We start from the raw sequence: 72,089 nt of genomic DNA on the forward strand, positions 1-72,089 counted from the left end.
TTAATTTTTTCTGATTTGAATGTTATTATACGATTATAATTATTTAATATATAAAAAAATTAATATATATATATATATATATATATATATATAAAAAGAAGATTATTACATATTTTATTACATAAAAATAGACATTTTTTATTTTAAAAAATATAAAATAAATAAATACAAAAATATAAATTTTTTATTTATTAATATTAATTATTATAAAAAAATTTATAATATTAAAAAATTACATTAAAATCATATTTTAAATTATAACATAAAAATATAAAATAATTAAAGTTTATTTTATATTACTTGATAAATAATTAGATTATTATATTTAAAATTTATTAACTAATTACTTTGTTAAATATCTTATTATATAATATAATTTTTTATTAAAATATTTGTAAAAGTATAATTTATTTGAAAATATTAATTTTTTATTTAGGTATGTATTTAAAATTATATTATTTACTCTATTTTTTAAAAAAAAAATAAAAAAAATAAAAAGAGTAATATTTTTATTTATTATATATATTATTTAAAATAAATTATATTTTTATGAAAATTTATATTATATAATAATATCTTTAATAAAAGTAGTTAGTTAATAAATTTTGAATATAATAATCTAATTATTTGTCAAGTAATATAAAATAAAATTTTAATTATTTTATATTTTTATGTTACAGTTTAAAATATTATTTTAATATAATTTTTTAATATTATAAAAAAATTTTGCATAATAATTAATTTTAATAAATAAAAAATACTCATATATTTTGTATTTATATATTTTATATTTAATTATTTAAGAATAAAAGATTCTGTTGTCATTTAAAGTGTTGTGTATTAAAGTATCACTATTTAAAGTATTTATTTATGTACTAGGATATTTTGTATTTATTAGAGGCGAGCAGACTTTGTTTGCTCAATTCGATAGTGACTGCGATTCCTACTTATTGCATGCAAGTATCTATCTTCCCTAAAAGGGTAACTAATAAGATAGAATCCATGATGCAGAACTTTCTATGGAAGGGTCAAGCTAATGGTAGAGGCCTAAATCTAGTTAACTGAAAGGTGTTGGTCACCCCTAAGAAGTTTGAGAGTCTGAAAATTAGAGATCCTTTTTGTGCTAATATTGCTCTTTTTAAAAAGATAGTTTGGCAACTTTTTCACCATCTTGACAAGCTATGGGTTCAACTGTTGACACGGAGAAATATCATTCCTCTAAGGATGATTGCTTCAGTCGGTCTCGAGACAGGAGATCTTATGTTTGGAAGAGTATATGTCAAGTTTGGAATATCTTAAAGGAATGTTTTATTTGGTGCATTGGGGATTTGAAACAGAACTTATGGTTTTTTCAACGGAGAAGAGAGGGGCGATTGTGTCATGAGATGAATTATATTCACATTTTTTATTCGGATCTCCGGATCTTGGACCTTTGGTCATCTGGACAGTGGAACTTTGAGAATATCTATTCTTCTCTGAATTAGTCTCTGCAGAGTAACATTAACTCCTACAACCCGGATGTTCAAGTTGGTTCAGAGGTCGGTTGGTGTTGGACTGGTGCGACTTCAAAGGTTTATGACGCTCGTAGTGGTTATTTGTGTCTCAGTAAAAAGATGTTTAGTTGGGAGGACAGGAAGAATTGGCTTTGACTTTGGCGTCAACATGTTCCGGAAAAGCACAAATTCTTAGCCTGGATATGTCTTCGAGAGGCTCTTCCTACTGCTGTATTTCAATTTAGAAGGGGCATTTCACACACGAATAACTGTTCACGATGTTTTTTAGGTCAGGAATCGGTTTTACATTGCATTCGGAATTGTCCAAACACTCAGCTAGTTTGGGAATCTCCAGTCAAACACTGGATTTGATGAGTTGGTTTTTATAAAATAGCAAACAGTGCCCCTTTAAATTCTTTTCTAGTCTTTGGTGGATTTGGCGTTCGAGGAATAACGAGATCTTTCATCCCCACGAGTCTTGGACCACAAACAAGGTGATTGGTATGGATTTGTCCTTGAAAAAAGAGCTCCGGAATATTTTTGAATTGCAACGAGTGTATCTCCTACACCATTAGTGGCTCTTGGATTCCCCCCTGGTAGATACTTTTAAGATTAATTGTGATGCTAGCTATCCTGGCAATGGTGCCCCAGTTGATTTTGCATGTGTTAGCAGAGATTGGAAGGAAAGGTGGCAACGAGGCTGTCTGAGAACAATTGAGAGTCATAGTATTATACAAGGAGAGTTGTTTGCTATTTGGAGAGATTTTCTTTTAGCTTGGGACTCAGGGCAAAGAGATATTATATGTGAAGCAGACTGTGTGGAGACTTTTACTATTGTCAATAATTTACAGGATTGCTTTAATTTTATTGATCATTTGGTGTTGAAAATCCGATATATCATATCTTGGAAATGACGTGCTGATCTCCGGTTGATCTTGAGATATGCAAACATAGTAGTAAACACCATAACAAGGAGTTGAGAGTAGTATTTAGCAGAACTGTTTCTCTTAAGCAATTTCTTGTTTGTTTGTTTTTTTTTTTTTGTTATTGTTTATTTTCTTTTCAATCACAAAAAATTAAAATTTTAAATTAATATAATTATAACAAGAAAATATATAAAAGAGTACACTTATTTTACAATTTTGTGATATATATATTGAATATAAGAAAAATGCAACATTTATTTTTTGAGTTCTAGAAATAGAATTAAATAGCTTATTATTTAAAAATTTGTCATGGTATTTGGACTTTTTAGTAATTTTATACCCAAAAAATTATTTTTTACTAAAACAAAAATGGAACAACGTTACATAACTTTTTTTTAATAGGAATAAACGTGTAATTTAATGGTGTTTAGAAGAATACAAGTGAGATTATGTCACCTTTTGTTATAGAATTGTGTTACGTGTATATCAAAATCAGTCACCAGTATAAAATATAAGTTAGAATATAAATATATATTGAAAATAAATTAAACCACATATATATTTATATACAGATACATTGATGATTGATTTTAGTGAGTTGATGTATGAATAATATTTTTGTTGTTATATCATATTTTTTTGGAAATGAGATTATGTCATTCTTATGTCATCATGCATAATTAAAACAAATATTTCACTATCGTTGCTTTGTTATTTTTCTCATATTCAATTTGATATCTCACACATAATCATAAATGCAATAATAAATTCAAAGAAAAATTTAGGGCTAACAACTTTTTTAAATTCTGGCCAGTATGTAATCAGTAAAGAAAAGTGAGCTTTGGATGAAATCTTACACCAATTTTACACCATTAAAATCATCATTGATGGTTATTTGATAACTACAAATCACAAAAATTGCTGAGCCCTAACACTGCTCTAAATTCAATTCTTACAATTGAAATCTATCCATTAAAATGATAAAAACATGAATTTTTTCTTTCTAAGTTTTGTTTGTTAACATTATAGTTTTTTGATAAAATTATCTAACAGTATTTCTAAAATTTAGATTTATCAAAAACTAGAAAAAAAATTGCATTTAAATCATGCATCATCTTTTTAAATAACATACTAGTGACTCAAATTCACAAATAAAAGTAATAAAGTCTGAATTTCAATTACAGAATATGTGCAACTCGAGATAAGTCTCAAAATAGTCCCTAAAGTTGCACTTGAGTCTCAAAGTAATCCCAGAAGTTAATAATTTCTCAAATTCGTTCATAAAATTGCACTCCAAGACTCTTAATAGTCCTTGAAGGATTTTCCGTTCGTCGGAATCTTAAAATGACGTCTTTTTAAGAAGTAAAAAAAAACAACAAAAAAAAAACATTAAAAACGACGTAGTTTTATGTTTATTAAAAAAAAAAGAAAGAAAAAAATAAAAACACGTTAACACCCCCCCTTCTTCCCCTCCCTTTCCCTTCCCCAACTCTTCCCCTTCTCCAACCTACCCTTTCCCCTTCCCCTTCTCTCACTCGCAAGCAAGCTTTCCTCAACTCTCTTTGTCGCCGGCCTCCATTTCGGTGTCGCGCCAATCGCCCCTCCCTAACCTACCCTTTCTCCTTCCCCTTCTCTCACGCTCCCAATCTGCTTCTCCGCATCACCACGAGATCCAACTGCTCTCCGACCTCGCCGTCCAGATTTCACACTTTTCCACTATTTTCAAGCGCTCTGTCAACCACCCCCAACTCTCTGTCGCCACCGTCATCGCTCTCGAGCCCGCTGCATTCTCCGGCGACTCCAAAGCCCTGCTTCTCCGCATCACCACGAGATCCAACTGCTCTCCGACCTCGCCGTCCAGATTTCACACTTTTCCACTATTTTCAAGCGCTCTGTCAACCACCCCCAACTCTCTGTCGCCACCGTCATCGCTCTCGAGCCCGCTGCATTCGCCGGCGACTCCAAAGCCCACCAACAGCTCCACAACGAGGCAGGCGCTCCAGACCACAAACAGAATGTCTCTCACGGTCAGCTCCAGACGCTCTCCATTGTCCTGACTGACAGCCCCTCCCTACTTGTCACCGTCTGCTCTCTGTTCTCCTCTTTGTCTCCCTCTACATTTTTCTTCTCTTCTTTGCGGCAAAGGTGAGTTTTTTTTAGTTATTTAATCATTATTGTTTAATATTTTGGATGATTATTGCTGCTGGTGATTGTGTTTTAATGTAGTTGCCAAAGTTAATTTTTTGTTTTTTGAATATGTAATTGTTGCTATTTAGGTTGATTGATGCTTGTTATTTATGTTAATTGATCTTTTCTAATTGTTGTTGATTTTTTTGTGATTTTTTGTAATTGTTAGTTTTCTTAACTCTGTGATTTTTGTTGGTTCCGATGATGTTGTTCTTGTTGCTACTATGAAATTGAAGAAGAAGAACAGTGAAGAAGAGAATTGGTGAAGATAAGGATTAGTTTTTTTTTTATAAATATAAAACGACGTCATATTGGGGATTAGGTTTTTTTTTTTTAATAAATACAAAACGACGTCATTTTAGTCCAGCTCAGTTTTCCGGTAGCAAGGATGGACGAAAATTATTTCAAGGACTACTATGAGTCCTAGAGTGCAATTTCAGGGACGAATTTGAGGAATTATTAACTTCAGGGATTACTTCGAGGCTCGAGTGCAACTTTAGGGACTACTTTGAGACTTATCTCGTGCAACTCACAATATAAAAAATACAATGTGTTTCAAATTGTATACAGATGCACCTGATAAAGGTACCTGATATTAGGGGTGTACATAGCTCGGTCCGATTCGAAAACTCGGTCTGGCCCCAAATATTTTAGAGGCTTATTTGGTGTGATTTCACCGGGTTTAGGGTCAGGTAAGGGTCTCAAAAATAGACCTAATCATTATTTTGAGTCCGGTTCGGGCTATATCTCGGGTCACCCGAACTCGACCGAGTCATCATACACAATTAATATTTTGTGTTATTAGTGATGGATGATGACTATTCTTATATGGAATTTAAGTATTGTAAATCTTAATATTTTGTGTTATTAGTCATTATAAGACTATAAGTTAATGTTTTATGTTTAAAATGAATAAGACTTTAGACTAATGTATAATATTGTGTTATTTGTATTGATTTAAATATTTAGTATTATTAGACAATGTTAGTATTGACTGTGGTTATGCTTTAATTTCAAAGAAGGGTTGGTTCTTGTTATATTTTTGTAAGTGGATTTTACCATGTCAAATAATGGTTGGAGTCTTAATAATTTGGATATTTTCACATGTTAGCTTACAAGAAGGTAATGTTAACGGCCCGATTTTCATCCGATATAAACATAGCTCGAAAGTGTATAGATTTAATCGGATTTAGGGCCGGATTCGGATCTAACAAATAGGCCCGGTAATCATATCAAACCCAATTTCACCTGACCCATGAACACCCCTACCTGATATTGATACAAGTAAAAAGTACTTTAAATTTTGAACTATGTATACTGCAGTACGTGACACAACAGATTGTAGACAAAGATATTTGATATGTGACACAACAGACTATACATAGAAATACTTACATTCGATGCAGCTAAGTACACTTTTACAGGATTATTTTTCATGAAATGGTAAAGGTATTTCTAAAATACAGCGAAATTTATTATTTTGAATTGCTATGTAGTATGCGCAAAAATATCTGAATATTCACACATATTTTTATAGGCCCGTGCCATTCCTCATAGAAGAATTTGCCGTAAAAGCATCTCATATTAATACATAGTCATTTTTTTATGAAATTTTAGAGATATTTGTAAAGTATAGCTCTAAAATATAAATATTTTGAATTATGCAATATACACAAAGACATAATATACACTGATACATAGTTTTATATGTAGATCGGATTTATTATTAATTGGTAATTTTTTTTAAAAGTTTTTCTTAATAAAACAACGATAGAAACAAATTTTAAAAAATTAATTTAAAATATTTTAAATTCAAACAAAAAAAATACATATATATTTTTCAATGTACTCATTTTTTTTACACTAAAATATTATTTTTTCTATAATCAAATCATTCGTACTCCTATTTCTTTTTTTATGATAAATTAAAATTATTTTATTTATATTTTTGTTTATCCTAAATCAAGAGAAACAAATCCTCTATCAAGATAAAAAAATAATAAATATTCGACAATTTTATATAATAAGCATAAAATTAGGTTTAATTTTTTTTTATTATTCACAAGTAATTTATTAAAATTAGTTTTTGGAAAATAATTTTATAAGGAGTGTAATATTTGAAAATGATTTTAAATAATTATAAATATTGTTAATAAAATAATTTTTAAAATTAAAATAAGTATAATAAATATAAATATAAATATAAATATAAAATTAATTTTTATCAATTGAAAATGTAAAAGATATACTATGTTTAGATTGTATATAGAAGCACCTGATATTGATACATATCACTATCTAAAAAGTACGGTAAATTTTGAACTATGTACACTGAAGTAATGTGATACAACAAATTATACACAAAGATATTCGACGTTGACACATACATTTTTACATGTCATTTTTTCATGAGATTGTAAAGATATTTTTAAAATACAGCAGAATTCAGTATTTTGGACTGCTACGTATTATGCACAAAAATATTTGATATTTACACATACGCTTTTATAGGCACATATCATTTTTCATGAAATTCTAAAAATATTCTTAAAGCAAGATAGAATTTGGTGCAAAAACATCTCATATTAATACATATATACAGAAGTATAATATACACAAAGACATCTGATACTACTTATAGATATAGTTTTACATGCAGATTGGATTTATTATTAATTGGTAATTTTTAAAATTTTTTTCTTACTAAAACAACGCTAGAAATAAATTTTAAAAAATTAATTTAAAATATTTTAAATTTAGACAAAAAATAAAAAAATACACATATTTTTTGAATGTACTCATTTTTTATGCCAAAATATTATTTTTTCTATAATCAAATCATGAGTACTCCTATTTTTTTTTATGATAAATTAAAGTTATTTTACTTTTTTTTGTTATTTCTAAATCAACCGAAACAAATCTTGTATCAAGATAAAAAATAGTAAATATTCAACAATTTTTATATAATAACTTAATAAGCATACCTATTTAATTTGATGATGTGGTAATGTCATGTCTAAACTTCGAAACAATCTGATATCATCCTACAGAGAAATATGATAGTAAAATAAGTTCCAAATAAAGAAAAAAAATGGAATGCCCCAACATAAGAACTAAAAATAATGATTTGAAAGTCTTAAGTCTCGCAATCTTCTACTAAAAAGAAATTGACTGTTTCTCAAAATTTGTAGTTTGAATTAATTGATATTTACTTTTATATTTTTTTCACAAATATATTTTTCAAATTAGTCTAACGAACACCATCTTAACTTTTTAGATACAAGCGGGCCAACTTGAGAAACAGGAAAGAAATATAAATGTCTCAGAAGTAAAACTTAAAAAAAAAAAGATGAATTGACTTTTGTCTCATTATAACAATGGCAACAATAAAAAATTTCGTTGCAACAGGAGACTTTATACGGCATTTTCTTCGGTAATATTGACATCTGTTGAGAAATTTAAAGTTTCAACCAAAGAACTGAGACAAAAATATGCAAACTAAGTGAACATGAGATTTTATCCATGTTCTATATATCCTCTCTCTCGCAGGTCATTGATCTTTTCATGTTGTTTTGATTGACAGATTGTACCCTTCTTCTTCAGATTATACTCTATATTTCATATTACTGCATTCAAACTGCTGCGAAGATTCAGAGTATATTATTGTTATCTCTTTCGTCACAACATATGCAAACCACTGTATAAAAAGGCTCAAAATACATTATTAGACTATGCATACTGATGATGGATGTGACGCAACAACCTACTGTGCAGAAATAGAGATTGGGATGTGTCACACTCACATATACTTGCTTCTTCTGATACTGACACGGGCTCTTATAGGACACGTCATTCTTTGTGAAATAAAAAAGATATTTCTGACGCACAGTAAATATTTTAAATTATGCAATATACATCAAAATATCTTATATTGATACATAATTTTACATGCCAAGTACTATTTTTCATAAAATTTTAGAGGTATTTCTAAAGTATAACAGAATTTGATATTTTAGATTATGCAATATGCCTAGGGACATCTGGTATTTTGGATTATGCAATATGCAGAGACATCTGATATTGACACATAGTTTTACATGCCCATTTGATTTATTATTGACTGATATTTTTAAAAATTATTTTTTTCTTAATAAATATTAAAATAAACAATTTAAAATATTTCAAATTCAGACAAAAAAAAACAAAAGAAAATACACGCATTTCTTTTTTAATGTATTAATCTTTTTTTTACAACAAAATACTCTCTTTTCTATAATCAAATCATACATACTCATATTTTTTTATGATAAATTAATATCACTTTAATTATATTTTTTGTTTATCCTAAATCAACCGGATCAAATCTTATATCAGAATAAAAAAATATTAAATACGAGTTAATTTTTATAAGACATAAAATTAGGTTTGAAATTTTTTTATTATTCATAAGTAATTTATTAAAATTTTTGAAAAATAATTTTTAAGAGTGTAATACCTTTATTTTTTAAATTAACTGAAAATGGTTTTAAATAATCATAAACGTTGTTAGTAAAACAAGTTTTAAAATTTAAAATAATTATAATATAAATAGATAGATAAAGAATTTTGATTTTGAATGAAATTTAGTATTAATAATTTAATTAAGAATAAATTTGAATATTTATAATATGAGATTATATTAAATTTTTTAATTTACAAATTAACTTTAAAAATTCTCTTTAAATGCTAGTTATCTTTAAGTTAACTTCACTGTAAGATCCATAAACACTATCATTTTAAAAGTTTGACGCTATAATGATAACAAATATGAAGTTAGTCCATAAATCAGTGAATATTTTAACACAAAACGAAACAAAACTTCGAACGTTCTACAACCAACACGGCAGAAGACACAACCAAAAGAACAAAATGGCACAGAATTTCATATGAAACTCTCAATATATTCGTGAAACACGTCGTGTGTGTGTATATATATATATATATATATAATCCAAACTAGACAGACATTCAAATCTATTAAACGGATATAAGATAAGATAGTTCCTAGTAACATTCCACAACCATAAAGCTAATTATAGAAGTTCACATTATTTCACATATCACACATAAAAACACAGTTAAAAGGGTAACTGCAATTGGTAAAACACGAGAAGAGTGGGCATTGTTACATTTCATTTCATTCATTGAGAAAATGTATTACTTTTCCCTCTTATGCTTTTCCCTCTTATGCTTTGTGAAGGAAGTAGTGGCAACCCCATATTTAATTGTTCAACACAACAAAATTGAACATGTGCCGACCCAACTAGGCTTTAACGCCATGTTCATTACATGTTCAAGTTGTTGTTCCAATTAAACATGGGGTTGCCACTACTTCCTTCACAAAGGATAAGAGGGAAAAGTAATACATTTTCTCAATGAATGAAATGAAATGTAACAATGCCCATTTTTCTCTTCAGCCTCAAGTTTGTCTTGTGTTGTAGGATTTGCAATTCAAGCACTTTTGAGCAATAAGATGGTACTTTACGTTACTAGTTCTACCACAATCATTGCAAAGGATCCAAACCTGTTTGAAAGAAGAAAAATAAAAGGACAGAAAAAACGATGATTATTAGTTGTCCCTCGTAATCAGAAGGGAAATACACACAAAATCTTAACTACTAAATTCACATAGTCATGGAACTATAACGAAATTCTAAGTATTTATAAAATGTTATTGCAGAGATACTTACTAGTTACTAGGTTAGTAGAAATGTCATTCTAGTCACACACATATCAAGCTTTCTAATTTTAACATGGCCAAAAAAATGTAATTGGGAATACTTGGCTTTTTATAACACAAGTTTATTTGGGTAATCATGGAATCGTAAGAACTTTTATAAATATTCTAAATAGTTTTATATGATCTTTTGTAATATGATTAATCCTAATCCTAAAGCGAGACACATCACATTCTCTTGTTATCTATGTCATCTGTATCAAAGTTTTTGTTGAAAATTTCTCCACAATTTCAAAAACATGCATAAAGGTTTTGGCGAGTTTTAAAATTGATCTAGTTTTTTTTTCTTAAATAGAGCAAACTACCAAAAATGCCCTCTAAAAACTTTCACCAAAAAAAATATCCCAAAAAATAAGAACAGCAAAAATACACTCAAGATTTAAAAAGGTGTGGCCCATTACGAAGTAAACACAACCGAATTTACTTCATTTCATGTCAATGTACTTATATTTTTAAGGCCCAGTTTGGGTAAATAACTTAAATAAGTTCTTTTGGAGAAGGAGCTTAAAACATAAGGACTTTTATTAATAGCAGCTTATAAATAAGTTATTTTGTGTTTGGATTTTTAGTTATAAAAGTACTTATTTTAAAGTTGTAGCGTTTGGATAAATAACTCAAAAGATAAATTTTTTTTACAAAAGAGAATGAATATTAAAATAACGATGATAACAAATACTTTTCAATATTGAATGTTGATTTTACATAACCTAATCACTAATATTGTGTATGATATGGTAGGTAAAAATAAAAAATAAAAATAAAATGTGTATCAATGTATATTTTATTGCTGTTTTTTATTTTTTATTTTTATTCCTATTAGAACTCTCTTCTCCTTTATTGAGGTCAAGAACTTGTTATAATTAACTATGAAAATAATAAGCTATAAAATTACATATGAAAAAAATAAAATTAAAACTGAAATTTCATAAATACAAATTTAATAATAAAAAATAGTGATAAAATAATAAAAAAATATTTAGAAGGAATATATGCAGTAAGTTGTTCAGATGTAATATTGTCTGAAAATGTGGTGGAGGATCAATACTTCCATCAGATGTTTCATTACGTAAAAATGGTGAGACTTGGAACATTGCGTGAGAATGATGGTGGAAGGCCGGTGCTTCTAGCAGACCTTGTGTGAAAATGGTGATGAAGAGTCAGTATTTTTCATAGAGTCAAGAAGGAAAGTAAATTTTTGTTTTAAAATTAATTTTTGTTAAGTAAGTGGTAGAATGACTTCTTGAGAAGCAAGAAGTCATATATTTTTACTTCTTCAAAAAGTTGCAAATTAACTTTTCGGGAAGTTAGAAGCTTTTTTTAAAATAGTGCCAAACACATAGATTATGACTTTTCATAATCCAAAAATAAAAAAAAGTAGCTTCTCCTACTTCCCAAACGGGCTCTAAATCTTCTTCCGTTTTTAAATCTTTTGAGGGTATTTTGTCATTTAAATTTTTCAAAGATATTTGCCAGCTATTAAATCTTTAGTGAGTATTTTTCTTAGTTTACTTTTTAAAAAACTAATAATAAAAATACATGAAATAGGGGTGTCACAATTGCTCCTCACAATCTTTCCCATTAGATTGCAATGATCAGTTGAGCACAATTACCATACCCGTTGACTTTAGAGGAGCATCAGAGAACATAAAATTGGAGAAATTGTGTTAGTTTACTTTAGAGGATCATCGCAAAACATCAAATTTCTCCAATTCCCTCATTAGAGGCATAGAAAATAACAGAGAAAACTAACCATTTTATTTTGATATAGTTCAGGCATTGGTGTAGCAGCAATCTCCAAGTCAAACTTCTCCCAAACCTTTGACATATCAAAAACTGACTTTGAGCAAAGAGGGCATGCATACCTGAGATGTTTAAAACAATAAATAAATAAATAAACGCAAGTATCAGAACCAATGATTTCCGATAATAAGACTTAAGAGAGCAGATACTAATAAACGAGTTCCAACTTTCAATACAATACTCACTGTAAATGCTGTCTCATTTCATTCAGACAGTTGATATGGATTGTATGTCCACATGGCAAGACAGCGATTTCATGCATCGATTTGAACAAATACTGCAAAACCATCACATTTTGTTGGTAAACATGTGTTAGCACCCAGCGGGGGAATAAATGTATATTGATCGACTTCCGGGAAGAAAATATCAAATTTTAATAGTCGGATTAATAGTCAAAATAGTTCCTGAGAAGTGTGCGTCAAAATTTAGTGATTGAAAGATCAAATGTCTCCTTGGTTCATGAAAGATATAATTGTGAATATGATTGAGCCTTCCATCAATTAGATGATGACATGTGGCATAATATTTCGACAAAAATCTAATTAGCAAAGGACTAATTCGAAACGTTTGATCTTTTGAGGACCAAATTGACAAGCATGTGGACCATTTTGACTATTAACCCTTTTAATAGACCAATAGGAGCACATTACAAAATTAACAAAGACAAAATTTAACCTCAAAACAAACAGGACAATCATGATGCATTGCCTTCTCCACACAAGCGTGACTATTTTTCAGCAGAGTTGAGTGGCAACAACCTTGGAAGAAAAGAAGTGTTGTTAGAATGATAGTTGGTAAAGAAGCTTACGGGTCAAGAATTAAGACAATAGTGTTGCTACTTTAAAGGAAAGCATGAAAATGTAAAACAATTGACTTACCACACTTGTCGCAGTGGAAGTAATTTTCAGATCCTCCGGTTCTGTATTGAAACATTTCAGAATCATTCAATAACTAACGAAGAAAAGTACCCTAAACCAAATGCAACAACACTAGAAGTGCATACAATGCTTTTTGAAGAACAGGCAAAAGGAAAATGTTCTACTAATTCATACCTGCAAATTCCACAGCCGCCGCAATGGTATTGTTTCTTAGATACCTGCAGCAGATAAAATAAATAATATTATCATCTCGTATATTCTATGTGTTGATTTTTCGAAAGAGTCATTAACTTGGATGTTTAAGGGATTGTCAGCTCCGGAACGAAATACTCACATCGTCATCAAAAAGCTTGCATATCCCGCAAAAGTACTTGCCCATACAAACTCCACAATTAATGCAGTTTTGCTGAACCTGGAATCAGCAGGAGTCAACACAAGAATAAACTTAGTTCATGGCAGGATTCCAACTTACAAAAGGCAAGAACTTTTAATAGATGATTGCCTGTGAATAAATGAATAATTGAATAGTTTCAAACACCTCAAAAAGAATACTAACAACTCTGCACAAAACATGTTAAAGGGCCTTCATGAAGTGATTAGCTTCAGGATTCCTTTTAACTATGCAGCTTTTTCTTTCTTCTATGGCTATGAACACTTGTGCTTACCCGCATGCAAGAACGGATCAAAAGGGGGGGGGGGGGGGGCAAGTATAGGCCTTGGCCTCCCAACTTTTTTTAACAAAGTTAATTTTTATATAAAGTTATTATATATTATATAATTTTATTTGAAGAATAGAGTAAGTAATTATCTTACATAATTAAATTATTAAACTCAAAAATAAGTAACAATCCTTAAATTGAGAAAAATATTATTGTCAATTACTTTTTGACTAAATAAAATTCCAAATCTTTAAATATTTAATTTTTTTTCTCTTTTTAAATATTTTTTCTCTTAATTTTCACACCTATTATCATATAAAAATACTTTAATATTTATAATAACAAAAAAAATTTTAATATATTATACTACATACATGAAAGTAAATTATTTTAAAATTTATTTATTTTTCTCATGATATTAAAATTATAACATATTAGTAAATTCATTAAAACAATTATATTTTATATATTTTATTCATGAATATGTTTTAAATGTATATAACAAAGTTATTAGAACAACTTATTTATATTATTTTATAGTATTTTTTTTATAATATGAAGCATAAAAATATAACTTACTATCGCAATAATACTCAACAATGTAGACTAAAAATAATAGATCATTTTTATATTTTGTCGAATCCAAAATAAAAATAAATTATAAGAACTAAGATAACTTTTTTATATAACAAGTCCTTATTAGTATTTTTTTAATAAAATAAATATTATGATCATATATATTAATAAATATATATTATTATATTTGATTATATAATATTTTAATTTTTGGCCCATTCTCTACCAAATTCTTGGTTCCGTCCATGCTCGCATGCATCAAGGTATTCGTATTTCTCTTACTAGAGAAAAATAAAGCTTTATCATAATCTATGTTAATAGCATGATCTTCCCTTATAATTAACAAGACTTACCTCTTGTTCAGTCCCACAAAGTGAACATATCACCTGAAAATAGGCCACCACTCAAATAAAGATCCTAAAAACAACTTTATTGTAAAGATGCCTACGTGGCAAAACCTAAACCATACATTCTAAAGCCACACTTTTCATTACAAAACACTTAAAACCATAACTTTTCACAAAGAAAAGCGTCACCTAATGGAAAAAAGTAAATTAGAAGATTTAAGAGAAGAAATAATTAAATTATCAAAATTAATAGATCAAAAACTAATGATTTTAACTAATGTTAACTGTAATGACACCGAATTTTTAAAATCAATACAAAATGATTTTTCTCAAAATCTTTATTTTTACTATAAGTTTTATTGAAAGGCTTCAAAAACCTGAAAAAAAACTTATATTTCACACGGAATTTCTAAAAAATGTTACCATAGAAATAATTTCCCACATCTTTATCATACTTTTAACCCACAATTAAATTCTATAGTAGATATACTTGAAGAAATATTAGTATCCATAAAATTTCAAAAAAATAAGGAAAAAGAGAATCCCAAAGAAGAAAATTTTCAAAATATAATCAACATAACAAAATTAAAAGTAAAACCATCATTGAAATTATGAATATTGAAGAAAAATTAGAAGAAGTTACAATGCTTTTTAAACAATTAAAAATGGCTCAAGAAAATAATATTATGGAACAGAGATTTCAAATAGAAGAAGAATTAGTAAATTCTGAAAATATAGAAAATGAAGAACACATCCTAGATTATTCAAGTGACGAAGAACCAGCAATTCCAATACAAGTAAAAAATGAAGCTGGAACATCTAAGGATAATCAATCTCAATTTAAATGGAAAACAGGTTTTGAAAACTTTGTTTTTAAAAAGGGATTTATAAATAAAGATTCAAAATATACAAAAATACCATCAAAATACGTTCCTAAAATCCAGGAAATGGAAGGAGAAAGAATGCTCGATTTAGACTGTAAAAAGAATGAAAAAGAAAATTTCGAGAACTGGTTGAATTCTTTCTTATTAGAAGCCTTTACTAATCCAAAACTTAGTGAATTGTCTGGAAGAGATATTTGGAATTACATAGGGTTTCATACTAAAGGAACTGTAAGAGATTATATGACATCAATAGAAAACCAAATAATAGAAGAATTAGCAACAAAAACAACAACTTATGATAAGATAATACATATAATGATGATTCTATATAAAGAATTTTTTGGAAAAAATACTATAGATCATAGACAAGAAGAAGTCTATAATAAAGAATATCAAGAAGCAAAAGACCATTATCTTAGTATGTATATAACAAAACTTCCATATCCTGCTAATGAATTTATAATGGGAAGATTTATAAGAGAAATAAATAGAGGGACAATTGAAAATAATTTTGGTGGAGCAACCTCTGCAATAAGAGAGGAAATAAAAGAACGTTGTATGCAAGAAGCGACTCAAAAAAGATTTGCAAATATAATTAGAATTTGCTGTCAGGATAATGAAGAGATACCTCAAAAATATGGTCTTAATAAAAATTTTCAAAGAAAAAGAAAATATCAATTTAGAAAAAGAAAATACTATCCAAACTGGAGAAAAAAAAGATATTTTAAAAAAAGAAATAACAATAAAAACAAAAGACAAAAAAATGACTATTGCCCAAATAAAAAAGAAAATTGTAAGTGTTGGTATTGCCAAGAAGAAGGACACTATGCAAATGAATGTCCAAAAAAGAAGGATAAAAAGGACCTTACCAAACAATTAGAAATTGCTAAGTCTTGTTTTTATGGAACCATTAGAGGAATCAGATGATAACTTAGACTATATTTTTGAATATGTCTCGGAAACAGACTCAGAGACTGAGTAATAATGCTACATTTATTACTATAAAAATAACAGAAAAGTTTTAAATGCTTTCATAGATACTGGAGCGACACAATGCTTTGCTAGTACAAATATAAAACTTGATTGAAAAAAATTAACAAAACCATTAAGAGTTAGAATAGCTGATAAATCAATACATAAAATTGACCAAAAGGCTGAAATGGCTAAAATATTTATTCAAAATTATAGGTTCATTGTTCCATCCATATATATGCTAGATTCTGTAATGGATTTTATCATAGGAAATAACTTCTTAAAGTTATATCATCCATCCATTCAAGAATTAACATATATAGTTTTAATTCGAAATTTCGATTAACTCTTCATATTTTGCTTCGAATAAGTTTATAATTTGTATAGATTCAATTGGTGGTGCTTTATTTAAAGGATTTTGATAAAAATAGTTTGCAACTTCATAATCTAAAGTATTGATCATTTCTACTATTTCTCTTGTATTTGTTATATGATCATTTATTACTAGTCCTTGATGTATATTTATAATTCTGATTTCATATTTATAGTTTTTTAATTCTTTTTTAATTTCTATCATAATTATAGTATTCTTTTTTTGCATGGATTATTGTATATAAAATATTTTATCTGTTTGTCTTTCTCTTTAATATAATTTCTCAAATCCTCAAAAACTTCTTTTATTTCTACACTTTCTCTTATTTCTAAATATCTTTCTAATTTTTCAACTTCATCCTTCATTTTTTCTTTCAACAGCTTTAATTCTTTTATGTCATAATACGGTTTTCCAGCCATTTATAAATTTTTTAAGTTTAATTCCAACTTGTTTATATTTATTCTTATTTCTATCTTTTTTATTATAAGATCATCAATTTCGATCTGAATATTATTTAATTCCCTTTTATACTCCTCTATTTTACTTTTTAATTTTTTCGCTCTTTTTCTTTTTATTTTATTTTCTGGTTTTTCAATCTTTTTATGCTTCATTATTTATTTTAGAATTTCTGCAAACTCTATCATCGATTCATCACTATTTTCTAGAGATTCTATTAATTTTTCTAGCTCTTCAACTTCTCTTTTCAACTTGTCATTGATTATTTTTAGAGCTTCAAATGCTTTTTTATTTATTTCAGAAAACTGTAAATAATTCAAACGATTTTCTCTTTCAAAGAGCTCTTGTTTTTTGTCTTGATAAGTTACATATATTTCTTCTTTATTTATTGTCATAATTTAGTATTTAGGGTTTTATTTAATTTTTCGACCTTTTTTGTTAACTCTTTTATTTCAGAATTTTCTTCTTTAATTTTTAACTTAGATAAACTTAAAGGGCTATTAATTTTAGATTCTCCTATTTGAAAATTTGATGAAACCAATTTTCCTGATGGTTCTTTTAGTAATAAAACTGGGTTTTCAATAGCTTTATATTTTGGTATTTTTGTTTTTACAATTTTCTGAAATAATTCATCGACATAAATTCTTTCTCTGTTTTTAAATATTATACTATGATGGCTATTTGTTAAAGCATAATTTATTGCATATGTAATTGAAAATGGTTCATCATTTTGTTCCATTAAATTCTTTCTGTGAAATTTATAAGCCAGACTTATAGATCTTCCAAGATTTTCAGTTGATAAAGGTATAGCATATCCAAGATGGGCATTAAATTTTACATTTACATTTGCCAAATTTCCATGAACAATTCCAATTATTTGATCTATTAGGTCATCAGTAATTCTTTTGTCACAGATTGCTAAACTTATTGGTGAATTAATTTCTTTCATATATGTAGATTTGATTAAGACTTGTATGGTACTAATATGAATCCATCCAATTTTACATCTTTTTTGTTGATCCTTAATTTTCTCAATCTGTTTACTCAATTCTTCATCATTTATCAAAGCTATTTCAAGTTCTCCATTGGCAGATTTTATCTTTATAGGGGCTTCAAGTTGAATTTTTCCATAGTATATTATATTTTTTCTATTAAAAACTTCTTTTAAAAGACTTTGTTTATTAAAATTTTCATTTGATTTGAGATTTAGTTCTATTTTTAGAACAGCCTGTTTTTCATTATATAATAAAGCAGTTAATCTATAATAATCAGATTCTTCTGTTAATTCTAAACTTTCTAAATAATTCATAACTAAAAGACTAGGATGAAGATGTATCTTTCTGGAGAAAAATTTTCTTTATTTAGTATATTTTACAATAGGTGTTTTTATCTCTAGAGAGGAGATTGTAGATACTAACTCCAGAGGGGAGTTTAGAACTATTTTTCCCTAAGAATTCTTTGTCAGACTACAGAATCACCTCGGCAGCTTCCTCCTTGTTCTCCTAGCATATGAGTACTCTTAGCCTTCTGCTTTCTGTTTTCTGATACTCTTACAATTGCCTAAGCAATCTATTTATAATGGTTGGGTCTGATGGACAATTCTCATCCTTACCCTTCTTATGACGTCATTGCTTATTATCTTGCACCAGCTACATTGTTGGTGCCTTATGACCTAAGCGCTTACGTCATTATACAATAATATTGAGGGATGCTTCAGATGCACTGTCCTCTTCTTTTATCATGTGGGCTTCAGATGCATTGTCCTCTTCTTTTATCATGTGGGTTGATTCCGTTTCATTATTGCTAGTTGGCATTTGTGGTCTTTTCTGTCTTTTATCAAATAGCAGAGATTCCTCTTTATCCATTCAGGGAGTTTTTCTAAAAGTCCAGATAAGTTGTAGAATGCTGATTCAAATTCCACCAAGAGTCTCATCTCTCTTTCTTCAATTTCATTTCTTTTACTGGATACAAGCAGAGTATTTCTACTTTTATAATTAATCCTTGTGTGAGATTCCTTCGTTATTTTTTGAATTCTTTCAAAGACCCTTGCTAATGTGCTGGCTAGTCTTCCTTCATGACTGTAAATTGTTAAATCTTGAATTTGATCAATTGGTTGAAAATTTCCTGGGAAGACAGACATGAATATTACTTAGTGTGCTGGAACCAAGCATTCTTCTTCTTCATTAAAAATAGGTTGACTATTTGTAAATTTTAGGGATACATCCCTTGAATTTACATTGTCAATCATATTTTTAAATCTTTTTACTACATCAACGAATCCTGCAGAAAACTCACTAATAATTTTTAGATCATTAAAAATTAAAATTGTATCAATTAATCCATATTGGAAAAACTGATAAGTGTCAGATGGGGAAGCATCTAGAAATATAACCAGCTTTGTTAGCTGTTCTTTGGCAATAGGATAATATTCCAAAATTGCCATTTTTTCTTCAGTCCAATTCAGGACTATATTATGGATTTCTCTGAGATTTGATCTTGAATTGGAGCTTTATCTGCTCTTTTTAGGGTTTGTTCTGGATGAAGATCTTCATATTCCCCGAAGGATTCCTTTGCCTCTTCCAGTGTTAAAAATCCTCCTTTATGAATTATCCTTGATTGATGTGTGAATGATGCTGCTTTTTTCCAAGCATCATATACTCCTTTCATGGGGCCATTATAAATTACATAATATTTTTTATCTTGGGTGGATTTTTTAATAATTTCAGCAATTGTTTTATTTTCTGAAATTTTTTCTTCACCTGATTTGTCCTCCATGTTTAGCTGGCTGAACTCTGATGGTTTTGCTTGTTGTGTTGATTTCATTGCTTTAATGACCTTCTTGAGGGATTGGATGTGTCCTTATTTGCTGACAATGCTTGCATTTTTCGAGTTCTTGCTCATATTTTTGAATTTCTTGATCTAATGCGTTGTAGACAAACTCCATTCTCTTGTTAATGTATCTGCAATAACATTTTTGTCACCCTTAATATATTCAATCTTTATTGGATATTGTAACAAAAATAATTGTCATCTTATCAATCGTCCATGATTATAATCAACTTTTAGATTATATCGTATGAAACTTGTTAGGTAACTTGAATCTGTCCTTAATGTAAATTCTCTGGGTAGTAAATCAATTTTCCATTTTTTAAGAAATTTAATTGCTGCTAGAGTTTCCTTTTCATGAGTAGTATACCTCTGTTCTGTTGGAGTAAAAGTCCCTGAAATATACCTGCAAAGTAATTTCTTTGGGGAATATATCTGAATATTAGCTAAATATTAGCTAAATATTCCCCAAAGAAATTACTTTGCAGGTATATTTCAGAGACTTTTACTCCAACAGAACAGAGGTATACTACTCATGAAAAGGAAACTCTAGCAGCAATTAAATCTCTTAAAAAATAGAAAATTGATTTACTACCCAGAGAATTTACATTAAGGACATATTCAAGTTACCTAACAGGTTTCATACGATATAATCTAAAAGTTGATTATAATCATGGACGATTGGTAAGATGACAATTATTTTTGTTACAATATCCAATAAAGATTGAATATATTAAGGGTGACAAAAATGTTATTGCAGATACATTAACAAGAGAATGGAGTTTGTCTACAACGCATTAGATCAAGAAATTCAAAAATATGAGCAAGAACTCAAAAAATGCAAGCATTGTCAGCAAATAAGGACACAGATCCAATCCCTCAAGAAGGCCATTGAAGCAATGAAATCAACACAACAAGCAAAATCATCAGAGTTCAGCCAGCTAAACATGGTGAACAAATCAGGTGAAGAAAAAATTTCAGAAAATAAAACAATTGCTGAAATTATTAAAAAATCCACCCAAAATAAAAAATATTATGTAATTTATAATGGCCACATAAAAGAAGTATATGATGCCTGGGAAAAAGCAGCACCATTCACACATCAATCAAAGATAATTCATAAAGGAAGATTTTTAACACTGGAAGAGGCAAAAGAATTCTTCAGGGAATATGAAGATCTTCATCCAGAACAAACCCTAAAAAGAGCAGATAAAGCTCCAATTCAAACCCAGAGAACAGGAATAATAATAAACATTCCTACAAGGGCTGAAATCAAGGAAAAGAAAAGGGTCTGTAGATCAAATCTAAGAGAAACCCTTAATATAATCCTGAATTGGACTGAAGAAAAAAAGGACAATTTTGGAATATTATCCTATTGCCAAAGAACAGCTAACAAAGCTGGTTATATTTCCAGATGCTTCCCCATCTGACACTTATCAGTTTTTCCAGTATGGATTAATTGATACAATTTTAATTTTTAATGATCTAAAAATTATTAGTGAGTTTCCTGCAAGATTCGTTGATGCAGTAAAAAGATTTAAAAATATGATTGACAATGTAAATCTAAGGGATGTATCCCTAAAATTTACAAACAGTCAACCTATTTTTAATGAAGAAGAAGAATGCTTGGTTCCAGCCCACCAAGTAATATTCATGTCCGTCTTCCCAGAAAATTTTCAACCAATTGATTAAATTCAAGATTTAACAATTTACAGTCATGAAGGAAGACTAGCCAGCACATTAGCAAGGGTCTTTGAAAGAACTCAAAAAATAACGAAGGAATCTCACACAAGGATTAATTATAAAAGTAGAAATACTCTGCTTGTATCCAGTAAAAGAAATGAAATTGAAGAAAGAGAGATGAGACTCTTGATGGAATTTGAATCAGCATTCTACAACTTATCTGGACTTTTAGAAAAACTCCCTGAAGGGATAAAGAAGAATCTCTGCTATTTGATAAAAGACAGAGAAAACCACAAATGCCAGCTATGTGCCTCAAAAATATCTGAAGAAAGCAATAATGAAATGGAATCAACCCACATGATAAAAGAAGAGGACAATGCATCTGAAGCCCACATGATAAAAGAAGAGGACAGTGCATCTGAAGCATCCCTCAATATTATTGTATAATGACGTAAGCGCTTAGGTCATAAGGCACCAACAATGTAGCTGGTACAAGATAATAAACAATGACGTAAGCAATGACGTCATAAAAAGGGTAAGGATGGGAATTGTCCATCAGACCCAACCATTATAAATAGATTGCTTAAGCAATTGTAAGAGTATCAGAAAACAGAAAGCAGAAGGCTAAGAGTACTCATATGCTAGGAGAGCAAGGAGAAAGCTGCCGAGGCGATTCTGTAGTCTGACAAAGAATTCCCTTAGGGAAAAATAGTTCTAAACTCCCCTCTGGAGTTAGTATCTACAATCTCCCTTTTGGAGATAAAAACACCTATTGTAAAATATACTAAATAAAGGAAGTTTTTTTCCAGAAAGGTACATCTTCATCCTAGTCTTTTAGTTATGAATTATTTAGAAAGTTTAGAATTAACGGAAGAATCTGATTATTATAGATTAATTGTTTTATTAGATAATGAAAAACAGGTTGTTCTAAAAACAGAACTAAATCTCAAATCAAATAAAAATTTTAATAAACAAAGTCTTTTAAAAGAAGTTTTTAATAGAAAAAATATAATATACTATGGAAAAATTCAACTTGAAGTCCCTATAAAGATAAAATCTGCCAATGGAAAACTTAAAATAGCTTTGATAAATGATGAAGAATTGAGTAAACAGATTGAGAAAATTAAGGATCAACAAAAAAGATATAAAATTGGATGGATTCATATTAGTACCATAAGTCTTAATCAAATCTACATATATGAAAGAAATTAATTCACCAATAAGTTTAGCAATCTGTGACAAAAGAATTACTGATGACCCAATAGATCAAATAATTGGAATTGTTCATGGAAATTTGGCAAACGTAAATGTAAAATTTAATGCCCATCTTCGATATGCTATACCTTTATCAACTGAAAATCTTGGAAGATCTATAAGTCTGGCTTATAAATTTCACAGAAAGAATTTAATGGAATAAAATGATGAACCATTTTCAATTATATATGCAATAAATTATGTTTTAACAAATAGTCATCATAGTATAATATTTAAAAACAGAGAAAGAATTTATGTCGATAAATTATTTCAGAAAATTGTAAAAACAGAAATACCAAAATATAAAGCTATTGAAAACCCAGTTTTATTACTAAAAGAACCATCAGAGAAATTGGTTTCATCAAATTTTCAAATAAGAGAATCTAAAATTAATAGCCCTTTAAGTTTATCTAAGTTAAAAATTAAAGAAGAAAATTCTGAAATAAAAGAGTTAACAAAAAAGGTCGAAAAATTAAATGAAACCCTAAATACTAAATTATGACAATAAATAAAGAAGAAATATATGTAACTTATCAAGACAAAAACAAGAGCTCTTTGAAAGAGAAAATCGTTTGAATTATTTACAGTTTTCTGAAATAAATAAAAAAGCATTTGAAGCTCTAAAAATAATCAATGACAAGTTGAAAAGAGAAGTTGAAAAGCTAGAAAAATTAATAGAATCTCTAGAAAATAGTGATGAATCGATGATAGAGTTTGCAGAAATTCTAAAATAAATAATGAAGCATAAAAAGATTGAAAAACCAGAAAATAAAATAAAAAGAAAAAGAGCGAAAAAATTAAAAAGTAAAATAGAAGAGTATAAAAGGGAATTAAATAATATTCAGATTGAAATTGATGATCTTATAATAAAAAAGATAGAAATAAGAATAAATATAAACAAGTTGGAATTAAACTTAAAAAATTTATAAATACCTGGAAAACCATATTATGACTTGAAAGAATTAAAGCTGTTGAAAGAAAAAAATGAAGGATGAAGTTGAAAAATTAGAAAGATATTTAGAAATAAGAGAAAGTGTAGAAATAAAAGAAATTTTTGAGGATTTGAGAAATTATATTAGAGAAAGACAAACAGATAAAAGATTTTATATACAATAATCCATGCAAAAAAGAATACTATAATTATGATAAAAATTAAAAAAAAATTAAAAAACTATAAATATGAAATCAGAATTATAAATATACATCAAGGACTAGTAATAAATGATCATATAACAAATACAAGAAAAATAGTAGAAATGGTCAATACTTTAGATTATGAAGTTGCAAACTATTTTTATCAAAATCCTTTAAATAAAGCACCACCAATTGAATCTATACAAATTATAAACTTATTTAAGGCAAAATATGAAGAGTTAATAGAAATTTCGAAAAAGAAATTAAAAGAAAAATCGAAATTGAAAAATTGGTATCAGAAAAATAAAGCTTTATCATAATCTATGTTAATAGCATGATCTTCCCTTATAATTAACAAGACTTACCTCTTGTTCAGTCCCACAAAGTAAACATATTACCTGAAAAACAATCCAAAAATATTCAATCGAATTGATTAACATGTGAAATAACAGAAGGGAGAAGGGAGAAGGAGCACAAAATTTTTGTGATACTCAAATGATCGGTGTTCAAATAAATAAGCTACCTGTTTAATTTGATGACAGGGAATGTCATGTCTAAGCTTCGGAACAATCCTGATATCATCCTGCGGAAAAACATAGATGGTAAAATAAGTTCCCATTAAAGAGAAAAAAAAAATGGATTGCCACAACATAAGAATTAAAAATAATGATTTGAAAGTCCTAAGTATTGCAATCTGCTACTAAAAGGAAATTGAATGTTCCTCAAAAGTTGTAGTTTTGAATCAATTGATATTCACTTCTATACTTTCTCCACAAATATACTTCTCAAATTAGTCTAACGAACACCACCTAAATTTTTCAGATACAAGCGGGCCAACTTGAGGAACAGGAAAGAAATATAAATGTCTCATAACTAAAACTTGAAAAAAGGAAGATGGACTAACCTTTGCCTCATTATGACAATGGCAACAGTGGAAAATCTCGTTGCAGCAGGGGGCTCTAATACGGCATCTTCTCCGGTAATGTTGACATCTGCAAGAAGACCTAAAGTGTCAACAAAAGAACTGAGACAAAAATATGCAAACTAAGTGAACATGAGATTTTACCCGTGTTCCATATATCCTCTCTCTCGCAAGTCTTTGATCTTTACATGTTCTTTTGATTGATCCAATTTTTCTCCATGCATGCCACTTTGCATTTGATGACAGATTGTACAGTTCTCCCTCATATTGTACTCTATATTTGATGTTACTGCACTCAAACTGTTGGAAAGGCTCAGAGTACATTATTGTCGCATCTTCCATGACAATATATGCAAACCACTATATAAAAAGGCTCAGAGTACATTATTGGACTACGCATTCTGATGATGGATGTGACACAACCACCGACTGCGCAGAGATAGGGATACCTGAGATGTGATACATTCACAAATACCTATGCATACTGATGATGGATGTGACACAACCACCGACTGCGCAGAGATAGGGATACCTAGGATGTGACACATTCACAAGTACCTGCACCTGACACTGACACGTGCTCTTATAAGAGACACGTCATTTTTCATTAAATTGTAGAGGTATTTCTGAAGCAAAGTAGGTATTATGAATTATGCCATATGCACAAAAATATCGGATATTGATACATAATTTTACATACCAAGTGCTATTTTTCATGAAATTCTAAAGGTATTTATGAAGCACAAAAGAATTTGGTATTTTGGATTATGCAGTATGCACAAGGGCATCTAATATTGACACATAATTTTACATGCCCATTTGATTTATTATTAACAGATCATTTTTAAAAAATAATTTTTTTTCTAATAAATATTTAAAAAAAGATTTAAAATATTTCAAATTCAGACAAAAAAAAACAAAAGAAAATACACACGTTTCTTTTTTAATATTCATCTTCTTTTTACAACAAAATACTCTCTCTTCTATAATCAAATCATACGTACTCATATTTTTTTTATGATAAATTAAAATCACTTTACTTATATTTTTTGTTTATCTTAAATCAACCAAATCAAATCTTATATCAAAATAAAAAATATTAAATACAAGATAATTTTTATAAGACAAATATAAAATTAGGTTTGAAAATTTTTTTATGGTTCATAAGTAATTTATTAAAATTGGATTTTGAAAAATAATTTTCTAAAGAGAGTAATACCTTTATTTTTTAAATTAACTGAAAATGGTTTTAAATAATCATAAACGTTGTTAGTAAAATAAGTTTTAAAATTTAAAATAATTATAATATAAATAAATAGAAAAAGAATTTTGATTCTGAATGAAATTTAGTATTAATAATTTAATTAAGAATAAATTTGAATATCTATAATACATGAGATTATATTAGAATTTTTAATTAACAAATTAACTTTAAAAAATGTCTCTTTAAATGCATTTAGAAAAAACTTCTAATTTGTTAAAATGATAAGTGATCTTTTTATTTGCCAAACTTAAAATAAATATATAGTTTGTTCTTTTGAAAAAAAATAAATATATCTTTCCCACAAATAAATTTACCAAATCAGACCTTATCTTGCAAAAACTTTCAATTTTTCTCCATGCATGCACTCTACAATTGATGACAGATTGTATCTTCTCCCTGAGTTATATGCCTCATGTTACTGCACTCAAACTGCAAAGGCTCAGAGTGCATTATTATCTCCTCTCCCGTGAATCGTGATGCTAGCTATCCTCTATGAACTACATGGAAGCAGAAATAAACTTATGGACTTGCACATATGAAAATATTAAGAAATAATCCTACAACTTCAAAAAGCATAGTTTATCATACTTTCAAGTCAAGCAAACACTGAACGCATTGTTGCTTTCTTTTACATTACATGCAGAAGCTACCAATCTGTCTTGGAGATAGAGAAGTCTTATTGAAGGCAGGAAAGTTACTGAAAAAGGATTACACGGGAGAATTGAATGGGGTAATCAGGTGAAAATAACTGAAGATATGTGGTTGGCAAACAATTCTCTTATAGCAAATATGGATAATCTGAACACCAATCCACAACTACAATGGGTCTCATAGCTTATTACACAAGACAGACAATGGAATTATCAAGTAATATCAGAAAATTTCAGCCCACTAACAGCACTAACTCATATTGCAAACTGAAATTGGAGAAGATGTTCTAACAATTTAAATTTTACTCATTTTAGTTTCTCATATCAATTGTGTTGCATTTATGAAAATGAAGTTCATGCATACTACTCAAATCCCTTATTCAATTCCTTAGTTTATACATAAGATGAAGATGCTTACTACTATTATAAAATTGTCTTTTACAAAGATATATTATAACATTGTTCTTTACAGAAATACAATTGAAAATCGTTAAATAATTTAATTTAATATAATATATATTTTACTAAAAATATAATACTAGTTTATCTTTTAAGTTAACTTCACTATAAGATTCATAAACACTATCATTTTAAAAGTTTGACGCTATAATGATAACAAATATGAAGTTAGTCCATAAATCAGTGAATATTTTAACACAAAACGTAACAAAAATTTGAACGTTCTACAACCAACACGGCAGAAGACACGAGCAAAAGAACAAAATGGCACAGACAAATAAGGAGAGAGAAGAAAAGATGGCAACAAAAACGAAAAAGTTCGTGAGCGAAGGCACAAACAAACACGGCAGAGGGCACAAGCAAATGAACAAAATGGCACCAAAAAAAAAAGAAGAGAGAAGAAAAGATGTGATAACTCTTCAATAAGAGTTAATTTTCTGCATCATCATCGGCGGCATCGTTCACAGTCCATACGCGAACCAAAACCAATCAAAGAGCAAAACCACCCAAACCATAAAAAGTTTCAGATCCACGCACCCAATTTGAAATCCACAACTTCAGCCAAACACAACCATATACATCATACACCAATTGACATCCGGCCATCACTAATACAGAAACAAAATACCTGAAACTGCAGACATCAACCATCACTCAAACACCAACAGATCCTCAACCTTCATCCAAAAACAGAAGCAGATTTGAAAAAAAAAATAGAACAGTTGTTTTTGTAGTAAATAAATCAATTTTTGATAAAAAAAATTAAGAAAAAAATATGTGTTGACAAAAAAAAAAATAACCTTTATCTTCACTGAGACAGAACTTCCATCAGCGGCATCGTCTGTCTTTCTGCTCCGATCTGTCTTTACCGAACGCTTTTTCTGCATGCAGCAGCACCACGGCCCTATTCTCACTTCTCTGCGCCGCTCCTCTGACTTTTTGCTCTTAGCACCACTCACCGCTGCCATTCTTCTTCTTCTTAGCCGCTTCAACGACCATCACCATCATCTCTTTCTCTTTCTGAAAAAAAAAATAAATAATAAATAAAAAATTTACTGAGTTTAAAAAAAAAACAAAATAAAATTTACTCTGTGACCAGAAGCTTGCATGCACAGCCGGCGTTGTCTCTGATTTCTTGTTCTTCATCTCTTCTGTTCGCCAGAAACAGAGCAAAAAATCTGCCTTCTTCTTCGTCACCTCTTCTTTCTTCTCACCGTCGTCCTCTGGGTCGTCACTGTCACCATCACCGGCGAGCTCCTCCTTACTCCTCGCCAGTGATCTGAGACTCTGCCGCCATCTCTTTCTCCTTCACCGGCGAAGTCTTTTTCTTAATCGCCGGTGACATCTCTCTTCTTCTTACCCAACCCCTCTGTTTTTCCTCCCTCTGATTTCTAACTTTCCTCTTACTCCTCTGATCCTTTCTCTCTCTCCCTCTCCCTCTCCCTCTCCGTTTATTTTCTTTTAGTTTTTATGACGTGTGAGTTGTGAGTTGTGAATTGTGATTGTGTACTATACATGACCTTTACCTATTATTCCGTTCTTCCAAAATATGTAGTAACTAAAAAGGAAAAGGACAAGTTACTTAAATAAAACAGTCACGTTTTTTTTAGGTAGATAAAAAAACAGTCAAAATTTATTTTATTTAGTATTAATTAATTATTTTAATAATTAATAAATATTAAATAAAATAAATTATAGCTGTTTTTAACTGATTTTCTTTGGTTATCAAACATTTTCGCATGATTTCAATAAATTCTAAAGTTTTTTTTAATATTCTATTTAAGTCTTTAATGTTGGCTTAATATTATGGGCAAATCACTATATTAAGCCAAGGATAGTAAAAAATTACACAAATCCGCCAAACCAAAAATTATTTCATGAATCAACCAATGCATGTTTATATGTAGTTCGAATCAACTAAATTCGAACTTGATTTATACATAATTCGAATCATGTTGCTTCCAATTATACACAAAACTCACAAACACACTAATTCGAATTACACATATACAATAATTCGAATCAGGTTGATTCGAATTACACCCTGATTTATTAAAAAATTAATAATTTATTAAAAAATTTATTTAAAAAAATAATAATTTAAAATTAAAAAAATATATATTTTATTTCATGCATTAAAAAAACTAACAAAATATTTAATTATGAGACTTCTTTAAAATATTAATAAGCTATCAATTCGAATTTCATACAATACTCTTTTGTCCATTTTTAATAACTCATGAATATTTTTTAATAAATTTTTTTAAATTATATGGTAAGATATTACATTATTCGAATTACGCATGGGAAGTTCAATCACTCTGATTCGAATTATATGGTGAGCAATTCGAATTCTATATAATACTCTCCTGCCCATTCTTGATAGCTCATGAATATTTTTTAATAAATTTATTTTAATCATACCACAAAAAATATTTTATTCTATGCAAAATAATTTAAAAAATGGCTTAAAAGATGTTAGGAGTACTATAAAAATTTGTAATGACTTAGGACATTAAAGAAATAATCTACATAGTCGATAATAATTTAGAAATTAAAGAAAATATATTTTTATCATGTATTTACCTAAATTACTAGAATATTACAAACTTTTATAGTACTCATAACAATTTTTAAGCTATTTTTTTAAATTATTTTGTATAGAATAAAATATATTTTTTAATTATTTTGGATGGAATAAAATATTTTCTTTAATTTCTAAATTATTATTGACTATGTAGAGTATTTTATTTAAAATTTGTGTACATGCAGGTATTTTACCTAAGTCATTAGAACATTACAAATTTTTATAGTACTCCTAACATTTTTTAATCAATTTTTTAAATTATTTTGCATAGAATAAAATATTTTTTGTGGTATAGTTAAAATAAATTTATTAAAAAATATTCATGAGCTATCAAGAATGGGTAGAAGAGTATTGTATAGAATTCGAATTGCTCACCATATAATTGAGTGATTGAAATTTCCCATGCGTAATTCGAATCATGTAATATCTCACTATATAATTTAAAAAAATTTATTAAAAAATATTCATGAGCTATTAAAAATGGACAAAAGAGTATTATATGGAATTCGAATTGATAACTCATTAATATTTTAAAGAAGTCTCGTAATTAAATATTTTGTTAGCTTTTTTTAATATATGAAATAAAATATATATTTTTTTAATTTTAAATTATTAATTTTTTAATAAATTATTAATTTTTTTAATAAATGAGGGTGTAATTCGAATCAACCTTATTCGAATTTTTGTATGTGTATAATTCGAATCAGGTTGATTCGAATTAGTGTGTGTGAGTTTTGTGTATAATTCGAAGCAATATGATTCGAATTATGTGTGGATCAAGTTCGAATCTAGTTGATTCAAACTACATATAAACATGTATTGGTTGATTCATGAACCAGATTTTGGTTTGGCGGATTTGCGTAAAAATTTCTTCCCCTTGGCTTATTTTAGTGTTTTGCCCTAATATTATTATGACATTATAAATCTGTTAATAGAACTAAGACGGAATAAAAATGAGATAATTTTTAAACGTTAGAAATGTAAATAGGATAAAAATGTTGGAACAAAAATAATACATAAAAATATTTTTTAATTTTATTTTTTAATAATATCAATTTTTTATCGTACGTAATTATTCAATTATTTTAAATTACACTTAATTATATTATTTTTATTTTAAATAAATTTATTTTTTTTATAATTTTACTTTTAAAGTTTTTTACTCTTAAACATTAAAAAATTTCAATACATTAGAGAAAAAATGTACAATTTATACTTTATTGTATCTGTATCATTTTTTATTTTTTGTAAATTTATTTATTAGTCATTCTACAAACATTTCATGATGAATAAAAATCTTTAGGAGTAAAATTATAAAAAAATAAATTTATTTAGAATAAAAGTAATGTGATTAAATTTAATTTACTTAGATATGGTTAAAAGATAATTAAATAACTATGTATCCTAAAAAATTAATATTACCAAAGGATAAAATTAAAATTTATTTTTATGTATCGTTTTTGTCCCCAACGTTTTCGTCCTATTTAAAACCCTAAGGTTTCAAAATCATATCAATTTTGTCCTGCCGTCAATTCTGTTAACAGATCTCTAATGGCAGACAACATTGAGCCAATTTTGAAATTTTAGAGACTTAAATAGGACGATTTAAACGTTAGGGACAATTTTGGGACTTACCCCAAACGTTGTGGACAAAAATGATACTTTACTCTAAATAAAACAATTGGAAATCAAATTTATCATATTACAATTTTCTGAAACTTCATACTTATTTACAACTTTTTTATAATTATATAAACCAAAGTTCTAAAAATCGAACCGATTATCGAACCGTTCTAGCTACTAGTTTATTAGTTCATAGGTTCAATCGGTTTGACCGTGCAGTGGTTGAAGCGAAAAGATCGTTTTATAATAAAATAATAAATAAAATATAAATAAACATATTAAAACATAATTATAATCTAATATAAATTTTAAAATATCATCTAAATTAAAAGTACTACATAAATCAGAATGTTATTATGATCTCATTCAAATACAAACTCAAAAGTCAAATAACAAAAATAACCAATCAAACATAAAATGCCAACATCTAACTAATCCAAGTCTGTCATCAATCATCGAAATCCGCCATAACTTGCTGCAGATTTGCTTCGTTAATATCATCACCTTCATTTCCACTATTAATTCGTCAATTGCATCCTCAATCTCATCACCACCCTCCTCGTTAAAACTTACTTTCCTTTTACTAGTTTTACTTTTCTGAATCTCTCTTAATAAACCTTCCATTTATTTTTCTACGTCATAAGGGATCTTAGAACACTTCTTAATATCTCCCCGTATATTTACCAAATATTTTATCATTCTATTAATTCTCCCGCCCTCAAAAGTACTCAGACAAATTAAGCATTGGTAATGCGATTTTTCGTTTATATTTTGTAAAGCAACATATCTCCAAGCAGGATCAGTTTTTTCCCGAACATTAGAATTTTGTGATTGACTATCATTAGATCCAAAAGGAAGAGAAGGTTCATTCGAAGCCGAATTGTTCTCAGCATTATTATTCCTTGGTAATTCTTGGTTGCTACTAGCATTCATACCTAAAAATTTCCCGCAATCCAATAACAATACAATCCAACAACTAATCAACTAATCAATGCCTCAAAATCAAGATTTAGCACCTAACAACTAATCAATTATCAAAGGTTTTAACGATAAACTATAACAATTAATCATGCTTCAAGCAATCAACTTCAATAATTAATTATTTAATAATGCTTCAAGCAATCAACACTAAAATATTAATCATTTAATAATGCTTCAAGCAAACAGCACCAAAAAATTAATCAACAACAATTATTCATGCCTTAAGCAATCAACAGCAAGGTTAGAACCAACAATTAATCATGCCTCAACAGTTATTATTACAACAAATTAGATTTAAACCTAGGGTTAGTGGAAGATAGGGAAGAATGCAGAGCTGGTGGCGACAGGGACATTGGCTGGCCAGAGGCAAGACAGTACCTTGGAAAGGTCGAACAGAGCTGCGCCGGCGGAAAGACACTACGCGACGGCAAGTGGCACTGACGGTGGCTAGGATTTCGATGGCTGACTTCGTGATGGAAGGTGGCTACGCAAACGGAAAACTGGCTGCAGGAACGGAAAGCTGGCTGAAATGAACTTGCGACGGTGAGTGACTTCTACGGAACTTGCGACGGCGGTGGTGGCTGGACGGAGGTTACGCCGGAAGCTCGAGTGGAGACTGAGACGCGGGAACTGAGCAGTGAGAGTGGAGGGCTGGAGGCTAGAAAGTGGGTCTATGGTGTCTAGGTGAACTGGTGAAGACTAGGGTTCCTTTCAGAAAGGCAAAACGCAGCGTTTTTGGCAAAATTTCAAAAATTGTCCAGGTCACGGTGTTTATCAACAGTTCTCGGTTCGACCAGCCAGTTGGAACCAATTTTCAGAACATTGATATAAACCGCTATATGCACCAGCCAATTTGAAACTAAACGTAATTCGCTACTGGTAACCGCAATTTATGTTAAAATGGAGTTGGGCAGAAACTGCTATAGACTGCAGCGATTTTTGAAAGAGGTACAATATACATAAACCGCTACTGATTATAGCAATTTATGTACAAATTAATAAGGGTAGGTAAATCCGTAGTATACTATAGCGGTTTTTTTTTCTTGTGACTGAAATAAACTAAAGAAAGAAAAACAAAACAAACAAAACAAGGAACTGCTTAAATAGAGGGACAGTCTCATTTAAGACTACTCTTAAACTCCTCCCAAGGTGAAAGAAGCTCCACATGTGAAAGTTGTAACTTCATCGCTATTTTTGCCATAGTATCTGCCACCGTGTTTGCATCTCGCATAATCAAACGAAAGTCAACACGCCAATTCCAATGCATGATATCTTTTATTTTGAGCAACAATGGATCAATAAACCCAAAACCATCTTGAGTAACAAGATTAAATGCTTCCACACAATCCGTCTCACAAATAACATCTCGTTGACCCACATCCCAAACTAAGAGATATCTTCTCCAAATGGCAAACAATTCTCCTTGAAGAATACTATTACTCTCAATCATTCCCAAACACCCCATTTGCCAACTCCCATTACAATCTCTAATAACACAAGTAAAACCAACACTATCACCCGAACCAAAATAACTAGCATCACAATTAATCTTAAAAGTACCAATGGATGGGATTCCAAAAACCATTTAGAGTAGAGGGAAGGGACATACGTTGTAATTCAAAAATATTCCCAAGCTCCTTTTCTGAAATTAATGCCAGACAAATCACTTTTTCTGGAGGCCAAGTTTCATAAGGATTAAAGATGTCATTATTTCTTGCTCGCTATATCCACCAAAGTCCCGAAAAGAACATGAACTGATGCTCTCTGCTATGATACAAGAACCAGTTATTCAAATCCAAAGGATGACAAGAAATATCCAACCTATGCCAGACAAGTTGAGCTTTTGGACAATCCCGAATACAATGTAAAACCGATTCCTGGTTAGAAAGACATCTTAGACAACTATCCAGTGACGACATCCCTCTTCTAAAGCAAAAACTTGCAGTAGGAAGAGCCTCCTTAAGACACAACCAAGCCAAAAACTTATGATTTTCTGGAACAAGCTGACGCCAAAGCCAAAGCCAATTCTCCCGCTCCTCCCAACCAAATAGCTGCTTACACAACAACAAGTAACCATTGCGTGAGTCATAGACTTTGGCAGCAGACCCACACCAATACCAACCCACTTCCGGACCTGCTTGTTCATCTGGATTGTAAGAGAGAATATTATCTTTCAGATTTTGAGATAAAGGAGAATAAAGAGTATCTAAATGCCACCTATCAACCAACCAAATGTTATGTATCCGGAGATTCGAATCAGAAATGTGAACATAATCCATCTCATTAGATAACTGTTCTTCACTCCTCCAGCTAGAAAATCAAAAATTCTGGTTCAAATCTCCAATACACTAAACAAACCCATCCTTCAACACTTTCCAAGCCTTGCAAAGACACCTCCATATGGGAGAGTCCTTGTTCTTAGGATAACTAAAACAGTCATATAGAGATGATCGGTATTTGGCATCCAACAATTGGACCCATAGCTTGTTTGGCTGCTGGAAAAAAGTTCAAACTAGCTTCCCAAGAAGAGCAATATTTACACAATAAGGATCTCTAATCCCCAAACTTCCATATTTTTTTGGAGTAACCAGTACCTTCCAACTAACAAGATTCAATCCTCTTCCATCAACTTGTCCTTTCCAAAGAAAATTCTTCATCATAGACTCCAATTTACTAATGATTCCTTTGGAAAAAATAGAGACCTGCATCTGATACGTGGGAATAGCGACTGCAACAGAATTAACCAAGTAGAGTCTACCAGCTCGATTGAGTAAATTCCATTTCCAGCTTGCTAGCCTACTCCGAATCTTATCCAGGACACCATTGAAGGCTGGACGAGTCACCCTAGAATGGCTAAGGGTAACTCCAAGATACCTGCCCAAGTCCTGGACAAATCTGATAGAGGATATCCTAGTGAAAACCTCTTTCCTTGTTGCAGAGACATTCTTGGAGTAAAGCGCTTTAGACTTCTCCACATTTATCTTCATCCCAAATGCTTTGCAAAAAGTCTCTAAAACCAACATCACATTTTGCACTTGTCTCTTTGTAGCTTTACAGAATAGAAGCAAGTCATCTGCAAACATTAAGTGGATATTCTTGGTCCCCCTCTAGAAATAGCAACCGGCTCCCACAAGCCCAAATCAACCTGATGACTAATAAACATAGATAAATTCTATCAACATTTTTTTTGCTACAATTAAATATAATTATAATATAATTAACATTTGAGAGCTGAAATGATAATATAATTATTTATCAAAAAAGAAAAAAGTACTATTAAACTAGAAATTGAAGGTGGTATTGTGTAGTAGCAACAATAAGTTTAATCTTATATATTTTTTAATAAATAAAAATTTAAGATTTTTACTATCATTCAATTAAATTTATCCATTTTTAATATTTTTAGAAAATAATTTTAAAAATGTACTCTTCATTCTTTAAGTAAATAGTAATCACCTTTATTTAATTAAAAAATAAAAAGTACAGTATTCTTTTATTTTAGACAATAATAAGAGTATAATATTTAATTGTTTGTTTTAGAACATTTTAATTCATTTTTAAAAATTGTCTTTGAAAATATATCATTTTAAAATTTAATTTATCTAAATAATTTATTCTTATAAAATATTATTATGGTAAAATTTAAAAATTTTATTTTTATTCTAGAATCAACATTAAGTATGTATAAAAAAACATATTTAACATTATTTTCTAAAAATATTAAAAATTATTTTTATTATTTTTTGAGAGTATTTAAAAAAAGAATTTAACTTTTTATGTTTTACGAAGATAAAAGAAGTTTACAACTATAATCAATCGTACATAGTATTGTAAAAAAAATTGATAAGTTTAATTGAATGATGGTCAAAATCTTAAATTTTTATTTATTAAAAAGTATGTTAGATTAAACTTATTGTTGCTACTATGCAACATCGCATTCGATTCTTAGTTTAATGATATTTTTTTATTAGATAAATAATCATATTATTATTTCAGCTGTCAAATATTTATATTATAACTATCTTTAATCTTGTCCAAAAAATGTTGATACATGTATAACTTTCTTGATATTATTAGTGAATAATACTTTGATAATCAAAATACTCATTCATGATTTTGAATATTTTTTAACACTTAACTTAAAAAATAAATATTTCTTTATATCTAATAAAAAAAGTTTTATTTTTTATTTTTTACAAGAATATTTATTTTATGAAAATTATTGTTTATATTCATGAAATTTGTCTTCAGAAGTACAATTACTTGTGTCTCAGTTAATTTTTTAGTGTACCTCTGTCTAAACAAACATAAAAAAAATAAAAAGAAAAAAGAGGGGTAAACAAGGGGTATCTAAAATGAGCTCAACAATTATGTGCTTATTGAATGAACCACACTTACATAGACCATTAGATTTTATTAAATGAAAATCAAAGTCTAATATAAAAGAAGAGCATTGATAGACTCTAATAAATATAAAATATAATAGTACATAAATAAATGCTTTAAATTATAATACTTTAAATGGCAACAAAATCTTTTATTTTTAAATAATTAAATATAAAATATATAAATACAAAATATATGAGCATTTTTTATTTATTAAAATTAACTATTATGCAAAAAAATTTTATTATATTAAAAAATTATATTAAAATAATATTTTAAATTGTTTTACTATAACAGATTTAATTTTTTCTGATTTCAATGTTATTATACGATTATAATTATTTAATATATAAAAAAATTAATAGATTATATATATATATATATATATAAAAAGAAGATTATCACATATTTTATTACATAAAAGTAGAAATTTTTTATTTTAAAAAATATAAAATAAATAAATACAAAAATATAAGTTTTTTATTCATTAATATTAATTATTATAAAAAAATTTTATAATATTAAAAAATTACATTAAAATAATATTTTAAATTACAACATAAAAATATAAAATAATTAAAGTTTATTTTATATTACTTGATAAATAATTAGATTATTATATTTAAAATTTATTAACTAATTACTTTGTTAATTATCTTATTATATAATATAATTTTTTATTAAAATATTTGTAAAAGTATAATTTATTTAAAAAATTATATATAATATATGAAAATATTAGTTTTTTTATTTAGGTATGTATTTAAAATTATATTATTTACTCTATTTTTTAAAAAAAATTAAAAAAATGAAAAAATTAATATTTTTATTTATTATATATAATATTTTAAATAAATTATATTTTTAAAATATTTTTATGAAAATTTATATTATATAATAATATCTTTAATAAAAGTAGTTAGTTAATAAATTTTGAATATAATAATTTAATTATTTGTCAAGTAATATAAAATAAAATTTTAATTATTTTATATTTTTATGTTACAGTTTAAAATATTATTTTAATATAATTTTTTAATATTATAAAAAATTTTTGCATAATAATTAATTTTAATAAATAAAAAAACTCATATATTTTGTATTTATATATTTTATATTTAATTATTTAAGAATAAAAGATTCTGTTGTCATTTAAAGTGTTGTGTATTAAAGTATCGCTATTTAAAGCATTTATTTATGTACTATGATATTTTGTATTTATTAAAGGCGAGCAGACTTTGTTTGCTCAATTCGACAGTGACTGCGATTCCTACTTATTGCATGCAAGTATCTCTCTTCCCTAAAAGAGTAACTAATAAGATAGAATCCATGATGCAGAACTTTCTATGGAAGGGTCAAGCTAATGGTAGAGGCCTAAATCTAGTTAACTGAAAGGTGTTGGTCACCCCTAAGAAGTTTGAGAGTCTGAAAATTAGAGATCCTTTTTGTGCTAATATTGCTCTTTTTAAAAAGATAGTTTGGCAACTTTTTCACCATCTTGACAAGCTATGGGTTCAACTGTTGACGGAGAAATATCATTCCTCTAAGGATGATTGCTTCAGTCGGTCTCGAGACAGGAGATCTTATGTTTGGAAGAGTATATGTCAAGTTTGGAATATCTTAAAGGAAGGTTTTATTTGGTGCATTGGGATTTGAAACAGAACTTATGGTTTTTTCAACGGAGAAGAGAGGGGCGATTGTGTCATGAGATGAATTATATTCACATTTTTTATTCGGATCTCCGGATCTTGGACCTTTGGTCATCTGGACAGTGGAACCTTGAGAATATCTATTCTTCTCTGAATTAGTCTCTGCAGAGTAACATTAACTCCTACAACCCGGATGTTCAAGTTGGTTCAAAGGTCGGTTGGTGTTGGACTGGTGCGACTTCAAAGGTTTATGACGCTCGTAGTGGTTATTTGTGTCTCAGTAAAAAGATGTTTAGTTGGGAGGATAGGAGGAATTGGCTTTGGCTTTGGCTTTGGCGTCAACATGTTCTGAAAAAGCACAAATTCTTAGCCTGGATGTCTTCGAGAGGCTCTTCCTACTGCTGTATTTCAATTTAGGAGGAGCATTTCACACACGAATAACTGTCCACGATGTTTTTTAGGTCAGGAATCGGTTTTACATTGCATTCGGAATTGTCCAAAAACTCAGCTAGTTTGGCAAGGTTTGGGGATCTCCAGTCAAACACTGGATTTGATGAGTTGGTTTTTATAAAATAGCAAACAGTGCCCTTTTAAATTCTTTTCTAGTCTTTGGTGGATTTGGCGTTCAAGGAATAACGAGATCTTTCATCCCCACGAGTCTTGGACCACGAACAAGGTGATTGGTATGGATTTGTCCTTGAAAAAAGAGCTCCGGAATATTTTTGAATTGCAACGAGTGTATCCCCTACACCATTAATGGCTCTTGGATTCCCCCCCTTGGTGGATACTTTTAAGATTAATTGTGATGCTAACTATCCTGGCAATGGTGCCCGAGTTGATTTTACATGTGTTAGCAGAGATTGGAAGGAAAGGTGGCAACGAGGCTGTCTGAGAACAATTGAGAGTCATAGTATTATACAAGGAGAGTTGTTTGCTATTTGGAGAGGTTTACTTTTAGCTTGGGACTCAGGACAAAGAGATATTATATGTGAAGCAGACTGTGTGGAGACTTTTACTATTGTCAATAATTTACATGATTGCTTTGATTTTATTGATCATTTGGTGTTGAAAATCCGATATATCATATCTTGGAAATGACGTGCTGATCTCCGGTTGATCTTGAGATATGCAAACATAGTAGTAAACACCATAGTACGGAGTTGAGAGTAGTATTTAGCGGAACTGTCTCTTTTAAGCAATTTCTTGTTTTTTTTTTTTTTTTTTTTTGTTATTGTTTATTTTCTTTTCAATCATAAAAAATTATAAATATATAAAAGAGTACACTTATTTTCTTTTAAAATTTTAAATTAATATAATTATAACAAGAAAATATATAAAAGAGTACACTTATTTTACAATTTTGTGATATATATATTGAATATAATAAAAATGCAACATTTATTTTTTGAGTTCTAAAAATATAATTAAATAGCTTATTATTTAAAAAATTGTCATCGTATTTGGACTTTTTAGTAATTTTATACCCAAAAAATTATTTTTTACTAAAACAAAAATGGAACAACGTTACATAACTTTTTTTTTTAATAGGAATAAATGTGTAATTTAATGGTGTTTAGAAGAATACAAGTGAGATTATGTCACCTTTTGTTATAGAATTGTGTTACATGTATATCAAAATCAGTCACCAATATAAAATATATGTTAGAATATAAATATATATTGAAAATAAATTAAACCACATATATATTTATATACAGATACATTAATGACTGATTTTAGTGAGTTGATGTATGAATAATATTTTTGTTGTTATATTATATTTTTTTGGAAATGAGATTATGTCACTCTTATGTCATCATGCATAATTAAAACAAATATTTCACTATCGTTGCTTTGTTATTTTTCTCATATTCAATTTGATATCTCGCACACAATGATAAATGCAATAATAAATTCAAGGAAAAGTTTAGGGCCAGCAACTTTTTCAAATTCTGGCCAGCATGTAACCAGTAAAGAAAAGTGAGCTTTAGATGAAATCTCACACCAATTTCATACCATTAAAATCATCATTGATAGCTATTTGATAGTTACAAATCACAAAAATTACTGAACCCTACCACTCCTCTAAATTCAATTCTTACAATTGAAATCTATCCATTAAAATGATAAAAAGATGAATTTGTTTCTTTCTAAGTTTTGTTTGTTAACATAATATTTTTTTGATAAAATTATCTAACAGTATTTCTAAAATTTATATTTATCAAAAACTAGAAAAAAAATTTGTATTTAAATCATGCATCATCTGTTTAAATAACATACTAGTGACTCAAATTCACAAATAAAAGTAACAAAGTCTGAATTTCAATTACAGAATATGTGCAACTCGAGATAAGTCTCAAAATAGTCCCTGAAGTTGCACTCGAGTCTCAAAGTAATCCCTAAAGTTAATAATTTCCCAAATTCGTCCATAAAATTGCACTCCAAAACTCATAATAGTCCTTGAAGGATTTTCCGTTCGTCGGAATCTTAAAATGACGTCGTTTTAAGAAGTAAAAAAAAAAGAAAACAAAAAAAAAATTGAAAACGACGTAGTTTTATGTTTATTAAAAAAAGGGTTAAGTACGGAAATCGTCCCTAAGGTCTGGGCTGAAAATCAAAATCGTCTCCGGCCTTTTTTTGTTATTAAAATCATCCTCAACGTTACAAAACGTTATAAAATCGTCCTTTTCCAATTCAATTTTATTTTTTTACCATATTACCCTTCATTATTAATAAAAATAATTTAAAATAATATTAAAAAAATTAAAACAAACCCCCCCCAAACTCCCACCCCTCAACCCTCCGCCTTTCGCCCTCCCCCTCCCCCCTCAGCCCTCCCCCTCCCTCACTCCCTGCCGCCTCCCCCTCAGCCCACTCCCTCCCCCCCTCGCCCTCCCCCTCCCTCACTCCCCCTTCGCCCTCCCTCACTCCCGCACCCCCACCCCTCAACCCTCCCCCTCCGCCCTCCCTCACTCCCTCCCCCCTCACCCCCACCCCTCAACCCTCCCCCTCAGCCCTCCCCCCTCCCTCACTCCCCCTTCGCCCTCCCTCCCTCCTTCACTCCCTCCCGCCTCCCCCCTCAGCCCACTCCCTCACCCCCCAACCCCTCCCCCTTCCTGTAACATCCCTCACCCCACTCCCGTAACCCCCTCCCTCAGCAACAACAATAATCAAAACTCAGCAACAATTCAACAAACTCAGCAACAACAATAATCAAAATTCAGCAATAAGCAATAATCAAAACTCAGCAACAATTCACAAAAAATTCAGAAATTCTACAACAAAAATCTAATTTACAGAAGAAGAAGAAGAAGAAGAAGAAGAAGTGGCGGCGGTGTAGCAGTGCAGGGCAGGCGGTGCAGCAGTGGCAGCGGCAGCGAAGATCGGTGGCGTATGTGAAGACCGGTGGCGGCGGCGAGGAGAGAAGATGGCGGAGGCGGAGGCGGCGAGGAACAACGACGAAGGCGCGGCGGTGACTGGCGCGATGGCGGCAACGAAGGCGCGGCGGTGACTGACGCGATGGCGACGACTGGCGCGATGGCGGCGATCCCCTCCCCCTTTCCCCTTCCCACTCCTCCTCCCCCACACCCCTTCCCCCACCCCACCCCGCGTCCTTTCCCCTTCCCCCGCCCCCACCCCGTGTCCTTTCTCCTTTCCCCCCTTCACCGGCGCCGTCCCCCTCCCCTTCCCCTTCCCCTCTTCCTTTTTCCCCACCCCCCTCTCTTTCTCGTCCCCCCTTTCCCCCTTCCCCCGATTCTCTTTCTCCCTCAGCCTTTCTTTTCTTTTTATTTTATTTTATTTTATAATTTTTGAATAAAGGGTAATTTGGTAATAAAAAAAATAAAATTGGTAAAAAGGACGATTTTATAACGTTTTATAACGTTGAGGATGATTTTAATAACAAAAAAAGGTTGGGGATGAATTTGATTTTCGCCCCTTACCTTAAGGACGATTTCAGTACTTAACCCTTAAAAAAAAAAGAAAGAAAAAAATAAAAACACGTTAACACCCCCCCTTCTTCCCCTCCCTTTTCCTTCCCCAACTCTTCCCCTTCTCCAACCTACCCTTTCCCCTTCCCCTTCTCTCACTCACAAGCAAGCTTTCCTCAACTCTCTTTGTCGCCAGCCTCCATTTCGGTGTCGCGCCGATCGCCCCTCCCTAACCTACCCTTTCCCCTTCCTCTTCTCTCACGCTCCCAATCTGCTTCTCCGCACCACCACGAGATCCAACTGCTCTCCGACCTCGCCGTCCATATTTCACAATTTCCCACTATTTTCAAGCGCTCTGTCAACCACCCCCAACCCTCCGTCGCCACCATCATCGCTCTCGAGCTCGCTGCACTCGTCGGTGACTCCAAAACCCACCAACAGCTCCACAACGAGGCAGGCGCTCCAGACCACAAACAGAATGTCTCTCACGGTCAGCTCCAGGCGCTCTCCATTGTCCTGACTGACAGCCCCTCCCTACTTGTCGCCGTCTGCTCTCTGTTCTCCTCTTTGTCTCCCTCTGCATTTTTCTTCTCTTCTCTGCGGCAAATGTGAGTTTTTTTTAGTTATTTAATCATTATTGTTTAATATTTTGGATGATTATTGCTGCTGGTGATTGTGTTTTAATGTAATTGCCAAAGTTGATTTTTTGTTTTTTGATTATGTAATTATTGCTGTTTTTTTGTGATTGTTGCTATTTAGGTTGATTGATGCTTGTTATTTAGGTTAATTGATCTTTTCTAATTGTTGTTGATTTTTTTGTGATTTTTTGTAATTGTTAGTTTTCTTAACTCTGTGATTTTTGTTGGTTCCGATGATGTTGTTCTTGTTGCTACTATGAAATTGAAGAAGAAGAACAGTGAAGAAGAGAATTGGTGAACGACGTCGTTTTAGTCCAGCTCAGTTTTTCGGTAGCAAGGATGGACGGAAATTATTTCAAGGACTACTATGAGTCCCAGAGTGCAATTTCAGGGACGAATTTGAGGAATTATTAACTTTAGGGATTACTTCGAAACTCGAGTGCAACTTTGGGGACTACTTTGAGGCTTATCTCGTGCAACTCACAATATAAAAAATACGTGTTTCAAATTGTATACAAATGCACCTGATAAAGGTACTTGATATTAGGGGTGTACATAGCTCGGTCCGATTCGAAAACTCGGTCTGGCCCCAAATATTTTAGAGGCTTATTTGGTGTGATTTCACCGGGTTTAGGGTCAGGTAAGGATCTCAAAAATAGACCTAATCATTATTTTGAGTCGGGTTCGGGTCATATCTCGGGTCATCCGAACTCGACCGGGTCATCATACACAATTAATATTTTGTGTTATTAGTGATGGATGATGGCTATTCTTATATGGAATTTAAGTATTGTAAACCTTAATATTTTGTGTTATTAGTCATTATAAGACTATAAGTTAATGTTTTATGTTTAAAATGAATAAGACTTTAGACTAATGTATAATATTGTGTTATTTGTATTGATTTAAATATTTAGTATTATTAGACAATGTTGGTATTGACGTGGTTATGCTTTAATTTCAAAGAAGGGTTGGTTCTTATTATATTTTTGTAAGTGGATTTTATCATGTCAAATAATGGTTGAAGTCTTAATAATTTGGATATTTTCACATGTTAGCTTACAAGAAGGTAATGTTAACTGCCCGATTTTCATCCGATTTCTATCTAGTATAAACATGGCCCGAAAGTGTATAGATTTCATCGGATTTAGGGCCAGATTCGGATCTAACAAATAGGCCCGGTAATCGCATCAAACCCAGTTTCACCCGACCCATGAACACCCCTACCTGATATTGATACAAGTAAAAAGTACTTTAAATTTTGAACTATGTATACTGCAGTACGTGACACAACACATTGTAGACAAAGATATTTGATATGTGTCACAACAGACTATACATAGAAATACTTTCATTCGATACAACTAAATACACTTTTACAGGATTATTTTTCGTGAGATGGTAAATGTATTTCTAGAATACAGCGAAATTTATTATTTTGAATTGCTATGCAGTATGCGCAAAAACATCTGATATTCACACATATATTTTTATAGGCCCGTGCCATTTTTCATAGAAGAATTTGCCGTAAAAGCATCTCATATTAATACATAGTCATTTTTTTTATGAAATTTTAGAAATATTTGTAAAGTATAGCCCTAAAATATAGATATTTTGAACTATGCAATATACACAAAGACATAATATACACAAAGACATCTGATACTGATACAGACACATAGTTTTACATGTAGATTGGATTTATTATTAATTGGTACTTTTTTTTTTAAAAAATTTCTTAATAAAACAATGATAGAAACAAATTTTAAAAAATTAATTTAAAATATTTTAAATTCAAACAAAAAAAAGAAAATACATATATATTTTTTAATGTACTCATTTTTTTACACTAAAATATTATTTTTTCTATAATCAAATCATTGTACTCCTATTTCTTTTTTATGATAAATTAAAATTATTTTACTTATATTTTTGTTTATCCTAAATCAAGAGAAACAAATCCTATATCAAGATAAAAAATAGTAAATATTCGACAATTTTATATAATAAGCATAAAATTAGGTTTAAATTTTTTTTATTATTCACAAGTAATTTATTAAAATTAGTTTTTAAAAAATAATTTTATCAGGAGTGTAATATTTAAAAATGATTTTAAATAATTATAAATATTGTTAATAAAATAATTTTTAAAATTAAAATAACTATAATAAATATAAATATAAATATAAAATTAATTTTTATCAATTGAAAATGTAAAAGATATACTATGTTTATTAGATATACTAAAAAGTACCGTGAATTTTGAACTATGTACACCGAAGTATGTGACACAACAAATTATACACAGAGATATTTGATATTTGACTCAATAGACTATACACAAACATATTAGACGTTGACACATACATTTTTACAGGTCATTTTTCATGAGATTGTAAAGATATTTTTAAAATATAGCAGAATTCAGTATTTTGGACTGCTACGTATTATGCACAAAAATATTTGATATTTACACGTACGCTTTTATAGGCACATATCATTTTTCATGAAATTCTAAAAGTATTCTTAAAGCAAGATAGAATTTGGTGTAAAAACATCTCATATTAATACATATATACAAAAGCATAATATACACAAAGACATCTGATACTACTGATAGATATAGTTTTACATGCAGATTGGATTTATTATTAATTGGTAATTTTTAAAATTTTTTTCTTAATAAAACAACGATAGAAATAAATTTTAAAAAATTAATTTAAAATATTTTAAATTTAGACAAAAAAATAAAAAAATACACATATTTTTTAATGTACTCATTTTTTACGCCAAAATATTTTTTTTTCTATAATAAAATCATGAGTACTCCTATTTTTTTTATGATAAATTAAAGTTATTTTACTTTTTTTTTTTTGTTATTTCTAAATCAATCCGAAACAAATCTTGTATCAAGATAAAAAATAGTAAGAATAAATGACCATTTGTACTCATGAAAGATGAAAACGTTGACATATGTATCCATACTAAATTGAAACTAAACTTGTATCCATGCAAAATGCCTTCTGTGTGACAAAAGTACCCTACTTGGCACTCCAACCCTCCAAAGACAGGGTACTTTTGTCACACGGAAGACATCTTGCATGGATACAAGTTTAGTTTTCATTTAGTGTGAGTACATATGTCAATATTTTTATTTTTTATGGATACAAATAGTCATTTATTCAAAATAATAAATATTCAACAATTTTTATATAATAACTTAATAAGCATACCTGTTTAATTTGATGATGTGGTAATGTCATGTCTTAAGCTTCGGAACAATCCGATATCATCCTACAGAGAAATATGATAGTAAAATAAGTTCCAAATAAAGAAAAAAAAAATGGAATGCCACAACATAAGAACTAAAAATAATGATTTGAAAGTCGTATTGAAAGGAAATTGACTGTTTCTCAAAAATTGTAGTTTGAATCAATTGATATTTACTTTTATACTTTTTCCACAAATATATTTTTCAAATTAGTCTAACCAACACTATCTTAACTTTTCAGATACAAGAGGGCCAACTTGAGAAACAGGAAAGAAATATAAATATCTCAGAAGTAAAACTTAAAAAAAAAAAAAAAAAAGATGAACTGACCTTTGTCTCATTATAACAATGACAACAGTAAAAAATTTCGTTGCAACAGGGGACCTTATACGGCATCTTCTTCGGTAATATTGACATCTGCAGAGAAACTTAAAGTTTCAACCAAAGAACTGAAACAAAAATATGCAAACTAAGTGAACATGAGATTTTACCCATGTTCTATATCCTCTCTCTCGCAGGTCATTGATCTTTTCATGTTGTTTTGATTGACAGATTGTACCCTTCTCCTTCAGATTATACCCTTCTCCTTCAGATTGTACTCTATATTTCATGTTACTGCATTCAAATAGCTGCGAAGATTCAGAGTATATTATTGTTACCTCTTCCATCATAACATATATGCAAACCACTGTATAAAAAGACTCAAAATACATTATTGGACTATGCATACTGACGATGGATGTAACGCAACAATTCGACTGTGCAGAAATAGAGATTGGGATATGTCACACTCACAGATACTTGCTTCTTCTGATACTGACCCGTGCTCTTATAGGACACGTCATTCTTTGTGAAATAAGAAAGGTATTTCTGACACACAGTAGGTATTTTAAATTATGCAATATACACAAAAATATTTTATATTGATACATAATTTTACATGCCAAGTACTATTTTTCATAAAATTTTAGAGGTATTTCTAAAGCATAACAGAATTTGATATTTTGGATTATGCAAGATGTCCCTGATATTTTGGATTATGCAATATGTCTAGGGACATCTGGTATTTTGGATTATACAATATGCATAGGGACATCTGATATTGACACATAGTTTTACATACCCATTTTTTAAAAATTATTTTTTTTCTTAATAAATATTAAAATAAACAATTTAAAATATTTCAAATTCAGACAAAAAAAACAAAAGAAAATGCACGCATTTCTTTTTTAATGTATTAATCTTCTTTTTACAACAAAATACTCTCTTTTCTATAATCAAATCATACATGCTCATATATTTTTATGATAAATTAATATCACTTTATTTATATTTTTTGTTTATCCTAAATCAACCGGATCAAATCTTATATCAGAATAAAAAAATATTAAATACGAGATAATTTTTATAAGACATAAAATTAGGTTTGAAAATTTTTTTATTATTCATAAGTAATTTATTAAAATTTTTGAAAAATAATTTTTAAGAGTGTAATACCTTTATTTTTTAAATTAACTGAAAATGGTTTTAAATAATCATAAACGTTGTTAGTAAAACAAGTTTTAAAATTTAAAATAATTATAATATAAATAGATAGATAAAGAATTTTGATTTTGAATGAAATTTAGTATTAATAATTTAATTAAGAATAAATTTGAATATTTATAATATGAGATTATATTAAATTTTTTAATTTACAAATTAACTTTAAAAATTCTCTTTAAATGCTAGTTATCTTTAAGTTAACTTCACTGTAAGATCCATAAACACTATCATTTTAAAAGTTTGACGCTATAATGATAACAAATATGAAGTTAGTCCATAAATCAGTGAATATTTTAACACAAAACGAAACAAAACTTCGAACGTTCTACAACCAACACGGCAGAAGACACAACCAAAAGAACAAAATATGGCACAGAATTTCATATGAAATATATTCGTGAAACACGTCGTGTGTATATATATATATATATATATATAAATAATCCAAACTAGACAGACATTCAGATCTACTAAACGGATATAAGATAAGATAGTTCCTAGTAACATTCCACAACCATAAAGCTAATTATAGAAGTTCACATTATTTCACATATCACACCTAAAAACACAGTTAAAAGGGTAATTGCAATTGGTAAAACACGACAAAGTGGGCATTGTTACATTTCATTTCATTCATTGAGAAAATGTATTACTTTTCCCTCTTATGCTTTGTGAAGGAAGTAGTGGCAACCCAATGTTTTAATTGTTCAACACGACAAAGTTGAACATGTGCCGACCCAACTAGGCTTTAACGCCATGTTCATTACATGTTCAAGTTGTTGTTCCAATTAAACATGGGGTTGCCACTACTTCCTTCACAAAGGATAAGAGGGAAAAGTAATACATTTTCTCAATGAATGAAATGAAATGTAACAATGCCCATTTTTCTCTTCAGCCTCAAGTTTGTCTTGTGTTGTAGGATTTGCAATTCAAGCACTTTTGAGCAATAAGATGGTACTTTACGTTACTAGTTCTACCACAATCATTGCAAAGGATCCAAACCTGTTTGAAAGAAGAAAAATAAAAGGACAGAAAAAACCATGATTAGTTGTCCCTCATAATCAGAAGGAAAATACACACAAAATCTTAACTACTAAATTCACATACTCATGGAACTATAACGAAATTCTAAGTATTTATAAAATTTTGCCAGCTATTAAATCTTTAGTGAGTATTTTTGTTAGTTTACTTTTTCAAAAACTAATAATAAAAATACATGAAATAGGGGTGTCACAATTGCTCCTCACAATCTTTCCCATTAGATTGCAATGATCAGTTGAGCACAATTACCATACCCATTGACTTTAGAGAAGCATCAGAGAACATAAAATTGGAGAAATTGTGTTAGTTTACTTTAGAGGATCATCGCAAAACATCAAATTTCTCCAATTCCCTCATTAGAGGCATAGAAAATACAGAGAAAACTAACCATTTTATTTTGATATAGTTCAGGCATTGGTGTAGCAGCAATCTCCAAGTCAAACTTCTCCCAAACCTTTGACATATCAAAAACTGACTTTGAGCAAAGAGGGCATGCATACCTGAGATGTTTAAAACAATAAATAAACGCAAGTATCAGAACCAATGTTTTTCGATAATAAGACTTAAGAGAGCAGATACTAATAAACGAGTTCCAACTTTCAATACAATACTCACTGTAAATGCTGTCTCATTTCATTCAGACAGTTGATATGGATTGTATGTCCACATGGCAAGACAGCGATTTCATGCATCGATTCGAACAAATACTGCAAAACCATCACATTTTGTTGGTAAACATGTGTTAGCACCCAGCGGGGGAATAAATGTATATTGATCGACTTCCGGGAAGAAAATATCAAATTTTAATAGTCGGATTAATAGTCAAAATAGTTCCTGAGAAGTGTGCGTCAAAATTTAGTGATTGAAAGATCAAATGTTTCCTTGGTTCATGAAAGATATAATTGTGAATATGATTGAGCCTTCCATCAATTAGATGATGACATGCGGCATAATCATATTTCAACAAAAATCTAATTAGCAAAGGACTAATTCGAGACGTTTAATCTTTTGAGGACCAAATTGACAAGCATGTGGACCATTTTGACTATTAACCCTTTTAATAGACCAATAGGAGCACATTACAAAATTAACAAAGATAAAATTTAACCTCAAAACAAACAGGACAATCATGATGCATTGCCTTCTCCACACAAGCGTGACTATTTTTTAGCAGAGTTGAGTGGCAACAACCTTGGAAGAAAAGAAGTGTTGTTAGAATGATAGTTGGTAAAGAAGCTTACGGGTCAAGAATTAAGACTAGTGTTGCTACTTTAAAGCAAAGCATGAAAATGTAAACAATTGACTTACCACACTTGTCGCAGTGGAAGTAATTTTCAGATCCTCCAGTTCTGTATTGAAACATTTCAGAATCATTCAATAACTAACGAAGAAAAGTACCCTAAACCAAATGCAACAACACTAGAAGTGCATACAATGCTTTTTGAAGAACATGCACAAGGAAAATGTTCTACTAATTCATACCTGCAAATTCCACAGCCGCCGCAATGGTATTGTTTCTTAGATACCTGCAGCAGATAAAATAAATAATATTATCATCTCGTACATTCTATGTGTCGATTTTTCGAAAGAGTCATTAACTTGGATGTTTAAGGGATTGTCAGCTCCGGAACGAAATACTCACATCGTCATCAAAAAGCTTGCATATCCCGCAAAAGTACTTGCCCATACAAACTCCACAATTAATGCAGTTTTGCTGAACCTGGAATCAGCAGGAGTCAACACAAGAATAAACTTAGTTCATGGCAGGATTCCAACTTACAAAAGGCAAGAACTTTTAATAGATGATTGTCTGTGAATATATGAATAATTGAATAGTTTCAAACACCTCAAAAAGAATACTAACAACTCTGCACAAAACATGAAGTGATTAGCTTCAGGATTCCTTTTAACTATGCAGCTTTTTCTTTCTTCTATGGCTATGAACACTTGTGCTTACTCGCATGCAGGAACGGATCAAAAGGGGGGCAAGTATAGGCCTTGGCCTCCCAACTTTTTTTAACAAAGTTAATTTTTATATAAAGTTATTATATATTATATAATTTTATTTGAAAAATAGAGTAAGTAATTATCTTACATAATTAAATTATTAAACTCAAAAATAAGTAACAATCCTTAAATTGAGAAAAATATTATTGTCAATCACTTTTTGATTAAATAAATTTCTAAATCTTTAAATATTTAAACTTTTTTTTTTAAATATTTTTTCTCTTAATTTTCACACCTATTATCATATAAAAATACTTTAATATTTATAATAACTAAAAAATTTTTAATAAATTATAAGAACTAAGATAACTTTTTTATATAACAAGTCCTTATTAGTATTTCTTTAATAAAATAAATATTATCATTATATAATATTTTAATTTTTGACCCCTCCTCTACCAAATTCCTGGTTCCGTCCATGCTCGCATGCATAAAGCCATAAAGGTATTCGTATTTCTCTTACTAGAAAAAAATAAAGCTTTATCACAATCTATGCTAATAGCATGATCTTCCCTTATAATTAACAAGACTTACCTCTTGTTCAATCCCACAAAGTGAACATATCACCTGGAAAACAATCCAAAAATATTCAATCGAATTGTATTAACATGTGAAATAACAGAAGGGAGAAGGAGCACAAAATTTTTGTGATACTCAAATTATCGGTGTTCAAATAAATAAGCATACATGTTTAACTTGATGACGGGGAATGTCATGTCTAAGCTTCGGAACAATCCTGATATCATACTGCGGAGAAACATAGATGGTAAAATAAGTTCCAATTAAAGAGAAAAAAAATGGATTGCCACAACATAAGAATTAAAAATAATGATTTGAAAGTCCTAAGTATTGCAATCTGCTACTAAAAGGAAATTGACTGTTTCTCAAAAGTTGTAGTTTGAATCAATTGATATTCACTTCTACACTTTCTCCACAAATATACTTCTCAAATTAGTCTAACGAACACCACCTAAATTTTTCAGATACAAGCGGGCCAACTTGAGGAACAAGAAAGAAATATAAATGTCTCAGAACTAAAACTTGAAAGAAAGGAAGATGAACTGACCTTTGCCTCATTATGACAGTGGCGACAGTGGAAAATCTCGTTGCAGCAGGGGGCCCTAATACGGCATCTTTTCCGGTAATGTTGACATCTGCAGGAAAATTTAAAGTTTCAACAAAAAAGAACAGAGACAAAAATATGCAAACTAAGTGAACATGAGATTTTACCCGTGTTCCATATATCCTCTTTCTCGCAAGTCATTGATCTTTTCATGTTCTTTTGATTGACTCAATTCTTCTCCATGCATGCACTCTGCATTTGATGACAGGTTGTATACTTCTCCCTCGGATGAGTACATTATTGTCGCCAACATATGCAAACCACTGTACAAGAAGGCTCAGAGTACTAAAAATATGCATACTGATGATGGATGTGACACAACAACCGACTGGGCAGAGATAGGGATAGCTGGGAATCTGGGATGTGACACATTCACAAATACCTGCATCTGACAATGACACGTGCTCTTAGAGGACACACGTCATTTTTTATAAAATTGCAAAGTATTTCTGAAGTACAGTAAATATTTTGAATTAGGCAATATGCACAAAAATATCTGATATTGATACATAATTTTACATGCCAAGTGTTATTTCTTATGAAATTCTAGAGGTATTTATGAAGCACAAAAGAATTTGGTATTTTGGATTATGCACAAAGGCATCTAATATTGACACATAATTTTACATGTCCATTTGATTTATTATTAACTAATCATTTTTAAAAATTATTTTTTTCCTAATAAATATTAAAAAAAAAAACAATTTACAATATTTCAAATTCAGACAAAAAAAAACAAAAGAAAATACACACGTTTCTTTTTTAACGTATCCATCTTCTTTTTACAACAAAATACTCTTTTTCTATAATCAAATCATTCGTACTCATATTTTTTTTACGATAAATTAAAATCACTTTACTTATATTTTTTTGTTTATCCTAAATTAACCAAATCAAATCTTATATCAAAATAAAAAATATTAAATACGAGATAATTTTTATAAGATAAATATAAAATTAGGTTTGAAAAATTTTTTATGATTCATAAGTAATTTATTGAAATTGGTTTTTGAAAAATAATTTTCTAAAGAGAGTAATACCTTTATTTTTTAAATTAACTGAAAATGGTTTTTGAAAAATAATTTTCTAAAGAGAGTAATACCTTTACTCACGTAATTTGAATTTTTTAATTTCAGTTTTGTACTTAGATATACTTAGTGTTTAATTTGTACAAAAAAAAATCACTGGTTTGTTTTACTGTTGTTTAAAAAAAAAGAAAAAAAAAAAAAAAGAAAATCTGCATCATCATCAGCATCGTTCACAGTCCATAGGCGAACCCAAACTAATCAAACAGCAAAACCACCCAAACCTTAAAAAGTTTCGGATCCACGCACCCAATTTGAAATCCATAACTTCAGCCAAACACAACCTTATACATCATACACCAATTGACATCCGGCCATCACTAATCCAGAAACAAAATACCTGAAACTGTTCACCACTACCTTATACCAAACAGCCATCAACCATCACTCAAACACCAACAGATCCTCAACCTTCATCAAAAAACAGAAGCAGATTTGGAAAAAAAAAAATATTACAGTTTTTTTTGTAGTAAATAAATCAATTTTTGATAAAAAAAAATTAAGAAAAAAATGTGTTGACAAAAAAAAAACCTTTATCTTCACTGAGACAGAACTTCCATCAGCGGCATCGTCTGTCTTTCTGCTCCGATCTGTCTTTACCGAACGCTTTTTCTGCATGCAGCAGCACCACGGCCCTATTCTCACTTCTCTGCGCCGCTCCTCTGACTTTTTGCTCTTAGCACCACTCACCGCTGCCATTCTTCTTCTTCTTAGCCGCTTCAACGACCATCACCATCATCTCTTTCTCTTTCTGAAAAAAAAAAATAAATAGTAAATAAAAAATTTACTGAGTTTAAAAAAAAAAACAAAATAAAATTTACTCTGTGACCAGAAGCTTGCATGCACAGCCGGCGTTGTCTCTGGTTTCTTGTTCTTCATCTCTGCTGTTCGCCTGAAACAGAGCAGAAAATCTGCCTTCTTCTTCGTCACCTCTTCTTTCTTCTCACCGTCGTCCTCTGGGTCGTCACTGTCACCATCACCGTCGAGCTCTTCCTTACTCCTCGCCCGGCGAAGTCTTTTCTTAATCGCCGGTGACATCTCTCTTCTTCTTACCCAACCCCTCTGTTTTTCCTCCCTCTGATTTCTAACTTTTCTCTTACTCCTCTGATCCTTTCTCTCTCTCTCCCTCTCCGTTTATTTTCTTTTAGTTTTTATGACGTGTGAGTTGTGAATTGTGATTGTGTACTATTACTATACATGACCTTTACCTATTATTCCGTTCTTCCAAAATATGTAGTAACTAAAAAGGAAAAGGACAAGTTACTTAAATAAAAGAGTCACCTTTGCAAATAAGTTCTAAAGTTTTTTCTAATATTTTATTTAAGTTTTTAATGTTGGTTTAATGTTATTGTGATGTTATAGATCTGTTAATATAATTAAAGATAGATAAAAATGAGACGATTTTGAAACGTTAGGAATGTAAATAGGATGAAAATGTTGAGGACAAAAATAACATAAAAAAAATTATTTTATTTTTTAATAATATCAATTTTTTATCGCAGGTAGTTATTCAATTATTTTAAATTACATTTAATCACATTACTTTCATTTTAAATAAATTTATTTTTTTTATAATTTTACTTTTCAAATTTTTTATTCTTAAACATTAAAAAATTTCGATACATTAGAGATAAAATTTACAATTTATACTTTATTGTATATGTATATTTTTTTTTTCAAATTTATTTATTAGTCATTTTACAAACATTTCAAGATGAATAAAAATCTTTAGGAGTAAAATTATAAAAAAAAAATTATTTAGAATAAAAGTAATGTGATTAAGTTTAATTTACTTAGATATGGTTAAAAGATAATTGAATAACTATGTATCCTAAAAAATTGATATTACCGAAGGATAAAATTAAAATTTATTTTTATGTATCATTTTTGTCTCCGACGTTTTCGTCCTATTTAAGTCCCTAACATTTCAAAATCATATCAATTTTGTCACAAATCTACGGCAGGACAACATTAAGCCAATTTTGAAATTTTAGGGACTTAAATAGGACGATTTAAACGTTAGGGACAATTTTGGGACTTACCCCAAACGTTGTGGACAAAAATAATACTTTACTCTAAATAAAATAATTGGAAACCAAATTTATAGATTACAATTTTCTGAAACTTCATACTTATTTACAACTTTTTTATAATTATATAAACCAAGGTTCTGAAAATCGAACTAGTTATCGAACCGCTCTAGCTAATAGTTTACTGGTTCATAGGTTCAACCAGTTCGACCGTGGTTGAAACGAAAAAATCGTTTTATAATAAAATAATAAATAAAATATAAATAAACATATTAAAACATAATTATAGTCTAATATAAACTTTAAAATATCATCCAAATTAAAAAATACTACATAAATCAGAATGTTATGATCTCATTCAAATACAAACTCAAAAGTCAAATAACAAAAACAACCAACCAAACATAAAATGCCGACATCCAACTAATCCAAGTCTGTCATCAATCATCGAAATCCGCCATAACTTGCTGCAGATTTGCTTCGTTGATATCATCACCTTCATTTCCACTATTACTCCGTCAATTGCATCCTCAATCTCATCACTACCCTTGTCATTAAAACTTACTTTCTTTTTACTAGTTTTACTTTTCTGAATATCTTTCAATAAAATTTTCATTTGTTTTTCTACGTTATAAGGGATCTTAGAACACTTAATATTTTCCCCTATCTTTGCCAACTGTTTTTTTATTCTATTAATTTACAAAATAAGCATTGGTAATGTAATTTTTCGTTTATATTTTGTAAAGCAACATATCTCCAAACAGGATCAGTTTTTCCCTGAACATTAGAAGTTTGTGATTGACTATCATTAGATCCAGAAGGAAGAGAAGGTTCATTCGAAGCCGAATTGTTCTCAGCATTATTATTCCTAGGTAATTCTTGGTTGCTACTATCATCCATACCTAAAAATTAACAGCAATCCAATAACAATACAATCCAACAACTAATCAACTAATCAATGCCTCAAAAGCAAGATTTAGCACCTAACAACTAATCAATTATCAAAGGTTTTAACAATAAACTATAACAATTAATCATGCTTCAAGCAATCAGCTTCAGCAATTAATTATTTAATAATGCTTCAAGCAATCAACACTAAAAAATTAATTATTTAATCATGCTTCAAGCAATCAACTTCAATAATTAATCATTTAATAATGCTTCAAACAAACAGCACCGAAGAATTAATCAACAACAATAATTCATACTTCAAGTAATCAACAGCAAAGTTTAGAATCAACAATTAATCATGCTTCAACAGTTATTATTACAACAAATTAGATTTATACCTAGGGTTAGTGGAAGATAAGGAAGAATGCAGAGCAGGTGGCGACAGGGACAGTGGCTGGCCAGAGGCAAGACAGTGGTTAAAGGGGTGAAAAGGTCGAACAGAGTCGGCGGGAAGAAACTACGCGACGGCAAGTGGCACTGGCGGTGGCTGCAATTTCAATGGCTGAATTCGTGACGGAAAGCTAGTTGCGGAAACGAAAAGCTGGCTGAAAGGAACTTGCGACGATAGCGGTGGCTGGACGGAGGTTGCGCTGGAAGCTCGAGGTAGAGACTAGAGACGTGGGAACTGAGCGGTGAGATTGGAGGGCTGGAGGCTCGACAGTGGGTCTCTAGTGTCTGGGTGAACTGGTGAAGACTAGGGTTCCTTTCAGAAACGCAAAACGCAGCATTTTTGGCAAAATTTCAAAAACTGGCCGGGTCACGGTTCGATTCGACCAACTGGTTTTTGGTCGGTTCGGCGATCTAACTCCGATTTTTTAATTTGGCGGTTTTTTCTTCTGCCCGAACCGTGTTTATCAATAGTTTTCGGTTCGACTGGCCGGTTTGAACCAATTTTCAGAGCATTGTATAAACCGCTATAGGCACTAGCCAATTTGAAACTAAACGTAATCCACTATTGGTAGCCGCATTTTATGTTAAAATGGAGTAGGACAGAAACTGCTATAGGCCGTAGCGGTTTTTGAAGGAGGTGCAATATACATAAATCGCTGCTGGCTATAGCAGTTTATGTACAAATTAATAGGGGTAGGTAAATCCATAGTATACTTTAGCGGTTTATGCATAGATGAATTCCATCAACATTTTTTTGGCACAATTAAATATACTTATAATATAATTAACATTTGAGAGCTAAAATGATAATATGTTTATTTATTAAATAAGAAAAAAATACTATTAAACTAGGAATTGAAGGTGGTATTGCGTGGTAGCAACAATAAGTTTAATCTTACATATTTTTTAATAAATAAAAATTTAAAATTTTTACTATCATTCAATTAAATTTATCTATTTTTAATATTTTTAGAAAATAATTTAAAAAATGTACTCTTTATTCTTTAAGTAAATAGTAATCACCTTTATTTATTTAAAAAATAAAAAGTACAGTATTCTTTTATTTTAGACAATAATAAAAGTATAATATTTAACTGTTTGTTTGAAAAAATTTTAATTCATTTTTAAAAATTGTCTTTGAAAATATATCATTTTAAAATTTAATTTATCCAAATAATTTATTCTTACAAAATATTATTATGGTAAAATTTAAAAATTTTATTTTTATTCTAGAAGTAACATTAAATATGTATTAAAAAATATATTTAACATTATTTTCTAAAAATATTAAAAATTATTTTTATTATTTTTTGAGAGTGTTTAAAAAAAGAATTTAACTTTTTTATGTTCTATGAAGATAAAAGAAGTTTACAACTATAATCAATCATACATAGTCTTGTAAAAAAATTGTTAAGTTTAATTGAATGATGGTAAAAATTTTAAATTTTTATTTATTAAAATGTATGTAAGATTAAACTTATTGTTGCTATTATCCAACATCGCATTCGATTCTTAGTTTAATGATATTTTTTTATTTGATAAATAATCATATTATTATTTCAGCGGTCAAATATTAATTATATTATAACTATCTTTAATTTTGTCCAAAAAATGTTGATACATGTATAACATTTTTGATATTATTAGTGAATAATACTTTGATAATGAAAGTACTCATTCATGATTTTGAATATTTTTTAACACTTAACTTAAAAATAAATATTTTTTTATATCTAATAAAAAAAGTTTTTTTTTTACAAGAATATTTATTTCATGAAAATTATTATTTATATTCATGAAATTTGTCTTCAGAAGTACAATTACCTGTATCTCAGTTAATTTCTTAGTGTACCTCTGTCTAAAACAAACATAAAAAATAAAAATAAAAAAGAGGGGATAAACAAGAGGTATGTCTAAAATGAGCTGTGCTTATTAAATGAGCCACGCTTATATAGACCATTAGATTTTATTAGATAAAAATCAAAGGCTAATGGGTATGTCTAAAACCGTAAAACGAGCTCAACAATTATGTGCTTATTGAATGTAAGCCATTAGATTTTATTAGATAAAAATCAAAAGCTAATATAAAAAAAAGGGCATTGATAGACTGTAATAAATATAGAATATCTTAATACATAAATAAATGCTTTCAATGACAATACTTTAATACACAATACTTTAAATGGCAACAGAATCTTTTATTCTTAAATAATTAAATATAAAATATATAAATATAAAATATATGAGTATTTTGTATTTAATAAAATTAATTATTATGCAAAACTTTTTTATAATATTAAAAAATTATATTAAAATAATATTTTAAACTGTAACATAAAAATATAAAATCATTAAAATTTTATTTTATATTACTTGATAAATAATTAGATTATTATATTCAAAATTTATTAACTAACTACTTTTATTAAAGATATTATTATATAATATAATTTTTCATAAAAATATTTTTAAAAAATAATTTATTTAAAATATTATATATAATACATGAAAATATTATTTTTTTTAATTTTTTAAAAAAACAGAATAAATAATATAATTTTAAATATATACCTAAATAAAAAAATTATATTTTCATGTATTATATATAACGTTTTAAATAAATTTTACTTTTACAAATATTTTGATAAAAAATTATATTATATAATAATATATTTAACAAAGTAATTAGTTAATAAATTTTAAATATAATAAACTAATTATTTGTCAATTATTATAAAATAAATTTTATTTATTTTATATTTTTATGTTATAGTTTAAAAGATCATTTTAATATTATAAAAAAAATGTGTATAATAATTAATCTTAATAAATAAAAAAACTTATATTTTTTGTATTTATTTATTTTATAGTTTCTAGAACAAAAAACTTTTATCTTTATATAATAGAATATGTGATAATCTTCTTTTATATATATATTAGGGATGGTAAAACGGGTCGAATCCGTCGGACCGACCCGTCGAACCCGCTAAAAAGGTGGATCGGGCTAGAATTTGAAACCTATCAAATTAAAAAAATTCATCTAATTATGTATATATGTTCCAATTATGTGACTTTATTTATTTTATTTTACAATTTCGTATATATGTTAAAATTATGTGACTTATTTTTTAAAATAAAGATGGTTCTATTGACAAATATTATTTTGAATAATTTTATTGAAGTTAAAAATTTAAAAAAAAGATAGTAAAAAAATCATATTATAATTTGACTATTTTTTATTTGTATTTAATTGTTTAATTATTATTTGTTGTTAATTTTAATTAATTTTATGTAAAAAAAAGGGTTAAACTGCTAGCATTTTGCACCTACTTTAGTTGGCGGAGCGGGCCAGCCCGTGCCGCTTATGGTGCGGATCTAGGCGAGGCGGGGCGGGTCGGCCCACATTGCCACCCCTATCATATACTATCTAGTAATTTTTATATATTAAATAATTATAATCATATAATAACATTGAAATCATAAAACATATTAAATCTGTTACAATATAACTATTTAAAATATCATTTTAATATAATTTTTTAATATTATAAAAAAATTTATAAAAATTTTGTGGGTTTGGCGGTTTTTTAATTTGACAGGTTTCAAATCCTAGTCCGATCCACCTTTTTTAGCGAGTTCGGCAGGTCGGCCCGACGGACTCAACCCATTTTGCCACCCCTAATCTATATATTAAGAAGATTATCACATATTTTACTATATAAAGGTATAAACTTTTTGTTCTAAAAAGTATAAATTAAATAAATACAAAAAATATAAGTTTTTTTATTCATTAAGATAAATATTATGCAAAAATTTTTTTATAATATTAAAATGATATTTTAAACTATAATATAAAAATATAAAATAATTTAAATTTATTTTATATTACTTGACAAATAATTAGATTATTATATTTAAAATTTATTAACTAATTACTTTGTTAAATATATTATTATATCATATAATTTTTTATCAAAATATTTATAAAAGTAAAATTTATTTAAAAAGTTATATATAATACATAAAAATATTAACTTTTTTATTTAGGTATGTATTTAAAATTATATTATTTATTCTGTTTTTTTTTTTAAAAATTGAAAAAAATAAAAAAGTTAATATTTTCATGTATTATATATAATATTTTAAATAAATTATATTTTAAAATATTTTTATGAAAAATTATATTATATAATAATATCTTAATAAATGTAGTTAGTTAATAAATTTTAAATGTAATAATCTAATTATTTGTCAAGTAATATAAAACAAAATTTTAATTATTTTATATTTTTATATTAGTTATAGTTTAAAATATTATTTTAATAAATAAAAAATACTCATATATTTTATATTTAATTATTTAAGAATAAAAGATTCTATTGCGGTTTAAAGTATTGTGTATTAAAGTATTGCCATTTAAAGCATTTATTTATGTGCTAGGATATTCTATATTTATTAGAGTCCATCAATACTCTTCTTTTATATTAGCCTTTGATTTCCATATAATAAGATCTAATGGCCTATATAAATATGGCTCATTCAATAAGCACATAATTGTTGAGCTCGTTTTAGACATACCCAATATAAAAGAAGAGCATTGATAGACTCTAATATATATAGAATATTCTAATACATAAATAAATGCTTTAAATGGCAATACTTTAATACACAATACTTTAAACGACAACAGAATCTTTTATTCTTAAATAATTAAATATAAAATATATAAGTACAAAATATATGAGTATTTTTTATTTGTTAAAATTAATTATTATGCAAATTTTTTTTATAATATTAAAAAATTATATTAAAATAATATTTTAAATTGTTTTACTGTAAAAGATTTAATATGTTTTCTGATTTCAATGTTATTATACGATTATAATTATTTAATATATAAAAAAGTTAATATATATATATATATATATTAAGAATATTATTACATATTTTACTATATAAAAATAGAAATTTTTTGTTCTAAAAAATATAAAATAAATAAATACAAAAAATATAAGTTTTTTTATTCATTAAAATTAGTTATTATGCAAATTTTTTTTATAATATTAAAAAATTATATTAAAATAATATTTTATATTACTTGATAAATAATTAGATTATTATATTTAAAATTTATTAACTAATTACTCTGTTAAATATATTATTATATAATATAAGTTTTTATCAAAATATTTGTAAAAGTAAAATTTATTTAAAAAATTATATATAATATATGAAAATATTAACTTTTTTATTTAGGTATGTATTTAAAATTATATTATTTATTCTGTTTTATTTTTTAAATTAAAAAAAATAAAAAATTAATATTTTTATGAAAAATTATATTATATAATAATATCTTTAATAAAAGTAGTTAGTTAATAAATTTTGAATATAATAATCTAATTATTTGTCAAGTAATATAAAAGAGAAAATACTTAATTTGATCTCTGAAGTTATATTTGAGCCTCAATTTAGTCCTTGGAGTTTCAATTACCTCAATTTAGTCCCTAAACATTTCAATTGACTCTGTGACGGAAACTACCGCAGGGACTAACGTGATTAAAATTTGAAAAATTTAGGGACTAAATTGAGGTAATTGAAATTTCAAGGACTAAATTGAGGCTCGAGTATAACTTCAAGGACCAAACTAACTATTTTCTCAATATAAAATAAAATTTTAATTATTTTATATTTTTATGTTACAGTTTAAAATATTATTTTAATATAATCTTTTAATATTATAAAAAAATTTTGCATAATAATTAATTTTAATAAATAAAAAATACTTATATATTTTCTATTTATATATTTTATATTTAATTATTTAAGAGTAAAAGATTCTGTTGCCATTTAAAGTATTGTGTATTAAAGTATCGCTATTTAAAGTATTTATTTATGTACTAGGATATTTTGTATTTATTAGAGGCGGGCAGACTTTGTTTGCTCAATTCGGTAGTGAATGCAATTCCTAGTTATTGCATGCAAGTATCTCTCTTCCCTAAAATGGTAACTAATAAGATAGAATCCATGATGTAGAACTTTATATGGAAGGGTCAAACTGATGGTAGAGGGCTAAATCTAGTTAACTAGAAGGTGTTGGTCACCCCTAAGAAATTTGGGAGTCTGAAAATTAGAGATCCTTTTTGTGCTAATATTACTCTTTTTAAAAAGATAGTTTGACAACTTTTTCACCATCCTGACAAGTTATGGGTTCAACTGTTGACGGAGAAACACCATTCCTCTAAGGATGATTGCTTCAGTCGGTCTCGAGACAGGGGATCCTATGTTTGGAAGAGTATATGTCAAGTTTGGGATATCTTAAAGGAAGGTTTTATTTGGTGCATTGGGATTTGGAATAGAACTTTTGGTTTTTCAACGGAGAAGAGAGGGGCGACTGTGTCATGAGATGAATTATATTCACATTTTTTATTCGGATCTCCAGATCTTGGACCTTTGGTCATATGAACAGTGGAACCTTGAGAATATCTATTTTTTTCTGAATGAGTCTCTGCAAAGTAACATTAATTTCTACAACTCGGATGTTCAAGCTGGTTCAGAGATCGGTTGGTGTTGGACTGGTGTGACTTCAAAGGTTTATGACACTCGTAGTGGTTATTTGTGATTCAGTAAGAAGATGTTTAGTTGGGAGGACAGGAGGAATTGGCTTTGGCTTTTGCGTCAACATGTTCTGAAAAAGTACAAATTCTTAGACTGAATATGTCTTTAGGAGGCTCTTCCTACTGCTGTATTTCATTTTAGGAGGGACATTTCGCACACAGATAGCTGTCCACGATGTTTTTTAGGTCAGGAATCGGTTTTACATTGCATTCGGGATTGTCCAAAAACCCAGCTAGTTTGGCAAGGTTGGGGGATCTCCTGTTAAACACTGGATTTGATGAGTTAGTTCTTATAAAATAGCAAACAGCACCCCTTTAAATTCTGTTATGGTCTTTGGTGGATTTGACGTTCGAGAAATGACGAGATCTTTCATCCCCACGAGCCTTGGACCACGAACAAGATGATTGGTATAACTTTGTCCTTAGAAAAAGAGCTCCGGAATATTTTTGAGTTGCAACGAGTGTATCCCCTCCACCATTAGTGGCTCTTGGAGAATTCTCCCCTTGGTGGGTACTTTTAAGATTAATTGTGATGCTAGCTATCCTGACAATGGTGCTCGGGTTGGTTTTGCCTGTGTTAGCAACGAGGTTGTCTGAGAATAATTGAGAGTCATAGTATTCTATAAGGAGAGTTGTTTGCTATTTGGAGATGCTTTCTTTTAGCTTGGGACTCGAAAAAAAGAGATATTATATGTGAAACAGACTGTGTGGAGGCTTTTATTATTGTCAATAATTTACAGAATTGCTCTGATTTTATTGATTCTCTGGTGTTGAAAATCCGATATATCGTGTCTTGGAAATGACGTGCTGATCTCCGGTTGATTTTGAGATATGCAAACACAGTAGTAGACACTATAACAAGGAGTTGAAAGTAGTATTTAGTATAATTGTCTTTCTTAAGCAATTATTTATTTATTTATTCTTTTTTTGTTGTTGTTTATTTTCTTTTCAATCACAAAAAATTAAAATTTTAAGTTAATATAATTATACCAAGAAAATATATAAAAGAGTACACTTATTTTACAATTTTGTGATATATATATTGAATATAAGAAAAATGCAACATCGTTTTCTTGAGTTCTTGAAATAGAATTAAATAGCTTATTATTTAAAAATTTGTCATCATATTTGGGCTTTTTAGTAATTTTATATCCAAAAAATTATTTCTTATTAAGACAAAAATGGAACAACGTTACATCACTTTTTTTTAATAGGAATAAATGTGTAATTGAATGGTGTTTAGAAGAATAGAAGTGAGATTATGTCACCTTTTGTTATCGAGTTATGTTAATGTTAGAATATAAATATATATTGAAAATATATTGAAAATAAACTAAATTACATATATATTTATATATAGATACATTGATGATTGATTTTAGTAACTAATGTTAGTGTATAAATAACATTTTTGTTGTTATATCATATTTTTTTGGAAATGAGATTATGTCATTCTTATGTCATCATGCATAATTAAAACAAATATTTCACTATCGTTGCTTTGTTATTTTTCTCGTATTCAATTTGATATCCCACACACAATAATAAATGCAATAATAAATTCAATTCTTATAATTGAAATTTATCCATTAAAATGATAAAAACATGAATTTTTTTTCTCTAAGTTTTGTTTGTAAACATAATATTTTTTGATAAAATTATCTAACCGTATTTCTAAATTTAGATTTATCAAAAACTAGAAAAAAAAATTTTGCATTTAAATCATGCATCATCTTTTTAAATAACATACCAGTGACTCAAATTCACAAATAAAAGCAACAAAGTCTGAATTTCAATTACAGAATATGTGCAACTCATAATATAAAAGATACAACGTGTTTTAAATTGTATATAGCAGAGACACCTGATAAAGGCACCTGATATTAAGAGTGTACATTGTCCGGCTCGATTCGAAAATTCGGCCTGGTTCTAAATGTTTTAGGGGCTAATTTGGTGCCGGGTTTAGTTTAGAGTCAGGTAAGGGTCTCAAAAATAGACCCAGTCATTATTTTGGGTCGGGTTCGGGTCATATCTTGAGTCACCCAAATTCGACCTGGTGTCCTGGTCTTCATACACAATTAATATTTTGTGTTATTAGTGATGGATGATGACTATTTTTATATGAAATTTAAATATTGTAAACCTTAATATTTTGTGTTATTAGTCATTATAAGACTATAAGTTAATGTTTTATGTTTAAAATGAATAAGACTTTAGACTAATGCATAATATTGTGTTATTTGTATTGATTTAAATATTTAGTATTATTAGACAATATTAGTATTGATTGTGGTTATGCTTTAATTTCAGAGAATGGTTGGTTCTTGTTATATTTTTTTAAGTGAATTTTACCATGTCAAATAATGGTTGGAGTCTTGAAAATTTGGATATTTTCACATACTAACTTACAAGAAAGTAATGTTAACGGTCCGATTTTTATCCTATTTCTATCCCATATAAACATGGCCGGAAAGTGTATAGATTTCATCGAGTTTAGGGGTGGGTTCGGATCTAACAAATAGGTCTGATATATATTTCATGTCGAGTCTAGATCACATCAACCTAGTTTCACCTATGAACACCCTACCTGATAAAAAATACGGTTAATTTTGAACTATGTGTACTGCAATATGTGACACAACAGATTGTACACAAAGATATTTGATATATGACACAACAGATTATACAGAAAAATACCTGCATCCGATGATGCTACGTACACTTTTACAGGATTATTTTTCATGAAATTGTAAAGTTATTTCTAAAATACAGCGAAATTTAGTATTTTGGATTGCGATGTAATATGCACAAAAATATCTGATATTCACACATATATTTTTATAGGCCACGTGCCATTCCTCACAGAAGAATTTGCCGTAAAAGCATCTCATATTAATATATAATCATTTTTTTATAAAATTTTAAAGATATTTGTAAAGTATAGCTTTAAAATATAGTAGAATTTGATATTTTGAATTATGTAATATACACAAATATCTAATACTAATACGGACACATAGTTTTACATGTAGATTGAATTTATTATTAATTGGTAAGTTTTTTACAAAAAAAATTTTTAACAATGATGGAAACAAATTTTAAAAAATTAATTTAAAATATTTTAAATTCAGACAAAAAAAAAGAAAATACATATATATTTTTTAATGTACTAATTTTTTTTACACAAAAATATTATTTTTTCTATAATCAAATCATTCGTACTCCTATTTCTTTTTTATGATAAATTAAATTTATTTTACTTATATTTTTGTTTATCTTAAATCAACCGAAACAAATCCATATCAAGATAAAAAATAGTAAATATTCGACAATTTTTATATAGTAAGCATAAAATTAGGTTTAATTTTTTTATTATTCACAAGTAATTTATTAAAATTAGTTTTTGAAGAATAATTTTATAAAGGGTGTAATATTTGAAAATTATTTTAAATAATTATAAATATTGTTAATAAAATAATTTTTAAAATTAAATTGTATATAGAGGCACCTGGTATTGATACGTATGACTATATAAAAAGTACGGTAAATTTTAAACTATGTACACTGAAGTATGTGACACAACGCACTATACACAGAGATATCCGACATTAACACATACATTTTTACAGATCATTTTTTCATGAAATTGTAAAGATATTTTTAAAATACATCAGAATTCAGTATTTTGGACTGCTACGTAATATGCACAAAAATATGTGATATTCACACGTACGCTTTTATAGTTACATATCGTTTTTCATGAAATTCTAAAAGTATTCTTGAAACATGATAGAATTTAGTGTAAAAACATCTCATATTAATACATATAATTTTACATATCACATATCATTTGTTATAAAATTTGAGAGATATTTTTAAAGTATAACTCTAAAATGTAACCAAATTTAATATTTTAAACTATGCAATATACACAAAAATATAATATATACAAAGACATTTGATACTACTGATAGATATAGTTTTGTATGCAGATTGAATTTATTATTAATTGGTAATTTTTAAAATTTTTTTCTTAATAAAACAACGATAGAAATAAATTTTAAAAAATTAATTTAAAATATTTTAAATTTAGACAAAAAAAAAATAAAAAATACACATATTTTTTTAATGTATTCATTTTTTTACACTAAAATATTATTTTTTCTATAATCAAATCATGAGTACTCTTAATTTTTTTTAATGATAAATTAAAGTTATTTTACTTATTTTTTTTTGTTATTTATAAATCAACCGAAACAAATCTTGTATCAAGATAAAAAAATAAGTAAATATTCAACAATTTTTATATAATAAACATAAAATTATGTTTAAATTTTTTTATTATTCACAAATAATTTATTAAAATTAGTTTTTGAAAAATAATTTTATGAGAGGTGTAATATTTGAAAATAATTTTAAATAATTATAAATATTGGTAATATAATAACTCTTAAAATTTAAAATAACTATAATAAATATAAATATAAAATTAATTTTTATCAACTAATAATATAAAAAATACAATGTGTTTTAGACTATGGGAAGAGTATGGTGTATTTTGAACTATGAATATTAAAGTATGTGACACAATAGACTGAACATAGAATTATCTAATTTGTGACACCACAGACTATACACAAAGATATCTACATAAAATTATAAAAATATTTTTAAAACACATCAGAATTTAATATTTTGGAACGCTATGTAGTATGCACAAAAATATCTAATATTCATACATGCTTTTACAGGCCATATGCTATTTTTATGGAATTCTAAAAGTATTCTTGAAGTACTATAGAATTCGACATAAAAGCACCTTATATTAATACATATAGTTTTACATATCACGTGTCATTTTTCATGAAATTTTACAGATATTTCTAAAGTATAGCTCTAAGATATAGCAGAAATTAATATTTTAAACTATACGGATATACGCAAAAGCATAATATACATAAAAGCATTATCTAATACTGATACTGACACATATCATTTTACATGCCGATTAGATTTATTATTAATTGATAATTTTTAAATTTTTTTTTAATAAAACAATTATATTAGAAACAAATTTTAAAAAATTAATTTAAAATATTTAAGTTCAGACAAAAAAAAAAAGAAAATACATATTTTTTTAATGTACTCATTTTTTTCACCAAAATATTATATTTTCTGTAATTAAATCATGTGTACTCCTATTTTTTATGATAAATTAAAATTATTTTATTTATATTTTTTGTTTATCCTAAATCAACTTAAATAAATTCTATATCAAGATAAAAATAGTAAATATTTGACAATTTTTATATAATAAGCATAAAGTTAGGTTTAATTTTTTTTATTATTCACAAGTAATTTATTAAAATTAGTTTTTGAAAAATAATTTTAGAAGAGGTGTAATATTTGAAAATGGTTTTAAATAATCATAAATATTGTTAATAAAATAACTTTTAAAATTTAAAATAATTATAATAAATATAAATATAAAATTGATTTTTATAAAAATATATGAATAACATTGTTTTCTACAAAAATACAATTGTTTTTTTATAAAGATACAATTAAAAATTATTAAATAATTTAATTTAATATATATTTTACAAAAAATAACATTAATCTATCTTAAGTTAACTTCATTATAAGATTCTTAAACATTATCATTTTAAAAGTTTGACGAAATAATGAATTCAGACTCAGTTTGGAAACTTTAAAAGTTATTTTTTTTTGAGTTTTTAACTTATGAAAAGTAGTAGTATTAATATTTGGTGCAATTTTCAAAATTAAATTGTAGCTTTCTAAGAAACTATTTAAGTGCTTATGAAAAAGTTAAAAAAAGAAAATAACTTTTCTCATAATAAAAAACTTTTTATCACATTTTTTTTAAATAAATACTTTTAGAACTAAAAAATCAAATAAAAAATAACTTATTTATAAGCTACTTTTAATATAAGTATTTATTATTTAAACTATTTTTTAAAAAAAAAACTTAATTAAACTATTTATTCAAAGTAAACCTAAATAGACAATTAACTTGCTGCATTCAATGTAATTTACCATATATCGAACATAAAGACTTGGGTAAAAAACGTTAATAAGCCAAGGCAGGATGGAATTTACGTATATCAGCCAAAATGAAAATCGTTTCAGCAATGAGCCAAAGCATATTTCTATATAATTCGAACCAGCGTGGTTCGAACTACATTTACACATAAATCGAACCAACATAGTTTGAAATAGTAAGGAACACTCGATGAATATAATTCGAACCGACTTGGTTCGAACTACAAGTCTTCATAATTCGAACTAGGCTTGTTCGAATTATACCCTTTGAACGCTTCCCAAGTAATTCGAACCTACTTGATTCGAATTACTCTAAATTTGACTCCAATAGTAATTCGAGTAAGGCTGGTTCGAATTATGTGAATTTTGGCTATATAAGAAGTTCGAATCAGCCTCATTTGAACCATTGTTCAATTTCCCTACCCCACCAAATCCCAGAGAAAACGACCCAGATTTGATCCGACAAAGACCTGAACGGAATACTCAGCCGATGGGAGACGATCCGGCAAGGTTATATCGGTTGGACGGAGTTGCTCATATAGCCGGGGTCATCAACGACGAGGTTAGTACATAAAAAACTTCGTGATAGCGGTATATGTGAGTTAGTGGTTTTGCATGCGGTTTTAGTGGCGGTTTATGTTAGCGGTTAATCGTAGTAGTATTGCTAGTGGTTTAGTTGAGAGGTTTTGCATGCGGGTTAGATGGTGGTTTAGTTGGTGGTTTATGTTAGTGGTTTATGTTACTTGTTTTATGTCACCTGTTTTATGTTAGTGGTTTATGTTGGTTGTTTTATGTTGGTGGTTTATGTTAGTTGTTTTATGTTAGTGGTTTTTGTTAGTTGTTTTATGTTAGCTGTTTTATGTTAGTGGTTTATGTTAGTTGTTTTATGTTAGTAGTTTAGTTGTGTGGTATATGATAGTTGTTTTGCATGTGGTGCTCGTTAATAGAATTTTATGCAGTTTATAATATTGGTTTATTGATGTGCTTTTGTTTCCGGTTTAGGTTGGTTGTTTTTAGTATTGGTTTTGTTAGTAGTTTTGTATCCTGTTTTGTTGATGCGGTGCATGTAATGCGCAGCCACAGCGATGCATCAGGAGCATGCGGCAGCAGCAGGGCATGCGACTCGATGAGAGATACGTTCCATACTTGCAAATGGCCGGATTATACCATTTTGCGAGGCTGAACGATAGATGGTTCCGGTTAGATGAGGCCCTTGTCAGTGCCTTCGTCGAGCGATGGCGTCCGGAGACGCACACGTTCCATATGCCGTTCGGAGAGTGCACGATCACACTTCAGGACGTGGCGTACCAGTTGGGGTTGCTAGTGGACGGGCGTTATGTGAGCGGCTGCCTTTCAGATTTTCAGATATACATCCAGGGTGGCCGTCCAGCTTGGGTGTGGTTCCAGGAGTTGCTTGGAGTGATTCCTCCTCCCAGCCAGGTTCAGAAGTACGCAATAAACTGCAGCTGGTTCTAGGAGACTTTTGGAGAGTGCCCCGAGGGAGCCGATGAGGAGACTGTGCGGCGATTTGCTCGTGCCTACATCATGATGTTGTTGGAGGTGTGAATCCCATCCGATACACACTGAATACCGAACTAAGACGATACACCCTGTGAACATAAGCGGTCCAGGTAACCCGTGAGTAGGCACAACATGCAAGTGCGTGCGTACACGGGAAATGAAGTGCTTGGTAGTACCCGCAGTCACATGTCTGAGAGGCAAGCGATACTCTGTAGCTACCCAATGAGAAAGAACCAGTCGGAGTGGTCTCTGATACGGTGAACTTGGAGTTATCCCTGTTGTACAAAGTCACTGTGAAGCACCTCGCCGTCTTCAAGTTGGCCTCAATACACTTCACCAAGTGCTGACTGAATTCTTGTCCGGTTCTCATCTGGGCCTGAGCCTCTCTCCCCTTGCGAACAAAGAGTTCCGCAAGCCTTCCATATGTTGCCTTCACCAGCGAGCATACAGGGAGGTTTCTGACACCCTTGAGGATTGAGTTCACACACTCGGATATATTCGTCGTCATGTGACCGAATCTTCGCCCCTCATCACGATGCTGAGTTCACAAGGAATACTCAATCCGGTTCGCCCACTCACACATCGCCGGGTCTTCAGACCGCAGAATATCAAACCAGTAATCAAACTCAACCTCGGTCTTGGCATACGCCGCATTGACAAGAAGCCTCCGTGCGTCTTTACCCTTGAAGGTAAGGGCAAAATTAGCCACTACGTGTCGAATGCAGAATGCACAGTATGCAGATGGAGGTAACCAACCTCCGTCGGGAGCCTCAAGCGCGGCCTTGATGCCGTTATGCCTGTCCGATATAACCAGTAGACCCGGCTACGGTGTCACGTGCTGACGAAGGTGGGAGAGAAAGAATGTCCAAGACTCTGCATTCTCACCCTCAACTAGTGCGAATGCAACAGGTAGTATGTTGGAGTTCCCGTCCTGTGCAATCGCGATGAGCAACGTTCTCCCATACTTGCCATACAGATGGGTGCCATCAATACTAACCAGCGGCTTGCAATGACAGAATGTCTCGATGCACGGTGGAAACGTCCAGAACAGTCTGTGAAAATAAGCTTGAGACTCATTTACACTGCCACCAACTCGAACAGGGCTCGTCCTTAGGACTGCAACAGTACCAGGC

At 29.0% G+C, this 72,089-nt stretch overlaps 2 protein-coding genes across 9 annotated transcripts; both read right to left on the bottom strand.

The window, feature by feature from the left end:
• Window positions 1–9,923: 9,923 nt before the first annotated feature.
• On the bottom strand, window positions 9,924–29,043 carry LOC112770690 (probable E3 ubiquitin-protein ligase RZFP34). 6 transcript variants are annotated; one of them, XM_072224448.1, is made up of 17 exons: window positions 28,608–28,968; window positions 28,320–28,539; window positions 28,148–28,196; window positions 26,999–27,107; window positions 26,735–26,907; window positions 25,291–25,446; window positions 25,129–25,216; window positions 24,748–24,807; window positions 24,590–24,622; window positions 14,649–14,681; window positions 13,395–13,472; window positions 13,235–13,278; window positions 13,061–13,101; window positions 12,858–12,940; window positions 12,368–12,459; window positions 12,133–12,244; window positions 11,148–11,514 (listed from the first exon to the last, which is right to left on the bottom strand). In XM_072224448.1, the coding sequence occupies exons 6-17, from the start codon at window positions 25,410–25,412 to the stop codon at window positions 11,506–11,508; spliced, it is 795 nt and encodes a 264-aa protein (XP_072080549.1). In that variant the 5' UTR covers window positions 25,413–25,446; window positions 26,735–26,907; window positions 26,999–27,107; window positions 28,148–28,196; window positions 28,320–28,539; window positions 28,608–28,968; the 3' UTR covers window positions 11,148–11,505. The 6 variants fall into 6 exon arrangements, with proteins under 6 accessions (XP_072080544.1, XP_072080546.1, XP_072080547.1 ...); XM_072224443.1 differs by lacking the exons at window positions 11,148–11,514; window positions 26,735–26,907; window positions 26,999–27,107 and adding an exon at window positions 9,924–10,169 and having other exon boundaries at window positions 28,627–29,043; XM_072224447.1 differs by lacking the exons at window positions 26,735–26,907; window positions 26,999–27,107 and having other exon boundaries at window positions 28,627–29,043.
• Window positions 29,044–48,884: 19,841 nt separating this feature from the next.
• LOC112770692 (probable E3 ubiquitin-protein ligase RZFP34) lies at window positions 48,885–54,511 on the bottom strand. Of its 3 annotated transcripts, none has more exons than XM_025815043.2 (14): window positions 54,206–54,511; window positions 53,916–54,135; window positions 53,634–53,795; window positions 52,407–52,681; window positions 52,243–52,330; window positions 51,864–51,923; window positions 51,711–51,743; window positions 50,812–50,889; window positions 50,652–50,695; window positions 50,478–50,518; window positions 50,278–50,360; window positions 49,785–49,876; window positions 49,558–49,669; window positions 48,885–49,130 (listed from the first exon to the last, which is right to left on the bottom strand). In XM_025815043.2, exons 4-14 carry the CDS (start codon window positions 52,550–52,552, stop codon window positions 49,026–49,028), a joined length of 882 nt encoding a protein of 293 aa, XP_025670828.1. In that variant the 5' UTR covers window positions 52,553–52,681; window positions 53,634–53,795; window positions 53,916–54,135; window positions 54,206–54,511; the 3' UTR covers window positions 48,885–49,025. The 3 variants fall into 3 exon arrangements, with proteins under 3 accessions (XP_025670828.1, XP_072080550.1, XP_072080551.1); XM_072224449.1 differs by having other exon boundaries at window positions 52,407–52,687; window positions 53,725–53,795; window positions 54,214–54,507; XM_072224450.1 differs by lacking the exon at window positions 53,634–53,795 and having other exon boundaries at window positions 52,407–52,687; window positions 54,214–54,507.
• Window positions 54,512–72,089: the final 17,578 nt, after the last annotated feature.

Source organism: Arachis hypogaea, chromosome 18, assembly GCF_003086295.3.
Source record: "Arachis hypogaea cultivar Tifrunner chromosome 18, arahy.Tifrunner.gnm2.J5K5, whole genome shotgun sequence".
NCBI lineage: Eukaryota > Viridiplantae > Streptophyta > Magnoliopsida > Fabales > Fabaceae > Arachis > Arachis hypogaea.

What these genes read in the sequence shown, in the direction of transcription:
- LOC112770692 (XM_025815043.2), bottom strand. Translation starts at nt 52,552, where the DNA reads ATGTTGGCGACAATAATGTACTCATCCGAGGGAGAAGTATACAACCTG. An exon ending in AGAGGATATATGGAACACGG is followed by an intron (nt 52,331 to 52,406) that starts GTAAAATCTCAT and finishes ATTTTCCTGCAG; the next exon opens with ATGTCAACATTACCGGAAAA. An exon ending in GAAATGAGACAGCATTTACA is followed by an intron (nt 49,670 to 49,784) that starts GTGAGTATTGTA and finishes TAAACATCTCAG; the next exon opens with GTATGCATGCCCTCTTTGCT.
- LOC112770690 (XM_072224443.1), bottom strand. Translation starts at nt 28,170, where the DNA reads ATGGTTGATGTCTGCAGTTTCAG. An exon ending in GTTGATGTCTGCAGTTTCAG is followed by an intron (nt 25,447 to 28,147) that starts GTATTTTGTTTC and finishes CCTTTCCAACAG; the next exon opens with TTTGAGTGCAGTAACATCAA. An exon ending in CTTCCACTGCGACAAGTGTG is followed by an intron (nt 12,941 to 13,060) that starts GTAAGTCAATTG and finishes TTTTCTTCCAAG; the next exon opens with GTTGTTGCCACTCAACTCTG.